This window comes from Bidens hawaiensis, unplaced genomic scaffold (genome assembly GCF_021521415.1).
Source record: "Bidens hawaiensis isolate Kalapana, Puna unplaced genomic scaffold, B.hawaiensis_p1.1 tig00008123_1, whole genome shotgun sequence".
Taxonomy (NCBI): domain Eukaryota; kingdom Viridiplantae; phylum Streptophyta; class Magnoliopsida; order Asterales; family Asteraceae; genus Bidens; species Bidens hawaiensis.
Window position 1 is genome coordinate 290,210 of NW_027491577.1, and position 72,089 is coordinate 362,298.

The 72,089-nt window shown below is 37.3% G+C and overlaps 1 protein-coding gene, 1 long non-coding RNA gene and 1 other non-coding gene across 3 annotated transcripts; all 3 read left to right on the forward strand.

Moving 5' to 3' along the window:
* Positions 1-3,803: 3,803 nt before the first annotated feature.
* On the forward strand, positions 3,804-9,673 carry LOC143637083 (uncharacterized). Its single transcript, XM_077104539.1, has 10 exons — positions 3,804-3,977; positions 4,093-5,020; positions 5,131-5,261; positions 5,750-6,294; positions 6,437-6,893; positions 6,996-7,745; positions 8,924-9,079; positions 9,171-9,176; positions 9,340-9,392; positions 9,667-9,673. Exons 1-10 carry the CDS (start codon positions 3,804-3,806, stop codon positions 9,671-9,673), a joined length of 3,207 nt encoding a protein of 1,068 aa, XP_076960654.1.
* Positions 9,674-14,464: 4,791 nt separating this feature from the next.
* Positions 14,465-14,544, forward strand: TRNAI-AAU (transfer RNA isoleucine (anticodon AAU)). The gene has a single exon. It is a non-coding gene; the product is annotated as a tRNA-Ile (tRNA).
* A 19,026-nt stretch (positions 14,545-33,570) lies between these two features.
* On the forward strand, positions 33,571-34,288 carry LOC143637070 (uncharacterized). The gene is made up of 3 exons (XR_013154366.1): positions 33,571-33,747; positions 33,970-34,065; positions 34,154-34,288. It is a non-coding gene; the product is annotated as an uncharacterized LOC143637070 (long non-coding RNA).
* The last annotated feature ends 37,801 nt before the right edge of the window (positions 34,289-72,089 follow it).

The window sequence follows — 72,089 nt, forward strand, 5'->3', positions numbered from 1 at the left end:
TGTGGTTGATTCATCATAAATGTTATAGTATGTTATGTTTGTATTATATATATTACTTTAGATATTAATAGTTGATGTTTAAATGTTTTATTACAAGTAACAAATAAATGTTTTATATTTGTTAATTTGTTATGATTCTTCTAGAATGTAGTTTTCAAATTCAATAACCACCCCTCTTATATATTTTTTATGTTAATTTGCATTATAACAAAATTGTCGCTTATTACCTAACTTAGACTATTATTTTAAAAAGGGTTTTAAATCCCTAATCATCTTTTAGGTTTTACATCTTCTTCATCATTCTCCCTGCCGTCATTCATGTATGTATCCAACCCTTAATTTCTAATTTACTACTTATAATATATAATTTACTTTTAACCATTCTTATATAACTTGTATTTCTTAGATTAATACCTTAATAAGTAATATTTTAATTTTTTATTATTTTGTTTCATGTAGCAAGATTATTTTTGTAATGACAACTTCTTTTCTTATGCAAATCGAAGATACGAAATTTCCTATTCAGGTATTCTTAAAATTCTGTGATAATATTTTTGTCTAAACGTTCAATATCTAATTGTTGTAAATCTTTATTTTGTTATTAGGAAATTCCAAAAGAATTTATCTTGCAAAATTCTTTGATGTTTAACATCTTGCCTAAAACAGTTGAAATTGATCATTACAAATGATCATCGATAGTGGAGTTAAAAAAGCATGAATACACAGTTTGTTTAGGTGATGGAGTTACTGATCTAATGTGTTCTTTGAAGATTCGTCCTTATCAGAGGATTATTTTTATTTTATTTAAAGATGAAAGTAAATGGTTAGTTAGAACTCCTTCCAATAAGGCAATTTCTACTGGTCATCGGCAGGCATTTGTTTTATACGATCATAAAAGAATGAATGATAAATTGGTAAAATTCACTTTATCTGTTTTTAATTAATAGTCATTGTTAGAAACATGTATATTAAAATGGTTTTAACATATATTATGTTTTCCTCTTTTCCTAACAGGTTGTTTCAAAAAAGAATATTGAATCCTAGTTTCAAGACGCGCTTCAAATCGGAGTAGTTAAGTTCATTTTTGATCATAAACATTCATGGGATATAAATTTTAAGTTTTATAAAAAACACTATTTATTTGGTGACGGGTGGAAACAGTTGGTTCAGGATTTGGCGTTCAGAGATGGTGACGTTCTTTGGTTAAAGTATGTCAACACGTCTACTGTTGATTTAAGAGTGTATGACAAGAACGGTATTCCTTTATTGTTTCCACATTTACCACCAATTATTTGTCATCAATTATCAAATTTCATTACACATGGTGAACAAACCGTGGAGTCTCCATATTGTCAATCAGTAGTTGGTTATTCTCGGAATCCTGTTATAGATCATGGTGATAAAAATAAGGCTGAAAACTCTAACTGTTATTTAGAGTTCCATAAGAAGATTAAATATCGTATGGTAATAAATTTTATATGTTTAAAAACTATTTTGTTATATCATTGTTATTTTAATTTTAAATAACCATCTTAATTTTCTAATTTATTTTGTTTTTAATATGTAAGCGTCTACCTGCTGAAGTTGGTAGACTGGAAAATCTCCAAAGAAGGCGCATAATTAAGTTAAGGAGTTTGGGAGGCAATGAAACAATCTTTAAAGTTAAAAACGGAGGAGAAAACGAGAAGGGTCGCTTTACGTTAATTGGATGGAAGGATTACGTAATCAACAATCGATTATGTGTTGGCAAGAGTTTAGTTATTCGTTATTATAAGAATGATCTTTCTTTGGTTGTTCTTAAAGTTATTTAGTTATGATGTTTTGTTTTTGTTTTTATTTTTATTAATTTCGACTTTATTAAAACTTTAATGTAAGAACCATTCTATCTTTATTTTTTCTTTCCTATAGAAATAATGTGTTTATGTATTGTTATTTTTTTCATTTATTAATGTGTATACCGAATGATTGTCAACATAATCATAATCACGATAACCAAAATCTTGCTATAACCATAACCTATCTATTCCGAAAACTTATGTTATTCATACTATTTTTAAACATGATCAAAATATATTAATATTAAATGATTGACTTACATTAAACTTAATTACGATTTTCTAAAGATATTCCTAAATTCAATTTATATCATATTCACTAATTTCTGATTCTTTCCATTTTGTTACATTAATGACATTATGGAAAGTTTTTAACATTATAAATTCTTTCCGTTCTGTTTCATAATTTTCTCCTTTATTTACCATTTTTTATGATTTGTCAACATATCTTCCAACACTTTTTTCTCACCTTCGTATAATCATGTCTTCATCTTCTAAAAAACGTAAAACTGTTCTCTCCACTTCAAAGAGTAAGAACTACGATCCAACAGGTATTTTAGTCTTTGTATCAACTCAGTCGTTTTATTTATAAAATTTAAACGTATTTTTTTATGTTTTATGTAGGTAATCTTCCAAGAGACCCATTGTCTGATGTTTCCAACACAAGCCAGTCAAATAATGTTCAAAATGTTCATTCGAATCCACCTAACACAAGTTTCTTTAATGGATACTCATATCCAGTATATGCTTCCAATCAATACAGTAAAATCTCAATGCGTCAAAATTTTAAAGATAGCATTTTAACAATGTTTAATTTGGTTGTTTTGTAATATTAACGTTTTCATTAACTTTGGATTAATCTATTTTCATATCCCATGTTCGTTGAAATAAAGGTCAATCTCAAATCGGGCGGTTAGGTAATGTTTTAAGCAATACACCAGTTATTATATCTCAAAATTACACATCAAATAATTATTCATCACAAAACGGTTCAAGTAAGTTTTATATGGATTATATTTTTAATATATTTGTAAATTTATTTTTAATTGGATTTATTTTAAAATTATAAACGCAGATTCTAACATTAGAACCCGTACTCCCTATGAAGTTCAAAGGAGTTGTGTTTCTACAATTCTTAAAGGGAAGGAAAACTTATCTCCGTCAACACTACTAAGCGTAAACAATAATTCCCTATATAACCAACGTTCGTTTCTCTTTTTGTCACTCATAAGTATTCTAATTCTCTAGCTACTATTATTTGCATTTTTCATTATATTTACATTATAAATATATTTCTAGATGATACTTCTACGCAACTTGGTAGTTGTTATTCTTCAAATAGAAAACAAAGAAAGCAAATTTTAGATGGTAAATGTGAGAAAGTAAAACACTCCTTAAACGAAACTTCTCAAACATTTTAGTATTCTTCAAGTAAAACCTTTATCCTTTTATTCATACATTTGTAATATTTAATCTATTTGTTGTTTTAATAGTTATATAATATTGTTTTTAACAGGTTGTGTTATTTCCTCTAACATCAGCCCTAATATAACATCAAATTTTAGAGGTTCTGTTTCTAACCACATGGATCATGGAAGTACCTCATCAAAAAGGCGTGTTGGAAGACCAAGGAAAACAACCCATATTACTCCTATACATATGCAGCAGTTAAACGATGTTGAGTTTGTTGTTGTTTTTAAGGGCATATCAACAGGTTATTAGTTAATACATTATATAATTTTACATTAAATATTATAAATCTTTGCCATAAACTTATATGTGTCATTTATTGTATAGATTACATTGATCATGACGTTCTCTTTATGTTGTCGCAATGGAAATGTTAAACTTCCTGATTTAAAGCAACCTCATGAAACTTATGTAAAGTTATTTCATGGCGAAGATCCTCTAAGCAAGTATTTTTTGAAAAATATTAGACAATTCAATTCTATGTTCTCCTTTACATCAATGGGTGGAAAAGTTGACAATTCCATTAATAGAGGAAACACTCCTTACATGTTTAGACTTGGCGGAGAAAACTACCATTCTATAGGAAGTCTTCTTCCATTAGATGGTAACAAACCTCAGTTTGCTCAACTATACATTTATGATACGGAGAACGAAATATCAAACCGACAAAAAGTTTTTGGGTAAGGCTTACTTTTAAACATTATATGTTTTTCATTTATAAAACAATTACTGTTTTATCTAACATTTCCTTTATATTAATGTTAAAGTTTATTTGTTTGTCTTACAGTCAATCATCTTCAGATGCCGACAATTACGAAAATATATTATTAATTATCTCAAGGAAATGTTAGACTCACAAAATTCATTGGTTCAGGCATATCGTATGGTACGTGATACTTATAAACAAAATCCCCATAATGATTTTAAGCTCCGGATTGTTGGAACAAAGAAATACGATGGTAGGACTTTTAACTTACCAACGGCCTCGGAGGTGGCCGCTCTTATTGTTGGGGATATTGGTGATGCCATGGACAAGAGAGATATAATAGTTAACTCCAGGTCTGGTGGTCTTCGACGAATTAGTGAACTTCATCCTTCTTATACTCCTCTTCAATTTCCATTGATTTATCCTTTTGGTGAGGATGGTTATAAGGTAGACATTGCTCATAGGAATGTAGATACTTCATCTACGGCTGCCCGTAAGAAGTGCACGATGCGAGAGTTCTTTGCATATAGGCTACAAGATAGGCCGAACCAATTCTCACTACCCTTAAATGGAAGACGGCTTTTTCAACAGGTTTTGGTTGACAAATATACCATGGTTGAGAGTCAAAGGTTGCATTTTATACGTGGAAAACAGAGTGAACTTAGGTCTGACACCTATGAAAGCCTTCGAAACCTTAAGACGGTAGGAAATTCAGATGTTTCAACATCTGGGCAGCGTGTAATTCTTCCGTCATCTTTTACTGGTGGAAGTAGATATATGATGCAAAATTACTTGGACGCTATGTGTCTTTGTAGATGGTATGGTTATCCAGATTTTTTCTTAACCATTACGTGCTATCCCGGTTGGCCAGAAGTCAAACGTTTTTTAAAGGATCCCAATTTAAATTCTGAAGACATGCCAGATATACTATGTCGGATTTTTAAAATGAAGCTTGATTCAATGATTAAGTTGTTGAAGGATAAGGCTTTGTTTGGAAAAATTAAAGAAGGTTCGGTTTTCTATTTAATAATTTTTTTTTCATATTTTGTTAACTTTTTATTCCAGATATTTTTTTTTCATTTAATTTTTGCTAATTTATTTGTTTTATTCCAAATGCAGCCGTTTACACGATTGAGTTTCAGAAACGTGGTCTGCCTCATGCCCATATTTGCCTATTCATTGCTCCAGAGAATAAAATTCACAATCCGTCCCATATAGATAATTTTATTTCAAGTGAAATTCCTGACAAGGTCACTGAACCTGACCTATACCAGCTTGTGTCAGATCATATGCTTCATGGTCCTTGTGGTGAGGCTAATCCGAGCTGTAGCTGCATGATTGATAGAGAATGTTCCAAAAATTTCCCAAAACGATTTCAAAATGAGACAAGTATAAATTCCAACAGTTTTCCGCTTTATAAAAGAAGAGACAATGGACGTTACGTCGTTCAGAAAGGTATAAATCTAGATAATAGAAGTGTTGTGCCTTACAACAAAATTCTTTTACGAAAGTATCAAGCCCATATAAATGTCGAGTGGTGCAATCAAGAAGGATCAATCAAGTATTTGTTTAAATATATAAATAAGGGTCCAGATCGAGCTACAATTTCCCTTATCCAAAATAACACCACCGACAATGAAGATTCTCAAGTAGATGAGATTAAAGCTTTTTACGATTGTAGATATCTTTCTGCATGTGAGGCTGCTTGGAGAATATTTGCTTTTGATGTTCATTACAGTGTCCCGGCTGTTACGAGACTTCCTTTCATTTACCTGGTCAACAACAAGTAATTTATGTCCATGAGAAAGATATTGAAGATGTTCTTACCAAGACTTCCAATTCAGTTTCAATGTTTACTGGTTGGATGGAAGCAAATAGAAACTACGAACATGCAAGGAGGCTATCATATGCTGAGTTTCCAACACAGTTTGTATGGAAAAAAACATCACCACCAAAATGGGTAGAAAGGCAAAGTGGGTTTGCTATTGGTAGAATTCATGTCGTTCCTGCATCTTTTGACGAGGCCTACTACTTACGAATACTTTTAAACAAGGTTAAAGGACCCCAATGTTTCGAAGATATTCGCACGGTAGATGGTGTTGTTTGTGATTCTTTTAGAGATGCATGTTATAGAAGAGGGCTTCTAGATGATGATAAGGAGTACATAGAAGCAATAGAGGAAGCAAGCCATACCGCAAACGGATATTATCTAAGGAATTTGTTTGCAACAATGCTTATAACATTCTCCTTATCAAGACCTGATTACGTTTGGGATAATACACGGCAATTCTTAGTCGACGGGATTCTTTATTATCAACAAAAGAAACACAAAAATCCAGGTTAGTTTTGTTATATATGTGATATTTTGTTTTTTTAGTTTAGTTTAAAGTAAATTAATTAATTATTTTTCAGATTTGTGTCTTAGTGACGACCAACTTAAGAACTTGGCATTACTTGAGATTGAAGTGTTTTTGGTATCAAACAATTCATCTCTACGTAGGTTTTCGCACATGCCGTTTCCAGATCAGGAATCTATATCTGCCTCAATGAATCCTCTTATGATGGAAGAACTATCTTATGATATCGATGCTAATGATTTTAAGCATTTGTACACATCTCTAACTTTTGAACAAAAAGGCGTTTACAACGAAATATTTGACTCATGTAAACGTAAAAAAGGTGGTGTTTTTTTCGTTTATGGTTATGGAGGTACCGGCAAAACATACTTATGGAAAACTTTATCCGCCTCAATTCGGTCTAAGGGAGAAATTGTTCTTAATGTTGCTTCAAGTGGAATAGCATCTTTATTATTAGAAGGCGGTAGAACTGCTCATTCAAGATTCCTAATTCCAATCAATCTTACCGAGGACTCCCAATGTCAGGTAAGTATTATAAATTTTATTAGGTAGTTACTATTTTACAGTTTAATTTATCTTTTTTAATTATTATATTTAATATAATGTTTACATATTCAACATTTTCAGGTTAAGGGAAATACTGATGTTTCTGACTTATTGAAGAAAACATCATTAATAATTTGGGACGAAGCTCCAATGATTCATAAACATGCGTTTGAAGCGTTGGACAGAACGCTAAAAGATGTTATGAAAGGTGATTTGGCCAACACTTCTGAATCATTGTTTGGAGGTAAGGTAGTTGTTCTTGGTGGTGATTTCAGACAGATTTTACCTGTTGTACAGAATGGAACAAGAAACGAGTGTGTCAATGCCACAATTAGTTCTTCTTACATATGGTCAAAGTGTAAGGTTTTGAAACTAACAAAGAACATGAGGTTGACTGTTGGTTCTCAAATGACAAACACTTTAGAGATTCAAAAATTTGCTGATTGGTTGTTGGATATTGGTGAAGGTAATCTTGGTGGTCCGAATGATGGTGAAGCAACTATATCAATTCCAGATGACCTTCTAATAAAACATTCCCTTGATCCTATGTCTGATTTAATAGACTTTGTTTACCCTTCTATGTTAGAAAGGTTTAACGATCTTAGTTACTTTCAAGAACGGGCGTTGCTTGCTCCCTTAATTGAGGTGGTTCAAGAAATTAATGATAGTATGTTATCATATTTTCCCGGTCAAGAAATGGAATACTTAAGTTCAGATAGTATCGACGAGGTTGAAGGTGTCTCAGAAGATTTTGATCCCACGTTGTACTCTTCTGATTTCCATAATGGTATAAAGATGTCTGGAATGCCAAACCATCGTTTGTTACTTAAGGTGGGAGTTCCTATTATGTTACTAAGAAATATTAAACAGAAAAAAGGTTTGTGCAATGGAACTAGACTACAAGTTGTTAGTTAGGGAAAAAGCATCATTGAAGCTAAGGTTGTTTCTGGTACAAATATCGGATTTCGTACTTTAATTAACAGAATCAGTCTTACACCTTCTGATAAGAAGCTTCCATTCAAGTTAAAGAGAAGACAGTTTCTTATATCCGTTTGTTTTGCAATGACTATAAATAAAAGTCAAGGACAATCGTTATCGCGTGTTGGATTATATTTAAAAGACCCGGTTTTTACTCATGGACAGCTTTATGTTGCTTTGTCTAGAGTTAAGACTCGAGAAGGTATTAAGATCGCTTTACTAGATAAAGAATCTCAGCTGATTAACGAAACAAAAAACGTTGTGTATAAGGAAATATTTGGAAACCTTTTATGAGTTTTTACATTTCATTTTCGTTTATGTTTCCAATGTTGTAATTACCTTTAACTTTTTATTATAAAAGAATTTTGTTAATTATTTTTGTCTAACTATAGGTATATGTTTGTTTGTTAACCATCCATTCATTTTTCTATTTTTTATGTTTCTCTTTTATCTTGTACTCAGTATATTTTAGGAAATTAAATTTCATAAAATTTATTTATACGATATTTGATTAAACTTTATAGTTTTAGACTAAGTTATTTGATATATATTGGATTATATCTATTTACTAGATTTTTTATTTAAAAAAAATAGGTATAATGTTTAAAAACAGTCTGAAACTATAGGGTTAATAATTAGTTTTCTTGATTCAATAAACCGCCATTAATTTTTATTAATTTATACGGTTTTTGAAGATGAAAAATCACACCCTAACTTCTTCAATCAAACACAAAAAAATTTTCATCTTCTTCCACAATGTCGACAATTGTTAACTGGAAATTTTCCTCCGATTACAACAGATATGAGTTCCTTATCAGTGATCTTTCCGTAATATACAAGTATAACATCCACTCTGTTATGTCTTTTGGAATTCTCAACAAGTACCAAATCTTCGCGCTGGCAATCGCAAAGTAGTTCGAACTGATGAAGAGAACTCTCTGATGAATGATATATGAGAAGATATTGTACAACATGATCAAGAGGTTCTTTCAGTTGTCAATGTGAGTGAGTGGTATTTTTATCCTTTCTAGAATTTAGTTGTTATAAAGTATGTCAACGGCCAACAGAAGACTGTTAAGCCAAAATTTTTTTTGCAATCGAATGATCTTTTCCTATTAAGAGATTTGGATGAGTTGAAGCTTTCGAATGAGAGAAAACACAGGGCACATTTTGATTTGGAAGAGGAGGTCAGTCAGAAAGTGAAATGGTTGTTAGATTGTCAAAATTATGAGTCCTATTTTGATGATTTTCATAGTTTTTTGGATTCTGATGTTGAAGTTTAAGGTAACAATTATTCAATAAGTTGTTTATTTACTTAATTAGTCAAAAATATTTAGTTTATTGTTTGCTATGTTTTGGTTGTTTATGTTATTACATTAATTTATAAATACAAATTCCTAAAACTTACAATAAACTGCTAAAAATCGTTTATTTTTTTGTTTTGTAGGTTGTTATGGCAGTTTTGTTTTGTTGGTGGATTGTGGATGAATATGATGCTTGGTAAGTTGAATTCACATGTTTAGATCTTCCATTGTTGTAGTGATTATGTTTAATTTGTTTGTTTCAATAATATTATAGTTTCAAAATTCTATGATTTTTTTAACCAGTTTGATTCATTTGTTGTGACTCTAAAGTTGTGTTACATTTTCACATTTTGTGTGTATTACAACAAAAGTATTTACATATTTATGTTTACATTTAGTCTTTGTGATATATGTTAGTAACCTTTTTGTTAATAGTTAATTGAGTTCCATGGTTTGTTTGTCTTTTTCAGGTTTTAGTGCATGATGATTCTGTTTGATGACGGAAATTTTGAATATCATGTTGGTATAAGAATGTTAACTTCTAAATATTTGTCATGACTTTTGTTATAAACTTAAGTTTGTTTAATTAGTAAGTTTTTATGTAGACAATATTCTTATCTATATCTCAAATATAGAGATATATGATATCTTTTGGGTTGTAAATTTGATGATATCTTATGGTTTATTATATATATTATGATATTGTATGGTAGTTTATATACATTTTGTTACATATCTAATGTCAACCCGTGTGTAACACGGGTACGAACCTAGTTTAAAATAAAATGCTACCGTTCAAAATGATAATAAGTGGTTCTCTTAGCATTGAAGCTGCACGTTTACAAAAATAAAAAAAATGCATTCTTAAAAAACATTTAAAGGGTAACCAACAAATATTAAAATGACTAACCGTTTGAATTACCCATTTTATTGGAAGACGTTGATTGACCAAAATTACGTTTTCTTTAATTTTGAAAACATCTGTAATAGAATATAATATGGATAGCATATGAAAAGGGTGAAAAACATAAATATAAAAACAAAATTTTATAGAGCATGATGTTTCAGTTTTGCTAACTTAATGAATGATTTTAATACACAAAACAGAAAATTAAAAAATTGGGAAACCAAATACTATTAACTTTAGTGACAATTGAATGTTATTTATATTTGGTGTTCATAAAGATATTAAATACATGAAAATTAGAAATATTACACATGAAACAACAATAACACAACTTACTCTACTGGATATAAAGACTATCGGCTAACTTGAATCGACATAGATGATTAGAAATTCATTTATGTAAAAGTATCTAACCCACCAATATTGTGTATTGCATATGATTCTATAAAAGGTGTAATATATATAGTATCCACCTTTCCATATTCGAATTAGGAAAATATGAAAGACGTTGATTGGAATCGGTTTAAGTAAAGTAATTAATAAAAATTTACATTGCAATGGAAAGTTGTTTGAAATTATAAAGAAAGTAAATAATTGTATTCATATGATTAGATATATATGGTGTGCCTTATTTTTTTGCTAGAAAGTATATACAAATTGCATTTACTAATTAATTGTATATTTAATTTTGATTGACAACACACACTGGACTAATGAATTCCAAAATTGCCATTTGATAAATATTTGTATATTTATGATCGTGTGAATTTACTAAAACACATAAATACATTTGATAATCTAATTTCATACAATTTTTGTGGCTTAATTATTGATGAAAATTGTTGAATTGACTTCAAACGCTCCAGAATGCATTTACTACTTATTTATGATTATCCAATGCTGTTGCATTATCATATGAATAAAACGAACACAAGTTATTATTGTAGAACAGTTTCACAAAACATAACAACAAATTTTAATTATTTAATTTAAGTTTATAAAACATTTTAGTTTTAAATTACTTAAATTCCAAGAAAATCTAAGGATACGTAGTATATATGAAATATATATGAATTGATCAATAGAAAGAAAACAAGTGTCCAAAACCCTTATTGTTTTAATAGTATAGATAGATAGTTATAAATCATTATTGATGGCGACATGTAAATAGAATCGTCATTTATCCTAGGTTCATTACATCGATTCAAAACAACCAATAAAAATGATTGAATTGATACAACCCATCTCAATATATCAAAGACCAACTGATGGTAAATTGAGACTTAATAAACCCTAATCTTGAGTTATGACCAATTTAGATGAATAATTTCGTTAATTCTGATATGTAATCCAAAAATGGTCAATATTTTCAAAATTGCTCAATTGCAGCTGAAAGGAAACAAATTAAATGATTTAAACTACAATATTGACTAACAGTTAGTCAAACTTTAATTTTCAACTAAACTTTGAACTCGAGCAATTAACCCGCATTTACTTGTATATATTTAAAATCAACACGTAACCTCAGCTTTTTTTAAAAATACCAAAATTTCCATGACTAAAATGAACACACAGTAAAATTTCTTTTTCTAAAACTAACCCATATCTAAAATACTTGTAACCAAAGTTTCGACCTGTGTCAAAACTTACCCGTTTCATGTTTGTTCATCATCAACGTCAAAAACATTGCCCATTTTCTCTTTACCATTTGCACAATTTTGTTACCTTCATTTACATTAATATTTATTATCAAGAATCAAGATCATTTCATTCGATAAACATTTAATCAAATTTTAAAATCACCTACGACAAGCAGTCCAAAGATAAAAGCCATTCCCCAATCAACACATATTAATGCCTGCAAATATGATATTGAAGATAAGTTCATGATTTAACAAACATGTTTAACTACAAAATCACAGTATTAAAATAACAATAATGGTGAGATGCTTAATTTCTAAATGAAAAAAAAGGGAAAAGCTACGAATATGAAAGATCATACCAGCTGTCAGAGTTAACAATAAATAGATTAGAACCATAGTTAGATGTACATATGCCATGAAATTTTGACTTCACCATACAATATGATAATAACTACACTTCCTGCACAATAAGCAAAATGTTAGTACTTAATATGTACAACTACTATATAAGTTTTTTTTTATAATAAACAATACATATGATGAGTACACCAATCATAACATAATGTAAACAAAAAGAACAATATTTAAACATCACTTATACACTCTCAATTTCCTAAAATTTATGGTGGCGTTGCCCCCAATAAATTGAATTTCTAAAAAAAAAAGAAAAAGAAAGAAATAAAGGAGGTAAAACATATCAACAAAATCAAAACTTGAATATTCAAAACATTTTTTATTTGCATCCAACAAACAAGTGGTTGGATCGGAATCCTCACAAAATCAAATCAACCATAATAGTGAACTAATAAATAATAGTGAACTAACCTTTGAGGAACGCTTATTTTACGATTGTTAACACTTATAATGTAGGCTGTCAAGATTGAATAAGCAGTGACTGACTTTTATAGGAGGTGCTAAGGTGTTATTTTGGAAAATTACCGTTAAAAATTATATAACTATACTTAATTAAGCACAAATTAAAATAAAAAACAAATCAATTAAAGATTTCATATTTAAAAAAATATTTTGAATAGATATAACAGATACATATTTAATAATTACAGTAAATGTATAATATTTTGAAAAAAATTTATCAATCAATTAATGCAATTAATGAAAATGAAAAGTTTTCGGAAAGCAGATAATTTGTAACATAATTTTAAATATTAATATTATTTTGACTCTTATATTGAATTCAAATTTTGAGACATTGAATATGATAAGAATTCAAATTATTGATTGATGATTTTTATATGGCAATGCATGTTTCCTATATTGACATAAAAACATTCGTAATTATAGTGAGTTTTCAAAAGTAGTAAATCAAATAATAAAAGTAGTACAAAGACAAATTTTGGTAATTAAGGTCATGTTGAATGTTGAAGTTCTAAAGATGATGGGGGAACCTATCAGTTTAGTCAACAACCATTTTAGTACACTTGATATTTTTATTAATTTTGAATTATTTAATTAGTAAAAAATTATGAGCATGCTAGTTATTTAAGAAAGTTAGAAAAATTGACTAATTGTATAGAGTCATGTGTCCAAAAAGTCTATTGTTTTATTAGTATAGGTAGATCATATCGATCAAATATCAATTAAACAATACTAATAAAAAACAAATTGACATTTGGTGAAACAACTGGTGTGCGGCAAAAAAAGATTATGAAATCCTAAAAATAATAAATTGTTTCTTGTCAATGAACATACCAAAAGTTGTCAAACAAAATAACAACAGTAGATACAATGTAATACCTGATGGTTTAGTGAGCCGAAGTAAGGTCGATCGATGGTGAAGACAGACATGGATAGGACGATATGAGTAATAGAAAACCTCCTAATGGTGAACAGGTACATCGATGTGGAAGGTTGATTTGCCAGATCGAATGAAATCAAGAAGCAGATCGGCGGAAGAAATTGGAGGTGTGAAAGAGGGAATACTTGATTTGGGTGATTAGGTTAAAATAGTTTCCATATTATGAATGCAAAAGAATGGACCGATGGATGTGTAAACCGATTATGGTATAGTGGTGGGTAATCCATATTCATATTCAATAATTCAATAATATTTCATATATATATATATATATATATATATTCCATAATACAATTAATAGATATTATTAGTAATGGGTTATGGAGTAATTGATATTTTTATTTATTTATTTTAATGTTAAGAAAATTAGAGAAGTGAATGATAAAATTGGAAAGATAGAAAATAAACTAATAAGAAAGGGTCATGTGGACTCAATCTCAATTGTTTTATTAGTTTAGATAGAGAATCAGACAATGATTTGCTATAGACTATTCAACGCCGTCAACTCAATAGAAGGAGCCACATCTAGCACATGTTGAGACATAAGGAATCGATCCAATTTGCTTTAACTTTTTAAATAAATGTACCTTAATCATTCTTGACTGAACATCAGATTAATCCCGTGTTTATTATTCTAAGCCATCACCCTTTTCTTTTATTCAAGTTCACAATCCCACAAACATTAACAGACACATGTTTATTACATAAACAAATTCTCTTTTGGAATTATAATAACTTATTAACTGTTTAGTTATAAGTTCACTTTAAAACTTTTTAATAAAAATATACTACATTGCGATGATACGGTTATCATGTTCTTATTTATTTTAGAACTTTTGATTTTCAACAACTAAATAATTATGATAAAATAAAGATTGTTCGAATTACTAACAAACAAGGTTGGCCTATTAGCTCAGTTGGTTAAAGCGTCAGCGTTGTGCTAATAACGCGAAGGTCGCAGGTTCGAGACCTGCATGGGCCACTACAAGCAATACCTTTTTTTATTTTTTTCTTTTTCTTTAAAAGTTAAAACTACTCTGCTCATTTATATAATTACAATTTTGGGGGACGGTGGGCTTATACAGTTGTACATCATGCTTTTGTTTTTGTACGCTGCAAACCCCATCTTACATAGTGGCTTTGTTGACAGCTGTCCGGATATGTACGTGTCATTTTTTCATGTTCTGGGATTTTGTTATTTTCTGCGTTTTACTTTTGGGACTTTCCTAGCTTTCACCGCTCTCTCTCTCTCTCTACTTCCATGGACTTAGATTTCTGCCTCTTTCTTTGTTACATTGATGATCGTTGTCGTTGCCTACTGTTGTCGGGTTCATTTTTAAACCTTAGGTGGCGGTGGTGTGGTTGTTGCGGTGGTCGGGTACAGGGAAGGATTTGGATTTCGGTCTCTTTGCTTTCCGGCGGTCAGGGCAGTAACATTAGAGGTTGTTGCTGCCAGGTTTTTCAAAACATTATGTTGCGGTGTCTGTTAAAAGGTAAGGTTTCTCAGGGCGTTTTGCCGGGTTAAATTCAGGAACACTAGGCGATTGAGTGGTGGCGGATCTGGTTTTCCGGCCACCTGTCTCCGCAGTTCAACTCGCGATAGTCTATGTACATTCTCATACTTCCATCCTTCTTCTTCACGAACAACACTGGTGCGCCCCACGGAGAAACGCTTGGCCTTATGAAACCTTTATCGTGGAGTTCCTGCAGTTGGGACATCAATTCTTTCATCTCGGACGGCGCTAGACGGTAAGGCGCTTTCGCGAAGGGCTGGGCTACTGGTACTAAGTCTATCTGGAATTTTATCTCTCGCTCCGGTGGCAACCCCGGAAGATCCTCAGGAAATACTTCTGGGTAATCGCGCACTATAGGAACATCTTTCATTTCTTTCGTCTCAGCCGTAGCGTTGACAACATACGCCAGGTAGGCACCGCACCCTCGCCATAACAAACCTTCGGCTTTTATCATTGAAATGACGTTAAACCCTGAACTTTCCTTATCGCCATAAACCGTCACGGCACTACCATCCAAGGACTTTAGCTTTATTATCCTACTCTTACATACTATCTGAGCTTCATATTCGGACAACCAATCCATTCCCAAAACTACATCGAATCCTCCTAAGGTCATAACATACAAAGTAACAGGGAACTCATGTCCCTCTAATTCTATCTTACAATTCTTAACCATTTTCATCACTTTCACCGAGGTGTCACTAGCGGTTTCTACTACGAAGGTTTCAGACACTCGGCAACATTTCATTTTATCTAGTTTACTAAATATCGCAGCTACAAAACTTCTATTCGCACCAGAGTCAAATAATACTGAAGCAGAAATACCGTTTACTAAGAACGTACCGGTCACAACATCAGAAATCTGTCTAGCCTGTTCCTGGGTCAGCATGTAGGCTCTAGTCCTCGGCCTTTCTTGATCGGCATCTCTCTTCCCACTACCTCCAGCCTCGCCATCAGTGCACTCCCTTGCCATATGGCCTGTCTTACCGCACTTAAAGCATGCTGGTTTTGTGTTACATTCATTAGCATAATGACCCATCTTCCCACACTTATAGCAGGCATTTGTCCCCATCCTGCACTCTCCACCATGAGCCTTTCCACATTTGTGGCACACTTCAGAACCAGTACCCCACTTGCACTCGCCACCATGTTCCTTTCCACATGTCTTGTAGGTCCTTCTTTCCCACACCTTCTGTTTCTTGTCCTTAGGGTTCCATAACTGTGTACCAGGTCGTTTGACAGGCGCGACCCACTTCTTTTCCTTCTTCTCTTCCACAGCCATCTCATCTGTCAAGTCCTCATAAACCGTTTCCGCGAGCCCTACAGCAGAATCAAAAGTACTTGGTCTACCAGCCTTGACCAAGACACGAACATTTTGTGACAGTCCCCTAAGGTAGCATTTGATCCGCTTGGCCTCGGTGTTCACCATGTCTGGCACCAACCTTGACAGATGGTTGAATTCAGTGAGGTATCCTCTGTGCGTCATCTTACCCGCTTTCAGAATTAAGAACTTCATCTCAACCTTCTCTATCTCTGCATCTGCACAAAATCGTTTCATCACTAACTCCTTCAGATCATCCCACCTCAAGGCCTTGATCTCTTCTCGACTCTTCCTCTGCTCAACTGTCTCCCACCAGTACATCGCCTCCTCACCGAATGATTGGGTAGCATACCCCACAGCTTGGTCGGGACGACATTCGCTAATTCGTATAATTTTGTCCATCGCGGTTATCCATTGGAGAGTAGCGATTGCGTCTCCCAAGCCGGTTAGCTCCGGTGGACCACAGCCTTTGAAAGACTTATAGTTGCACCCACCTGGGCCCCTTTTCTTGTCATCAACCTTCACTGACTTCACCACGCTTGATTCTTCCCCTTTCCCTTCACCATTTTTCTTACCATCTCCTTCCGCCCTTTCAGCGGTCCTTTCACGGCCTCCAGCAGACCTTTCAGCATTCCAGTTCTTCGCAACAGCTGCTACCGCTTGAGCAATGGTGTTGGTGCAAGATGTCAGTAGTTCAGTGTCTAGTGTCTGTAATCGCGTTTGTAATGTTTTATGTTTTGTATAAGCGAAGTTGCTAACAAGTTCGCTGATATGGGCGAACTTGTTAGTCAAGCGAAGTTAGTGACAACTTCGCCTGAACATGCCAGGCGAATTTGTCGTGATTATATAAGCCATCTGTTACGGCTTAATATCTATCAGTTAACAGTTTACGAGTTTTCGTGTATTTGAGTCAGAGAGAGTCTGTAATCAAGTGATCTTCGTATCACGTGTTTAAGGTTGGTATACAACGTGTTTGATTATCGTGTGTTGATCGTATTGTTTTCTATACTCGTAACGTCTTACGTAGGGATTCCGCACCTGCGTAGTACGCGATATCTCGTGTAGATCCGGCTAGGAACCTACAATTGGTATCAGAGCTTTTGCTCGATTGTGTGGTTCGGGATTATCACGCGGGTATAGAAATCGTTCCGTTTGACTATTCGCGGGACGAGTTTTCTGAGTTTTTGTGTTATACTCTCCTCCTACAAGCTTTAACAACCCATAACATCTTCACAAACCTCGAAAAACCCAGAAATCTAATCTGCAGAAGCTTCGTGTTCATCAGGCGAAGTTGCCGTCACTGTTACTAGGGTTTCGGCGAAGATATAAGGTTAGGCTAAGTTATCCACAACTTCGCCTACCTCTTCAAGTTCGCTTACCTCAAGCGAAGTTACCCTCAACTTCGCCTACCTCCCAAGTTCGCTCAACTTAAGCGAAGTTATTCTCAAGTTCGCCAATCCAGCGAATTTAAGAAAGTGAGCGACGTTACAAATTCACGCGAAGTTAAGTTTTAAGCGAAGTTATCCACAACTTCGCCTACAGTGCTGTTTGAAAATAAATTTTTTTTATTTTCGGATTTCTTTGAGTTTTGAGAAAGATGTCTTCGATAAACATTACTGAACTAGTAAAGATGGAAGTAGAAGCAGGTTCGGCTACAAAGGCACCCAAGATGCTTAAGAAAATGGATTATGTAGCGTGGAAAGATCGTTTTGAACAATATGTCAAGTATCAAGATGCCAAGATGTGGGTGTGTATACAATATGGTTACATTCCACCTACTACTGAGTATGAAGGTCGTGATCAGATCAAGAAGTACAAAGAGATGGAAGATGAAGAGAAGAAGATGTATGAGGCAGAAAGTAAAGCTCATGCAGCAATTACAATGGCTCTTCCACAAGAGATACTTCACACCTTCCGAAAGTATAAGACTGCTAGAGAGCTTTGGGAAGCTCTTTAAAACCGTTTTGAGGGCAATGTGGGAATTCGTGCTTCGAAGATTAAACTTCTAAAAAGCCAATTCTCGGTCTTCAAGTATTTGAAAAACGAATCACTTGATGATATCATCACCAGATATTATCATCTGATGACTGAACTTAGCAACTATTCAATTGCATACAAAGAAGATGAGATTGTTGAGAAGCTTCTTGATGCTCTCCCACCAAAATGGGAGATGTATACTGTGTTGATGAGAGAAGATAAAGACTTTGCTGACTATGACCTGGAGACAGCAGTTAACAAGCTAAGAACGTTTGAACTAAACATGGTACGAAAGGAGACACCTACCGATCAGGTTCAAGATCCGGGTATGTATGGTGCAAAGGTTAACTCGGGATCAAGTTCGAAAACGGAATCATCTGCTTATTACTTTAAGGGAGAGTCAGGCGCGAGCTCAACACATGAGGGACATGTATCTCTCAACATGAACGGTGATGTGTGCTATGTAGCTGGTGGGTCAAATACTTCTCAACCTCAAGCGACCAAGAGTAGTTATTCCCCAAGTGTTTCAAACAACAACTACTCGAAGATGCCCATGAGTGTCAAATCTGCTGAACAGCAGTTTGCTCTTTATGCATCTTTTATTGCTTCGTATGAGAACTACATTCAGGGTAAGATCGTTGATCCTGCAGTTTTGGATGAAGACTATGACCAGATCGATGCTGATGATCTGGAGGAGATGGATCTGCAGTGGCAGATGGCTATGATTGTCAGAAGGGTGAAGAGGTTCATGAAGAAGACTGTCAGGAAGTTTATCGGAGAGAGGCCAGGGTTTGATAAGTCTAAGGTTCGCTGCTACAACTGTCAGCAGAATGGCCACTTTGCAAAAGAATGCAAGAATGAACGTGTAGAACGCAGTCAGAATAGATCTACACAGCAAAGTGGTAGTGGTAATGACTATAGAGCCATGATTTCCAGACAGAACGAAGAGTACAACTGGAATCTGCATGTTGAAGAAGTATTTGAACAGGTCAACTTGGCAAACATCAAAAATGCAGATAGTGAGAAGGGAACTGGCGAAAATGAAGCGTACATGGCAGATGTAGCAGACCAGCTCTCCGAGGTAAGTACCGAACTCCCTTGTACTAAGTGTGAACATCTGTCTGAACAACTGACAACTCTAACTGATCAGTTTGTTAGTTTGGATGCGCAATATAAAACTTTAAAAGAAGATCATCATTTCACTAAAGCTAGAGAAAATAGCTACAAAGTAAAAATTAAAGCTAGTGAAATAGATATTAAAAGTCTTAAAGCAAAGCTTGCTGAAAAAATTAAAATGATTGATCTTAGCTATGAGGTTCTAGAAGAAAAAACCAAACTAATAGCTGAAAGAGAAAAACAGATAGCTGATCACCAGGTAAAAGTGGTGGAACTTAACCGGAAACTTGAACAATTCAGAAATTCCTCCGCTATACTTGATCACCTCGTTAGTGATCAAGGTTCTCCAAAAAGGGGAGGAATTGGTTATCATGAAGTTCCACCACCTTTCAATCATAATTACACTTTTAACCCTAGTAATCAGAAATCTGTCGATGTTGACTATGGTTAGACAGTTCCAGTTCAAGTTACTACTAAAGAACCAGAAGTTAGTAAGCCTGTTGCAAGTGTTAAGATTTCTGCTCCGAGTCCTGTCTCATCTAACTCGGACAAGTCTTCTGAGTCATGTGAGACAAATCAAGAGGAAGTGTTACCAAAAAGTGGAGAGAAAAAGAAAACATCTGAAAAGAAGTCTCCACTAAACCCGTATGTCCCACCATATGTGAGACAAACGGGCAGTAATACAGCCTTAACATCTAAGACAACTTTTGATAAGAAAGTTGAAAACATGTGTTGTTTTAGATGTAATCAACAAGGAAACATTGTTGCTGATTGCCCTCTGAAGCAAAAATTCAGAGGTGTGAGGCCTTCGAAATCTGAGAAAAGAGCCAACAGTAATCAATTTAATGATAAAACTGAAAACCCATCGAATTTCAGAAAATAGACTAATCCAGGTTTTCAAAGAAATAGATCTCAGTTTTTCACTGGTAACACCCAAACCATAACTAATAATTCATTTAATTCAAGACGGTTTGGATGGGCTCATAGACAATCCACAAGAAGGTATCCTGTTAGGACTCACAGAAATGATTATGATACTAACTTTGGACAGCCAAGGTACGGGATGTATCGACCCAAGACCAATCGGTCTTGGGTCCCCAGATTTTAACTCTTTGCTTTAATCGTGCAGGAACAGTTGAACAGGGCTGCCAACAATCAATGGGTTGTGGATAGCGGCTGTTCCCGGCACATGACGGGTAACAAGAAATTGTTACAAGACTGGTAACCTGTTCAAGGTGGTAGAGTGAGTTTCGCAGGAGAGAGCGGTGGAAAGATCACAGGAATTGGGACTGTGACTAACGGGAAGATGACGCTAGAGAAAGTTAACTTTGTTGAAGAACTGAAGCACAATCTGCTGAGTGTTTCGCAGATCTGTGACAAGGATTATACCGTGCATTTCACGAAGAATGAGGCGATAGTGTTGTATCCTGGTTTTAAGATACCAGAGGACTGGATTATTATAAAGGCTCCAAGAGTGAAGAATACGTATATCATGGATATGAGGTCTACTGAAATGGCCACTGAAGAATCGTGTCTTTTGTCGAAAGCGACTGAATCAGAGTCCAAATTATGGCATAGGAGAATGGGGCACATTCATCTTCGTAAGATGAACTACCTTGTCAAAAATGGGCTTGTGTTAGGGGTTCCCTTGAAGAATTTCAACTTCGAAGACAAATGCTTATCATGCAAGAAGGGAAAGCAACACAAGAAATCCCATCACACCAAGAAGGTCAATTCAATTGTTAGTACCCTAGAATTACTTCATATGGATCTCTTCGGTCCCATGAATGTAAAACGTCTAGGGGGAACATCGTACTGCTTGGTGATTACTGATGATTTTTCTCGATACTTGTGGGTATATTTCCTGAAGTCGAAGGATGAAACTGTTCAGATGGTAATAAATTTGATTACCAAAGTTGAGAACATTATGGGAAAAAGAGTTAAATACATCAGGAGTGACAATGGGACTGAGTTCAAGAACTATCAGATGGAGATCTTCTGCCTACAGAAGGGGATTGAACACCAATACAGCGCACCGTATACTCCGCAACAAAATGGAGTGGCTGAGAGGAAGAACAGGACTTTGATTGAAGGAGCCAGGACCATGCTGGCTGATTCGAAACTTCCCGTGGTGTTCTGGGCTGAAGCTGTTGCTACAGCCTGTTATATCCTTAATAGAGTGTTAACTGTTAAAAGATTAAATAAAACTTGCTATGAACTAATGCATGGGAGAAAGCCCAACTTGAGTGGTCTTGAACCATTCGGGTCCCCGTGTTCGATATTAAAGACCAATTCAAAATTTGGTGAAGTAGCCGACGAAGGAATCTTAGTCGGATACGTTGTTGGGACTCCCAACAGACGGGTCTTTAATACATCGACTAGCAAGGTTGAGGTGGTATGTAACACTGATATCACAAGTTACAAATCACCAAAACCAAGCACGGGACCCGCTGGGGTTTTCGACTATGATAGACTCTTTAAATCTTTTAACATACCTTATCTGGATTTTGCAGAAGCTGAGGAAAGAATTGCTACGAAGATGATATGCGATGAGGAAGACACTTTGGTGCAAAGACCACAGTATGATGAATGTCAGCCTTCCTCGTCAAATGCTGTCAATACCCCTGCTGCCTCTACTGAAGAGGAATTCATCAATCCGTTTCACTCTCAACATCAATCAACCATGGATGAGCTATCTTCGAACTTGGAAGATAATCTAAATGTCAGTTCGGTTCCGACTACGAGAATTCACAAAAATCACCCGTTGGAGAATGTGATAGGTGATCTGTCCGCCGGTGTACAAACAAGAAAAAGCGTGAATGAGCACACCTGTGTTTACTCAAGCATTAAAGACACGGGCATTATCAACGAATGCTTGTACACCTGCTTCATCAGCCAGATTGAATCAAAGAACTATCAAAAGGCTCTGAAGGACAGCTCGTGGGTCGAAGCCATGCAAGAAGAGTTAGCTCAGTTTAAGAAAATGGAAGTATGGAATTTGGTTGAAAAACCAAGAAATGTGCATGCGATAGGCACGAAGTGGGTCTTCAAATGTAAGAGAGATGAGAAAGGGGTTGTTATCAGGAATAAGGCGAGGCTGGTTGTTAAAGGCTTTAATCAGCAAGAGGGGATTGATTACAATGAAGTATTTGCTCCTGTGGCAAGATTGGAAGCCATTCGACTGTTTTTGGCATTTGCTGCTCATAAGGAGATGAAGGTCTTTCAGTTGGATGTGAAGAGCGTGTTCCTAAATGGTAAAGTCGATGAGGTTGTGTACGTTGAGCAACCTCCGGGTTTTCCTGACCCTGACTTTCCCGATCACGTGTACAAGCTAAGTAAAGCACTGTATGGACTACATCAGGCACCTCGTGCCTGGTACTCAACGTTATCCGATTACTTGCTTGAAAATGAGTTTGAAAGAGGTAAGATTGATAGCACATTGTTCTTCAAGAGAAAAGGAAGCGACTTTCTGCTGGTGCAAGTCTACGTGGACGACATTATCTTTGCTGCATCAAAGGTCGCCATGTGTCAGGAGTTTAAGGCCGTCATGAAGAAGAGATTTGAAATGAGTGCTATGGGTGAACTAACTTTCTTTTTAGGATTGCAGGTTGATCAGAAGAAAGACGGGATGTTCATTCATCAGACGATGTATGTCCATGATGTTCTCAAACGCTTCAAGATGGAGGACAGCACTCCATATGATACTCCAGTCTGCGTCAATCACAAATTGGGTGCTGATTCAGACAACGGTGCAGACGTGGACCCAACCCAATATCGGGCTATTATAGGTTCTTTAATGTACTTAACTGCTTCTAGGCCTGATATAATGTTTGCTGTTTGTCTTTGTGCACGCTTTCAGGCAAACCCAAAAGAATCTCATTTGAAGGGTGCGAAGAGGATACTGCGGTATCTCAAGGGCAAACCGAAGCTGGGGTTGTGGTACCCGAGAGGAGGAGACTTGGAGCTAGTCGCTTACACAGATTCTGATTATGGAGGGTGCAATCAAAGTCGGAAGTCTACAACTGGTGGATGTCAGTTTCTTGGTAGCAGATTGGTGTCGTGGCAATGCAAGAAGCAGACTTCAGTCGCAATTTCAACCTGTGAAGCAGAATACATGGCAGCATCCAACTGCTGCTCCCAGGTTCTTTGGATTCAACAACAGTTGCGCGACTATGGTCTGAATTTCTCACTTACTCCTATTTGCATTGATAACACAGCTGCTATCTCAGTAACTAACAATCCCGTGAAGCACAGTAAAACTAAACATATTGACATACGTCATCATTTTATACGGGATTGTGCTGAGAAGAAGCTGATTGAGCTCGAAAAGGTTGATACGTTAGATAATTTCGCTGACTTATTCACGAAAGCGTTTGACAAAACTAGATTTCAAAACCTTGTTGAGCTGAATGGGATGATCAATCCCGAGTAACCATGCTTTGTGTTTTTGATTAAAAAAAAAAAACGTCATTATCGCTTAGAATTATGTTGGTTGCCTCAGTTTGAAGGACATGTCTTAGGATATGTTTGGTCCTCATTTCTACCTGTAGAATATGAGGATAGCCATTAACCAGATGACTGAAAGTGACCGGGGCGGTTTATGATGAGTTTTCATTCTTTCGCTGAAAATTAGTCGATCATACTTAGTTAGAAGGACACATACTAGTATGTGGTCGGTCCAGCTGATCCATTGGATCTTCGGGATAGCCGTTAACCTGAAGACTTTGATTTGGTCGGGGCGATAGAAGTTAAATTTTTTCTTTTTGGGAAATGAAATTATTTTTCAAGTCTACTACTTCGTAAGAAGTATCTTTACTATGTTTAACAGAAAATTGATCCAACCTTGGAAAATGATAGATATACTGATTCTGTGTGCTTAACTAGTGAAGTTATTAGGCTTAAAAGTCTTTAGAACAGTCATTGTATGTCATGGTAGCTTTTTATGGTGCGTAAAAGTAGAAGTGATACTAACTAATCTACTCGATTTTTTGTGGAAACTCCTTAAGAGTTGTGCGTGTCTTCGTACATATCTTTCCGAATGATAGGCAGAAAAGCGATTACTCAGTCATACACGAGCCTGTGAATGGTCTGATTCCCTTGAAGTTAGCGTGTCAAGACACTGCAATGATCCAGATTCAGGACTTGCAGTTATTTTCTACTTGAAGTTGTGTATATATATGTTAGATTAAAAAAAAAAAAAATTTCTAGAGTTCATAATGTTAATGATTGTCAATCAAGACACAAGAAGATGAACGGGAAGCAGATTCTAAGATCGAAGAGTAATTACTACTTAATCAGACACTACGGGTCAAGGTCAATTCGGGGTGACTTGGGGAAAGCCAAATACGCCTTGAGAATAGATAGGAGGCATCATAATCTCTGAGTTGTTGCCACTTAAGTTTTGAGCTTAATTGAACCTAACTCGTATCACAGAAACGATGAAAACCATTTTAAGTATATTACCTGCTTACAACCTGTTTCTTTATGTCATAATACAGCTGAACACGGATCTGTGTGATAGTCACGTAATTAGTATGATTCCTGTTCGGATCTTTTCTAAAACATGGTAGTCCCTGTCGAGACTGAAATTTGATCCCGTGTACCTTTATTTTAAAAGTTTTTCTATTTTTGGAGTTGTATGATTTTATACCTGGTTACTTGGTCTTCATCGTATCATTTAACGCTTTAAAGGATGTTTTAAAACCTAATTGCAAATTTTTCAAATTATGGGGTTTGTTTTGAAAAATTTTAATATCAGCGAACTTCTGCATAACTTCGCCTTATAGGCGAAGTTATCCACAACTTCGCCGATACATCTGTGACCCTATATAAAGGACTTTAAAGGTCAAACTGTTCATTTATTTCAAAACCCAGCGAACTTATACTCACAGAAACCAAAGCGAAGTTATCGATCTGTTCTTATCGATCTTCTGTTGTTTTAACCTTACCTCGATTCAGATCAAATTAAAGGTGTGTAGGGTTAGATTATCATATAATCAATGTTTTTGAGGTTGATCATCGGTCGTTTCGACTCGATAATCGACCTCGTCTTTCGAAACCTTAAACACCCGATTTCAAACCTGTTTTTACGTGATAGTAAACTACTTGAACGTCTAAAACTTCATAAAATCATGTATTTCGGAGTCCTCGATCTCCAATTTCATCACCTACACGTCGTTTGATAAACCTAACTGGTGCCGATTCGGATTCAGCGAAGTTACAGTTTAGGCGAAGTTATCCGTAACTTCGTCTGAGGTTTAACTTCGCCTGATTATTGATTTTGAAACAGTTTATGATGCGATGTTGTGATTAGGCGAAGTTATCCGTAACTTCGCCTGGACCATTTTACTTAACTGTTATCAGACGAAGTTCAAGTTGAAGCGAAGTTGTTTCCCAACTTCGCCTCAACTTTAACTTCGCCTATACAGAATTGATCACAACTTCGCTCATGGTAACAGGCGAACTTGTGATTCGCTTTAACGTTTATCTAACTTAACCTGTTTGTTGCAGATATGGCTGCTGTTGCTGGAGCAGGTGGTGCAGGCGGTGATGACGGAGGTGATCAACAAAGACAGTTCTTCCCGGGTCACAACATGTATATCACCTTAGACCCGGAAGCGAGCGGAGTTGATGATTTCCGCGAAATCATCACATTCCTTTTACGCTCGAGGATATTCCACGCCATTACAACAACTCTGCCGATATCCTTACCCAACATTGAGGATTTCTGGCAGACCGTGGAATACGACTGTAGAGTCGAGCCCCCGGTGATGCGCGCAACCGTTAACAATCATATGGTTCAGTTCTCCTCTGAACATATCCGGGCGGCTCTGCGGTTTGGAAACGAGACAAGGGATGACCCGACAGAGTTTGTAGCTCCTTTCCGCGATGGAGCATTTTTGAGGATGGGTTATTCAGGTCCCTTGGGGGATTCGCAGAGAAGGAAGGGTTTTCTGCTTGACCAGTGGCGCTTTCTCATGCATGTTATGATAGTATGCATGTCAGGGAGAAAGGCGGGCACTGATGGCATGGGCGCGACCATGCAGTCAGCAATGACTGCTTTGACATACAACAAGCGATTCAGCTTTAGTCAGATGGTCTTTTACGAGATTGATCGTCAACGAAGAGCGTTGGCGCGTGAGCGGTTCATCATGTATCCAAGATTCTTTCAAATGATCTTGAATCATGTTGCTCCAACACTTCCTCAGCGCCGTCCGATCCGATATGTAGAGAGTGTGAACAAACGGATCTTCGCCCAGTGTCGATCCTCCAGTGCGAGGAGCAAACCTGAGCTTCGTCCTCGCCATACTCCACTCTTTGGGTACTTAATCAACCCGGGGTATGTGCCTGCTCGTGGGGATGAGTTTAGGGACCCGGCACCACAACAGGCAGGAGCACCTCAAGCTATACCTGCTGCTCCTGTTGTGTCACCGGAGGAGAATGTGGACCTTGATGCAGAATTTGGTGGTCAAGGATTCTTTGAAATGGATCGGGTGGATCCAGAGGAGAACGTTCAGGTCCCAGTTGAACGTGCCTCGACTGTGAATGTTACTAGAGCAGCTACAACGGTGGCTGGCTCAGATTCTGATGATGAAGTGGCAGAGGCGAGAAGGATTATGGTGACTCGAGAAAGACTACATGGGAAAAGAAAGAGAACAGATGATGATGACGAGTCAGACTATGAGGAAGAGGTACAACAGTTGATAAGAAGGTCAAGAAGGGAACGGATAGCTGCAGGATCAGGAGCCGGTGAAAGCTCTAGAGTGGTACGTTTCACTCCACCAGCACTATCCGGTATGACAATGGTTCCCTCATCCCTACAGGTTACAAGGCCAAGCGCTACGGGTGTTCCCGTAGTGGCTACATCGTCTACATTTGGCCTTCCACCCACTACTTTCCAACTTTCGACTCCCGTAATCGTTTCGTTGCCGCCTCCGACTGTTACTCCATCGGAGGTCGTGGCACGCTTTATCGAGTCGACTGTTGTGGCCACTGCAGGGCTATCGGTGACGATACCACCTGCGGTTACGTCTATTTCTACTTCTGAGGTCCCGGTGACATCGGAAATCCCTCCTCAGTACACTCAAGACATTTCACATATGAGGTTCGATTTCGATGCAACCCTCTAAGACTCAGAACGGATAGCTGCACTTGAACGGGTCGTGGCAGAACAATCAAGGGTGAATCTTATCCAGACCCAGGCTATTCAACGCCTAGTTGCAGAGAATCAGATGTAGTCGTCCCTGCTGGTAGAACATGGAAAGATCATAGATGCTCTGAAGGAGTTCTTGGCATCTCAGGGGGAGACGAGCTGTAAAGGCGACTAGTTGAGGACCAAGAGAAGGAATGATAGAGACGATGATCCCAATGCGTCGAAAGATGCAGGTGGTGAGCTACCAAGAACTACTCAAGCTCTTGGAACTTCCACAACTCAGGGGGAGTCGACATCTGCAGCTGGTGGTGATGATGTGGTGGTGGTGGACGTAGAGGAGATGGATGATAGTGTGGTTGGTGATGATGATATTCTACCGAGTGATGTGATAGAGAAAATTGGTGAAGATATTGTGATTGATTATGAGATTGAAGAGGGAGAGATAGTAGAAGAAAATATTGAGCATGACATTCCAGATGTTGAGAAAGCAGATTTGAGTGAACAGATTGGGAATGATGAGTCTGAATGGGAAGAGCAGCCTAGGTGGAAGGAAGGCTATGCTCAGTGGTTCGTCAAAACGAAGAAACCGGCGGTCCCTACAATGTTTAAGAAGAGTTACAACATTAAAGGCTATGCTGAAGCGAAGAAAGGGATTATATGCTGGATCTATGATGAGCAGTTGAGGCTCTTCGTGATTAAAAGGTATGACGGTGTTCAGTATTTTAAAAGAATGTTAAGATCGTTGAATACACTGCCGAAATGTGAAGTGAAAGACTTAGCCAGATTGGGGTTAATCAATCGAAGTGATGATAATATGGCTAGAGTCATTGGGAAAATTGTATGGAAAGAGAGTATAAAAGAGAAGAAGTTTGAGCTGTTGAAGCCACAGAAGGGAAAACTTGTTGAAGACAAGGATAGAGGTTTGAGAGCTGATGGAAAGCCTTGGATGGTCATGAAGTATAAACCGATCCGGTGTTTGAAAGAAGTACCGATGAAGCTTATGCCCAAGGATGTGCTTAAAGACCTAAAGTGGTGGTTTGTAGATTGTGAGACAGCTGAGGCGGTGATGGAAGACGAGGATGAGCAAGAGGTGCTAAGAGTTTACGATCCGATGCATTTGGTAAACTTATCACAAGCTGATCTGCAGGTGCTCAATGAGAAGAAAATCTTTTATATTCCTGCTTGGAAAGACGAAGAGAGGAAATATCAAAGAGTTGTGTCGGTTTGTGTTAGAGAAGGAGTGCATGCGTGAAGATACAAGGTTGAAGATTACAAGACACGTGTTTGAAGCTAAAGAGATGAAGCTACTGCCAAGGGGGAGTCTGTTGGTGCATGATGTCAGTAGTTCAGTGTCTAGTGTCTGTAATCGCGTTTGTAATGTTTTATGTTTTGTATAAGCGAAGTTGCTAACAAGTTCACTGATATGGGCGAACTTGTTAGTCAAGCGAAGTTAGTGACAACTTCGCCTGAACATGCCAGGCGAAGTTGTCGTGATTATATAAGCCATTTGTTACGGCTTAATATCTATCAGTTAACAGTTTACGAGTTTTCGTGTATTCGAGTCAGAGAGAGTCTGTAATCAAGTGATCTTCGTATCACGTGTTTAAGGTTGGTATACAACGTGTTTGATTATCGTGTGTTGATCGTATTGTTTTCTATACTCGTAACGTCTTACGTAGGGATTCCGCACCTGCGTAGTACGCGATATCTCGTGTAGATCCGGCTGGGAACCTACAAATGGCAGCTTGAACAACATGGTCAAGTTGATACCCCTCGTTGTTACTCGGATTTCGACCAGCTGCACTTCCTTCTCCCTCATTGTTAGTAGCTGCTTCCACTGACGGTTCTCGGACAACGCGTGGCCTGCCACGACGTCCCGTATGTCCTCCTTTTCCAGCAGCTTTCTTAGCTCCAGCCATTCGTATTCTATAAGGAAACACAAACATCATCACTTAAGGAACCATTTAGTACAAGGATAGTAAGGCTAACTGGTAATAACAGTGGCCAGCTGTGATTAGCTGATCACGCTACTTTCCGTGTCCTATACACTTCCCTTTATGAGTCTATTTGTGCTGGTTCTACTTCTAACAGTTCGACAATCAAGCAGTTCATATCACCTTATACCCCTATCCCTAGCAATTAAGCTAGCATTCACACATTCTTTATTTAGCAATTACGCAGACATTCATTCATTATTCTACTTTACATGTAAATTTAATCACGTACTTTACCTTTACTTAGCTTGCTTGAGTGACACATGGCATTCTCGTACTGGCATCTTCTTTCTTTTCTTATTTTAATCCCATTATCTGTTCGAGTCTAAGCATGTAGGATGCTTAAATCTCTCGAACTTTGCTCTGATACCAACTTGTAAGGCCCCGTTACCGGTAGCCCTACTTTGTATGTTGGATTTACTCATGAACGCAGTTCTAAATATCAGAGTTAATAAAAACTATCGCGGAATAATAAAACTTCAACCATAACATTTTACATAACCATCAAATCATGTCTTATAAAACATTCGTAGTCAATTAAAACAAAACATAATCTTTAAAACATCACAACATTTCTCCGAGATGCTAGTATCTTCGATTCCATGCCATGTGTCTTCAGTCATGCGAATTGCCTCAACCTATTTGCCTGCGTGCATACTAAAAGTCAGCTACGCTGAGTGAGTTCTAGTTAATCACATAACTTACTTTTCATACACATATACGTGCCCGAAGGTACGCATTACATACATATCAAGATCAGCATTCGTCCATACACATTCATATCTAACCATACATTATAAAGGGCGTTTCACCCTACATACCTCGGATATTATTAGGGTCCGGTACCCTCCATCCTCGGATATTATTAGGGTCCGGTCACCCTTCATCCTCGGATATTATTAGGGTCCGGTCACCCTTCATCCTCGGATATTATTAGGGTCCGGTCACCCTTCATCCTCAGATATTATTAGGGTCCGGTACCCTTTCTTCCATAGCTTCATACTATACCTGTCCTTAAATATTTTTCCTGACAATACGTGCAATCTCCGAAGAGCGTTCACGTACCATTAACATATCATACGTACATTATGCATACATCATAAATATTCATAGAGCGTTCACGTACCATTAACATATCATACGTACATTATGCATACATCATAAATATTCATACGTGCATCTTATCTTACATCATACATAGCAATCACGTCTTTAGCTACCACCTGACGGTACATGCAATATCCGAAGATCGTTCACGCACCGTCAAACAATCATCATACATAAATCGTACAAGGCATACACTTACCACTTAAGGTAAGTGTATTAATTATCACATCGAGTATGCACACAGCCCCGAAAACATAACAAGGAAATAGGGCTAGAAACTCACCTCAATGCGGTTGCGTTCACCGTTTACGGTTATTCCCTTCTTGAGCTGTGCACGACTAACTGTATAATAATTATACGTATTAATAGACTATCACTACACATATTTTCTTTCTAGTTTAATTATTACCCTCAACGAACGGGGGTCCGGGGGCAGCGGGGTTCTAGGGGCGGCAGCCCCTAGCGGGGTCCAAGGGGCAGAGCCCCTGGCTGGGGTTAAGCTTCCAGGTCAGATTGGAAAAATTTTATTTTCATTAACTGTCTTAACACATTTTCTATTAGGATTTTGAATCATTAAATAATTTGCTACTTAAAATCCAAGGGCTTCTTTGTAATTAAATCATTCTTTTCTAAGTCCAGGGACTGTTCTGTCATTCTATCAAACTTCTGGTTCGTTACTTGGTTCTTAACGAATTGTGTTATCTTAACGAACTGATCCATGCAGCGAATTGAACCCTTTAACGAACTAGTTATTAAGCGAACTGGATCCTATAACGAATCAGTCCATAGCGAACATGTCCACATAGCGAATCAGTCCAGGTAACGCACTGGACCTTCTAATTCGTTGTTTCCTTAATGAATGACTATAACGAATTGGGGGTTAACTCGTTATCTTCTCCTTAACGAATCTGGACGCGAACTAAGGCCAGTTCGTTATTCTTTCCTCAGCGAATCAACTTAACGAATTGAACACGAACTGTAGCTAGTTTGTTATGTTCCCATAGACGAACCAGCTAGCGAATCACCTTTAATTCGTTAAATCCCCGTAGCGAACTAGGGTTAGGTCAGGGAATGTCAGAACATTCCCTGACATCCTCATATTAACTTTTCTGGCGCCGCCGCCGGAAAACCGCGAACACATCGGAAAAATGAGTTTTAACTCGTTTTTCACCATTTTTCGTCCCGTTCTATCCAGATCTGAGCTAGGGTGACCCCTAAGCTCATCATAGGTTCGGATTATACCCGATTCCACCCGGATCTCGTGACTTAAACGGTTTAACGGTGTCGGCTCGTCGTTTCGTGACTATATCTAACGGGTTTAAGCTCATACAATAATAAACTTTCATTACCTCGGGTCGGTGCTCGGATTCTTTCTTGGTTTCGGATAGAGAGAGACTAGAGAGAGAGAGAGAGCTTAAGTGTGTGTTTTGAATGGTGTATGGAATATGTGTAAATGAGGAATTTAGTGGTGTTTATGGTTAATATATTTAGGGATCATGGGCTTAAGCCCATGGTCTTTCCTTCTTTCTTTTCATAACCCAAGTCCATAACCCATATCCATTCACCCAACACTAGCCCAACTCATATTCTAATCATCTAAACCGATAACGACCCACTATCAAATAAACGAAATTTATTTTATCATTATAACCAAAAGCAGGATGTTACAATTGGTCAATCAGTATCTTATTTGGAGAATGTTGCATGTTGAATGAATTTCGGTTAAGTTGCAGCCTATGTTTTGAAACTTTCTCTATGGTTTTTGGCTATGATGATGCTCCGGTCTTTGGCGTGGCAACATTTGTTGCAGCCATGTACTGGACCTGAGCCTCTGTTAACAACCCCGCGCCAATTTTGTTAATACGTATACCAAATATTCATTTATAATATTACAGTTTTGTCTATCTTTGTGCATTCGCAGTTGTAACTTGGCCTTCTAATGTTTGTACACTGTTGATCTCATCTTGCTTAACTTTTAAAAGATGCTAATTGTATGTATACAAATTTGTTCTCTACGGTTTGTGGTTGTGATGATGATCAGGTTTCTAGCGTGGCAACATGTGTTGCAGTTGCTGCCATGTACCTCCGGACCTGAGCCTCGGTTAACAAGATGAATTTGTAAGCTACATTTGTCTTTTACTCATATCTAACACAGAAGTTAAAGGTATTGTCACTACAACATCTTAAAATATGTATTTCAATTAACTATCCAAGTATCCTTAATTGAAGTTTGAACTATGTATTCATTTTTGAGAGCTAATATATGTCAAATGCTTGACTTTTAAACTTGCAGGATGAATATTTTGGCTAAAACTTCAGTTACTACTCTTTCATCATTAATGGTACGTATATTTGTTTGATATATGTTTAATTGTGCTATTTTTGTTTTGAGTAGTTAGAATTGTGGCCCCTAAGATGAAATTGTACTCTATTTGTCAACGCTTATTGAGTATGCACGTTGCATTAGTTACATGAACATATGAACTTATTTTTTGGGTCACATTTAATTCTTTTTTAAAATAGATGAACACAAATGACCCTATAAGAACGATAAAAAAAGTAATGGAATTACTTCGCATTTCCGTGTTTGATCTCTTCCATGGCGGCCACCTTGCCTGATGGTTTGTTGAACATTGATATCAAGTTGCTCCGAACCGACATTACTCAATTCCTAACCGCCATCCTCATTGGAACAATGTAAATGTCTCATCTTTAAAAAAATTAACTGATTATCATTATTTTTATTGACAATAACAATAACACAATAACTAATACCTAATAACAGATAAACAAAACAATGATAATAATAATAATTTGTGCAGTTTGGCCAACATTTGAGCTACTGCACTTTTCAAAGAGGTAGACACAACAGATTTTGGTGAAGCTGGTGTTAGTGCAACAACCAGTGTTATACACTGTTGGAAGCATCCAATTCTCAAATCATTTGCGATTTCCTGTAGCTGGCTTTGTCCACACCAATTTTTGAAATGTATTATTGATTTAGGTACGTTTTTGTATCATTTGCTTCTATTTGAGATGAATTTGTGTTACTTTCTGGAAATCACAAACTACTAACTTGAAAGGCTATTGTAATGCGGTGCTCAAAAGGGCTGTGATATACAAATAGATGTTGTAGTATTATTTGCAGCAAACCCTTAATATTCAAAAATTTACGTGCTCTTCATGTTTGATCTTTTTGGTAACATCTTAGAAATGTCTTTTATAGCTTGCAGGAACTGATTTTGGTCAACCTTAAAGGTTTGGTCTTGCAAATGATCTATGGTATAAGAATTGGATGTCAAGCTCCAGTACAAGATATGAGGTTAGCAATATAAGGATTTCTCTTTTCTTTATTCAGGTAGCAAATTAAGTATGTTACCTATATAGACTGAAATTAGGATTGTTTTCAGTCTTGATTGACAGAATTTGTAGAAGCATCACCAAAAGCCAAAGCGGCGACAAATCTTCACAATTTCTTTGCATATGTTGTAGCCTGGGTTGACACTAAAAAGTTTAAGGTGCGTTCTTTCACATACATATTTATGGTAAATCGCGAAACTAACTTTGCTTTTTTACATGAATTTGACTTCATTTTTGGCAATGTTGACTTTTGATCATAATTGGCTTTTGCTTTGCAGACAGGCGTATGGACCAAATTAGAGATATGGAAAGAACCTATGGTGGTGTTTGGTCTTTAGACTTTATAGTTATAATTTTAAAGTTGTATGTTTTTTCCCTTTGCATACATATAGTTAGTTGTGTGAACCGAACAAAGTGTTTACTTTGTCTTAAATCCTGACCAGTTTTCCAAATTCTAATCATGAAATGCCTTCAGTTTGTTTTTTAAAAAAACCGTATTCATCGGTTAGGCCTAGAAGCCAACGTCAAAGCTCTCCACTTATTGATCGTCATCTAAACCCTGTCGCATCGCGGCGGGTCACCCTACTAGTTCTTGTTTAAATTTGGCCCATGAGCTTTTAGCCTTTTATGACGTTGCTCAAAGGATACGATACGTAAACTACTGAACTCATAATGTGTTTTCATGAAGACAGTACCCATCAAACTCAAACAATGCATGTATGATTTGTCAAGAAAATAATTATATACCTTACTTTACGTTCTATAAAGTAAATCATTTCAAATATCCCTAATAACCACTTATCAAAGATGTTTCTCTCCATTGATACACAAATACTGAGTCGAGTTGGGTATAAACGCCACATGTAATTTTTTAATAAGTTAAACAAAATTTGAAAATTATTTAAACCAAAATTTACGTTAGACCTTTTTATTTTGGGAGTTTAACCAAATCCAAATCGTTTAAATATGGAATTTCTATTTTTATATTGCTTGTTTCACTATTTTGTCAAAAATAATACTTGGTATACCTACTTAACCAAACTAGTTTGTATAAAATACAGAGTTGGCGACGACTGTCACAGAAGTCATCAAACTCTACATTCTCGATAGAATACACTCCACATTACGATTACATCTCATGTAATCTTTCATTTCCTCAATTTTTCTTTTTATGTATCTAGAGATAGTTGTAATTGAGGTTTGATTTTACCCAATCAAATAATAGGGGTTAGGTTTAAACATGTACAATTTTGTATATTGTGTTGGTCAAATATCACTAAAATTTTATCTTAGAATTCAACGAGGGAATAAAATATATTTGAAACTTTAATAAACTGTTTATTAATCAAAATACAATTTGATTTTGACTTATACCAGGTGATGAAATTCTTAAGAGAAAATTATGATTTGTGTTCCTGTGCTTTATGGGAGAGGCACTATGCATGTTCAATTCTTATATGATTGATATATGTCCTCGTATTTTTCTGACAGACCTTTTTGTGCCCTTTCATTTGTTGATTGTCAGTTGACCATCAGATTAATCAATTTTAGCAAGGGCAATTTGGTAATTATATAAATAATAATAATAATAATAATAATAATACTAGTAAGCGAAAATTATGATTTGTACCCATGTGCTTTATTGACGGGTGCACGTTACGTCCCTTTTCCTCCCTTTTTCCGACCCCAAATCACCACCACCGTCACCTGAGCACCTAACCCGTCACACCACCACAACCTCACCCATCGCACCACCACCACACCACCCAAGTCAACACCCGATCTACCCAAGTCAACACTCGCCGAACCTTCAATCACCACCAATCCCCACCGCTTCGTTATTGTTAATCACTAATTTTTCCGGTTAACTTGTATATGGTGATAAGTTTCGTGTTGAAGTATTGGTATAATTTGGTTAAAATGTAAAAAAGAACTAGTTACCTGTTGAAATTCCGGTCTTATTTGCTTCAAAAGTTAAAAAACCAAGTTCTTATAAGTTTCGGGTTGAAGTTTTGGTATAATTTAGTTAAAAAGTTTTTTAAAAACTAGTTTAGGATTGAAGTTTTGGTATAAGTTGATTAAAAAAAAAACTAGTTTCAGGTTGAAATTTTGGTCTCAGTTGGTTAAAAAGTTAAAAAAAAAAGTTTTTATAAGTATAATGTTGAAGTTTTGGCGTAATTTGGTTAAAAAGTTAAAAAAAAACAAACATTTTCAAGTTTTGGGTTGAAGTTTTTATAAGTTTAAGCACAAATTTTATAAAACTTTTTGCGGGGCAAAAATGATGTTTCCAAAAACTTTAAGTTTCAAATCTAAATATAATCAGTCGGAGGGAGGCATACTGAAACCTCCTATAGTACACGGATGCGAAGTGGGCATCATAAAGGGGTATTATAGTCATTTAATGGTTCTGTGGGGTGGAAAACTGATCGATGGGCCCAAAAAAGTCTGCCGAAAAAGTATAAGGGCATATACCAAGCAATTTCAAAATTTAATGACTAGTGTAGGGAAGTGATGAGTGAGTAAAAGAATGTGTTTTCAATGTTTAATAATGTGTGTCTTATTTGTTTATATATATCGAACACGAGTACTTGGAGTGTTTTTATAATTGCAGGTGCTCGTAACGCTTAATGGAACTAATTCGGAGCACTAAGAATAGGAAAAATCAAGTTATGGATGAAGAGAAGCAACTGGGGTTTTGGAAAGGCGAACAAGTAGCAAGATAAAGAGAAAATGAAGATTTTGGTTTAAGGCCACCGTAAGCTACGATGGAGGATTTACACAGAAGAGCCGTAAGGTAGAGACTGATGGTTGTAAGCTACTGGCCCGCCTTAAGCTACGGTGGCATTGCCGTAGCTTATGGCAGGGCTGGCTAGATTTTATAAAAATTGCTAATATATGCCATATTTAATCATGGGAGAGTGGGGAGGGGGTGGGGGTATCAGTGAGGGCATTGAAACCTATAAGGCCAAATCATACCACTCGTCATACGAATCAAAAGCATTAAGTGGTCAACGTCGTCATTTCAATGGCTAACTCCTCTCTTATAATCGAATTTACGTTGATTTGTGGCTAAATTCAGTTTGTCCATGATTTTCATTTGGATGAATAATCAGAAAAAGAAAATCCATGGTGATTCATGAATATAAAACTATCCACTCCAAAACTTCATTCTTTTGTGACATTGTTTAAATATGAAAATCAATGGCGATTTATTTGGGAAAGGAATATAATGGTGATCCATGAACAATGAATTTCAAATTTATATCTCGTCTCATATGATGTTATAAAATTTAGAATTTTATGTTTTTGTATTCAATCACTTATAGTTGTTATGAGGACTTTAAGGTGTTGTTTGTTTTTTAAGATGTAAAATGTCTGCAGTCTACGGACCATATCTGTAGATGTCTGTAGCAGAAGAGGTGGACCAACCTCTACCGTCTGCAATAAGAAGACTGTTTTTTTAACACGTTTGCAAACTGTTAAAATAAACAAAAAATTATATAAATTGAATTTTTAAACATAAAGAAGGTCTTCAAACTTAAACTTTATGCAAAACTAATGGAACAAGATCTTCATTAAACCTAAATTTTCTATAATTTTTTTTCAAAAAAAAACTAATAATAATTCAATAAATCAAATTCTAAAAAAAAACTAATAGTAATTCAAAAAATCAATTTTCGAGTTCCATTTCTGAAAAACGAATCTGAACCGGAAAAAGGTTCTTATTAAGAGTCGGCGATAAGGGTTTCATACAAGTCTTCTGGGTGTTCTTTCCAAATTTATGGTTTGATAGACTCATTTGGGTAAACATGACATCAATAATAAACACGACATACAAATATACGTAAAGTACACAAATTAACAAAATTATTATACTTGGAGTTGTGGATGTGTGGTAGTGGGCGGCGGAGGTGGCGGACCTACGGAGGTGGCAGTTGGGTGACGAAGGGCGGCATAGGTATGGGGTGGCCGAAGAGGGGTCGGCAGAGGCAAGCGATAGGCGGCAGAGGTGTGGGGTGGCTGGAGAGGGGGCGGCACAGCAGGGGAGGAGTGGCGGAGGTGTGTAACATCCGGAAACTCTAATAGATAATAGTAAAATAAGATTATTTGGTGTTGGGAAAATCATATATTTTGAATAAATATATAACAGGTAAGGTAATGAACGTAGGAATAAACATGAACTTAGGGTAGGAATATGGGCCTAGGGTCCATTGGCTTGAGGTATAAAAACCTCCTAAACCCCCTAAACATTAGGTCTCATATTCTCCACCCTTTCCATATTTGCCAAACACATTAAAAAACACACACTTCTCCATAATATCTAATACAAGTTCAAAAACAAGATCCAACCGTTGAGTATTCGTTTGTATCAAAGTAGTGAGGGAGATCAAGACTTAGTAATATACAAGATTCAAGTTTTGAACCAAGCTAAAAAGGTATGTTTTATGCATAAAAGTTTGATTCGTTACGTTTGGTTCGTTAAGAATTTTAAGATCTAGCTAAGTCAGGTTGTGTAAATCGATAAAGGTACAAACTTTATCCTAAATGAGCTAGCTAGATCTTAGATGAGAATAATAATAATAATAATAATAATAACAATGATAATAATAAATAACAACAACACAATTAGTAATAATAATAATAAAAGGAAGTAAAGAAAGAAAGTTAGTAATAGCATGAGATAAGGAATTTAATAATATGCTGGATTACCATACAAGCATGGGTGACCTGATGGTTAAACAATTGTCGCCCAGGTTTGAATCCCGAACCCCGAACATATATATAAGGGAGCAGCGATGCAGCTGGGCTTGCCTAAGGTCCAAATAGGTTAAGCGAACGCTTGGGCCGAACCCAGAAGCCCATGTCCGAACAATGATAAGCGAATCCATTGAACCCATGATTCGAACACTAAAACCCAAACACCGAACCACGAACAAGACCCGAATAGTGAAACCCGAATACAGATCCGAACATCGAACGTACAATATAATAAAAAGTGGAGTAAACACATGAGCATGTTAGCCAACATAGTTGGGTGGTTAAGGTCTATGAGTTTTAGATCGTAAGTCCTGAGTTCAATTCTCATCTCCAACAAACCTTTTTTTATCCAAACTAACTAACCCCGTTAGCCTCATTCATTAATTCCGTTAAGTTCCGTAGCTAAAGTCCAATGTTGTAAAAGTAGGTCTCTAAGGCCGAGTACTCCCCGAGTACTCGCTACAAGGTATGTCACCGATGAGAGTTTCTTTAATTCCGCCTAGTTACTAAAAAGCGATCAATTGTTGTCAACCTAAGCCAGAATCGCATCTAGTCGGTCAGCTTGAGCATATTTTGATTTAAAAAATAAAACATAATTCATATTTCTATAATATTATAAAAAGAATATCACTTTTTTAAGTTAATGATTAGCAAATTTTATAATAAATTAATATTTAGAAATGTATTTCTCTTATTTATATTGATTTTCTCTTATTTTTTTTACAAATATTAGTATACTTATTATATTTGACATATATATGATGTAACATCCTCAAAATTTCGATCCCAAATTTGACAACTTAGGAAAGTTGAAGGATAAAAAATAATCTCAAAATAAGTAATGAGAAAACTTAGATAAAGAAAATATAATCATTTTATGTTAAAGAAATAAGAAAATAAAAACATTCCATAAAGAGAATCATCTCATGTTAAGGGTATGGAAGAAAGAAAACCCATCCCACATGGAAAGATGCAAATAAGTGTAAGCATTCCACATGGGTATAAATAAGGAATATAAAATCCATCTCACATGGAAAGTGATAAAGAAATAGAAGCTCTTTATAAGGAAGAAAGTTTCTATAGTAATATTCTTTTATGCCAATCATGCACCAAGTGGTTCTAGCGGAGGGTGCAGAGCACCTGACGCGGACGGGCTCGGACGATAGCGAAGGCGACAGCAAAGGGCGTTGGGCGCAATTTGGTGCTTTGATGGCGCACTTTGCACTTCGCACGCTCGTATCGCCGCGAGCCGCTTGAGAGCCGCCCTAGTATTTTTGGACATTGCGAGTTAGACCCTGACATGACAAGTTACCAGAAGACAAGGGACCAAAAATGAAAAAGACTGTATATAGGGACCCATCGCGATACGCGATGAGTCCAAGAACGAGGCCATCGCGATACGCGATGGTCCGTTATGACTTAGCGACACGTGTCGCATCCGTGTGACACGTAGCATATGTGTCAGGCCACGTGGTGACACGTGGCACACTCTGAACTATATGAGTCATCGCGATACGCGATGGCCATAAGAAAGGGTCCATCGCGTATCGCGATGGGACCGGATTTCAGCTATATATAGAAGAGTTTACGGCTCATTCAACTCACACCATATCACTCTCTCTAGAATTACTCTCTCTACCTCGATTTCCGTGCCCTGACCCAACAAATCATAAACGAGTAATCTGTACCATATACCGACGACACCTCGAAGTTCGTGCCGAAAAATCCTGACGACCGGTGCACCTCGTTTTGCGTGCCGAACTCGTAACACGTAACGACCTCGTAATGCATGCCAAGCTTCGAAGTTCCGCCAATTAAAGTCTTAGTACGTGACATAGAGTAGAAGTGCTGCTCGTACAAGTTAGGCATATAAACTTCATATACCCGCATAAGGTATGGGTTCTGCCTAAGTTATTATTTTATCATTATATGGCTATGACCCTAGTCAGGGGTATAGCCTAGAACTTGATCAAGATTTATAAATACAAAGATTAAGTTAAAATAATGTTTCTCTAAAAAGTAAGAAAGATGGAATTTTAAATAAATGACGATATAGTTATTATATTATTTCTTCATTATTAAGAAACATAAAAGATATTATACAAATGATAAAGATAATTGATGTTTCTTCTTGAAGAAGAAACACATCATAAACATTTCTTCTTGAACAAGAAACATAGCATATGATTAGCCATTAAAGAAAAAGATTTCAGATCTAGTGTCTTAATCAAACAAAAGATCAATCAAAGTTTAAAGCTATCAAAACCAGACTAAAGGTCTATAGCCAGATTAAAAGATGACCCATGTATTTATATAAACCTATTTCATTATAGGTCAATCATCCATTCATTCACAAAGGTTTTCAAACGAGATCACCACATCATTCAGAACAGACAGTCACAGGTGAATACGTTAAACCTTTTTCAGTCAAGATAAACGGGTTGTTTATCTTAAACAAAGTCAGTCAAATAAAGATTTATGGGATTACGTGATCCCTATTAAAATACAAGATAGAAAATAAAAGCAACTCAGACCAAGTACACATGTGTCTGGATCCAAACATAATTAATTAATCTAGTCTATCAATCAAGGCTACGTGACCACAGACTAGAGATCATAATAAAAGTTCTCCAATGGGCGTCAGTTCCCGGAGAACCGTAATTGTGTGTGTATGGCAGTGGCACAATCCCAGAAATAAAAGACGTTTCTGCTGAGTGTGTTCAAGAAAACTATCTTGTCAATCAAAGAAAGATTTACAAAATGTTTTTAGAGTCAACGATTCACCAGCATATCGCTGACGTATTTTTCCCAACATTTTAGGAAATAAAGTTAGCACAGGTAGCAAGGATTTATAGCCACTCAAAAAGATAGATGCTCGCAAGGTAGAGATTGCTCAGGTTTTAAATCATTAAAATATTATAAACAATATTTAAACATGATTTGTAAAATCAAACAAGGTTTATAAATCAAACACTCAGATATTTATTATCCGAGGAGCCTTTCAAATTAATTAGTATTTTATTATAATTAAAGGTTTCAAAATATATTAATATTTTATTTTAAAATAAAGACTTCCGCTAAACTCTGATATAAAACAGGTACCAACTATTGGTCACATGCCTAGGCCCTAAGTCGGGGGTGTGACATATAATATTCGAAAATTAATTATCTTTATTTTTACAGTTTCCGAGTACGCTCCGAGTACTCCCTGAGTACTCCGAGTACACCCAACTCCCCAGTTGTCTGCCTAGGGTCCGCCTAGCGACTTTTGCAACCTTGGCCACATTAAATCTAATATGTGTCTTGGGAAGACCGATTCCTACAATCTCCCACTTGCACAAGATACATAGAAGCTTGACGCAAGTAGCAAATACCGCCTAACAACGGTTTACTACCCCTAATACGTATGACAAAGTGACATTCAATAACATCATCCCCTTCAAGTCCCTTACTTGAAATGATTTAGGTGAATCTATCATTTATCCTTTTGCCACAGTTGTCATATCAAATCTAAAGACACAGAATGATCATTCTTTGTTAATTTAACTTAGAAGGACTTAGACATCTCACTCTCAATGAATAAGAGGGACAAATCCCCTATTGACTACATACGTCTCTCACAATCACCTAGTATCATACCCAATCTTAGCCTTATGTACCGTCATGTTTCAGAACAGCAAAGAACTAAGTCAAAGCATAATATTTGGTGAATATCAAGACCCAATATGTATCTCGGGTTGGAGGATACTATGATATTCGTCTTTACTCAAATTTACTTATGACCACAAATCACAAGGATTCCATGCAGTAACATTTGAGGGCGGGTCAGTCCAATATTTATATCACATAAATATTTATGAACCTTGGTAGCAAACCCTTTCTCTATATTCATACCTTATGAATATCCACCAATCCAAGTTCATAATAGTCTTACCTTCATATTTGTTCCCACAAATATGAATGACTACAGACATTTAGAATAATTAACTTATTCACGGATTTAAACATGCTAAAATGGAACATAACTCAAAAGTCATAATCATAAACCATAATCATATGAATGAGTCAAAATAACAATTGTTCCGATATCCAAATACAAAATAGATCAATCCAATCACTAGAATATCGAAGTCCTAAGGCGCAAGTATAACCCTCATGCTTCAGCCTTTCAAGGAGCTTCGTGAGTGTATCCGCAATGTTTTGATCGGTGTGAACTTTGCGAATACATATCTTTCCCTTTTCAACTTCATCCCTTATGTAGTTGAATCTCCGCTCAATGTGCCTTGTCTTTTGATGTGCACGAGGTTCCTTGATTTGAGCAATCGCACCCTCGTTGTCACAAAAGATCTCTAGAGGGTCCTGAATGGTATGGACCACCCCTAGGTCGGCAATGAACTTTCTTATCCACGCAGCTTCTTTAGCTGCCAATTAGGCGGAGATGTATTCCGATTCAGTGGTGGACAATGCTACCACATCTTGTTTTGCGCTCGTCCAAGAGATAGCTCCACCATTCATAACGAAAACATATCCCGATTGTGATCGAGAATAATCTAGATCAGTTTGGAAACTCGCATCCGTGTAACTCTTTACAACGAGTTCCTCCTCACCAAAGCCATATATTAGAAACATATCCTTAGTCCTTCTAAGGTATTTCAATATGCTCTTAACCGCCATCCAATGGCTACTTCCCGGATTTTGTTGGTATCGACTTGTCATGCTCAAAGCGCATAACACATCCGGTCTAGTGCATATCATGGCATACATGATGGATCCTATCGCCGAAGTGTATGGGATTCCTTTCATTTTCTCTTGCTCATCCTTTGAGATTAGACATTGAGATGCACTCAATATCGTTCCTCTTTGAATAGGTACCAAACCTTTCTTAGAGTTCTCCATCTTGAACCTTTTTAATATTTTATCAATGTATGCACTTTGGTTTAAACCTATCAACCGCCTTGATCTATCCCTATAGATCTTTATTCCCAAAATATAGGCGGCTTCTCCAAGATCTTTGATGGAAAAACAACTCCCAAGCTAGGCTTTTACACCTTCCATGGTTGGAATGTCATTCCCAAACAAAAGTATGTCATCAACATACAATACTAGGAAAGTAATGATGCTCCCACTAGCTTTCTTATACACACAAGCCTCATCAGCGTTCTTGATGAATCCAAATTTCTTGACTTCTTCATCAAAACGGTGATTCCAACTTCTAGATGCTTGTTTCAATCCATAGATTGATTTCTTTAACTTGCATACTTTATTAGGATGTTGTGGATCGACAAAACCTTCGGGCTGAACCATATAGACATCCTCTTCAAGATGTCAATTTAGAAAAGAGGTTTTGACATCCATTTGCCAAATCTCATATTCATAATATGCGGCTATGGCAAATAATATCCTAATAGACTTTAGCATTGACACGGGCGAAAAGGTCTCATCATAATCAACCCCTTGAGTTTGAGTAAAACCTTTTGCTACAAGTCTTTCTTTATAAGTATCCAAGTTTATATGCAAATCGGTTTTTCTTTTGAAAACCCACTTACTTCCAACCGGTTTGGAGTTAAGAGGTGGTACAACCAAATCCCATACTTGGTTGTCGTGTTTGGATTGCATCTCAACGTTCATAGCTTCAAGCCATTTGTCACAGTCGGATTGTGACATTGCATCATGGTATGTGGTGGGTTCATCCGAATCTACCACATAGCATCTATCCATGAAAAATACATATCTTTCGGGAGGATTACTAATTCTACCAGATTTTCGAACATTTTGTGTGTCTTGATCAACCATTTGATCATTCCTAACAACCTCTTGTTGAGTGCTAGTATCAACCAAATGTGTATCGGCTTGTGGCTATCGATCTTCCTCGAGTTCCACCGTTCTACAAGTTCCTTCCATAAGGAACTTAGTTTCCAATAACTTGGCCTTTCGAGCAATGAACACTTTTTGCTCGGTTGGGTTGTAGAAATAATATCCCATAGAGTCTTTGGGATATCCTACAAATATACACTTAGTGGATCAGCTTTCAAGTTTGTTTTGGGTGTTGTGCTTAACATAAGCCTCACAACCCCATACCTTTGAATATGATAATGATGGAGCCCTTCCATGCCATATTTCAAAAGGTGTCCTGTCCACTTTCTTAGTTGGTGCCATATTTAGAATACAGGCTGCCGAGAGCAATGCAAAACCACAAAATGATAGAGGCAATGTGCTTCTAGCCATCATAGATCGAACCATATCCAATATAGTTTGATTCCTCCTCTCGGACACACCATTATGTTGTGGTGTTCCAGGTGGGGTGAGTTGTGAGATGATTCCACAACTCTTAAGATGATCTTGAAAAGCATCAATAAGGTATTCACCTCCTCTATCCGAACGAAGTTCTTTGATGGCTTTATTGAGTTGATTTTCTACTTCATTTTGGAAGACTTTGAACATTTCAAAAGCTTCATCTTTGTGTCTTAATAAGTACAAATACCCATAACAACTATAATCATCGATAAAGGTAATGAAGTATCTTTCACCATTCCTTATCATTTCCTTAAAAGGTCCACATACATCCGAATGTATGATGCCTAATAAGTCTTTTGCCCTTTCGTTAGTTCCACTAAAGGGTTCCTTGGTCATATTTCCTTGTAAACAAGATTCACACTTATCAAATGAATCATCATTTGATTCCAAAAGACCATTCTTTTGAAGTGTACTTATGCGACCCTTGTTTATGTGACCAAGGAGACAATGCCAAAGATAAGTCTTACTCAAATCCATTTTGAGTTTCTTGGTGTTTGATTGGTACAACATGTTATAAAAGGATGTGTTATCATGAACTAATTCGTAAATGCCGTTAGACGACATCGCTTTAACATAAAAGACATCATTCATGAAAACACAAATACCATTGTCTACAAACTTCAAATCATAACCACATTGTCTTAAAAGAGAAACAGAGATAATATTCCTAGTCAAACTAGGAGCATACAAAATGTTTTTCAAAACAACTTCCAAACCATTTGGAAGCTTCAAAATATAGTCTCCTTGGGCTTCGACACCAACCTTTTCTCCGTTGCCCATGAAGAGACTTGTATATCCTTTCTTGAAATGCTTATTTCTTTTGAACTCCTGCAACAAATTGCAAATATGAGTTCCACATCCGGTATCCAATACCCATGTGTTAGAAGAAATAACATTAAGATCAATATGAATCATGAAAGTTGTACTCGAGGTTTTCCCCGCATCCCTCTTTGCTTTCAATTCTTTGAGATAGGTTGGAAAATTCCTCATCCAATGTCCTTTCTCACCACAACCAAAGCACGGGTCATCCGAGTTAACCTTTAGCTTCTTCTCCTTTGGTTTGGTTGGTTCCGCTTTAGCCTTTCCTTTGAACTTGCCCTTGACGTGTCCCTTACCTTTGGCAACCTTTGCCTTAGGTTCCGGGTGATGTCTATTCTTATTGCCACCTTTATTGATCGTGAGAACCGGTAAAACCTTTTTACCCATTCCCGCTTCGGCCGTTTTGAGCATTGCATGAAGCTCACCAATGCTCTTGTCTCATTCATTCATGTTATAATTCATGAAAAAAGTCTCAAACCTTTTAGTTAGGCCATTAAGGATCAAATCCGTGGCTAACTCTTTTGAGATGGGACAATTAAGCCGTTCAAGCCGAACAATGTGGCTTTTCATCTTAAGCACATAAGATGAAACCGATTGGGTTTCTTCCATATGACACGTATGAAGCGCTCGAACCTTTTTGAAGCGTTCTACCCTAGCTTGAGTAAGGAACATTTCCTTAAGTTGGGTGATCATGTCATATGCCCCATGATGTTCAAAATCCTTTTGAATCTCGGGAATCATAGTTCCCAACATGAGGCAAGAAACTTGCACCGAATCCTCGGTGTATTTCAACCAATCGTTATAGGCATCTAAATCGTCAACGTTAGGTTCATTGGGAATATGATCGTCCAATATGTAGGATTTCTTTTCTTATTTAAGAACAATTCTCAAATTTCGATACCAATCCATAAAATTGTTGTAGTTAAGACGATCCTTATCAAGTATAGCTCTTAGTGATAGGTTATGCATGGGTTGGATAATTGCGTTAGGTGGATTTTTGATTGCGGACATCTACATAATTTAAAAAAGCTCAATTTTAGTATTTTCGATATCAATTAACAAATGTTAATCTTTAATACCCTTTATGTCTTTAATACAATTAATGATTAAAATCTAGAACCCAACGTTACATTCACATAGTAGTTAGGTGACCTTTATCCTACTATTGAATTAACAAGGTAGTCAACGTTTGACGATTGCAACCCTTTGCAACTTCAAGTTTTATGGGATCGCTTAAACATCATATGTTAAGTTGGCATGTTTAATCCCATCAACACCTTTGTACTCCATGCTTCGGTGACCCTATTCACATGGTTTCCAAATCAAGTCGTCCTACTTACACACACATGTGAATTTGACATACAAGTGGTTAGGTGGCCTTTATCCCACAAGTATGACAAACCCACCTCAAACTCACAAGGTTTCTCCAATGTGGCTAGGTGACCTTTATCCCACATCGAGTTGCCAAGTGATTCGAGTGTTGTATAAAAGGTTGGTGTTAAACTTGTTTTAAAAGGGATTTAAGTTTTCTAAATTCTAGATTGGAAAACTATTTATATGCCTTGCATTTTCATGCATTCAAATGCATGGTACTTTGTTTGAAAACCAATTTTCAAAGTTCCTTTTAATAAAACCCATTTTATTGTGAAATCATTAACCTTTAATAAAACCAATTTTATTACCTAATGATTTCTAAGGAACCAATTTTATGCAAGTTGTTGATATTAAGTTTGTTAACTATCCTTATCCAAATAAGATAAAACAAAATATAAATCAACCATGCAAGCATAAATAAACAACCACAAGTTCATAACCTTAGCCACCTAATCTTGGCCACCCTTGTTGACCGAAACAAGTGTGCCAAAAGGTCTCTCCTAAGGGACGAGAATGAACAAGGCATGTGTCGGTGACCTCCCACTTGATCCCGCATCCATATGCTCCAAGTGTCCACCTTGTGCTGTGACCTTTCCACTTTATTTGGGCTTCCAATTGGGCTCCAACTCCAGCTCCTTGCTTCCATGGGCCTCCTAGTTTGGGCTTTGGTCTTTGGGCTAGAATCCCATCTTGGACTATGAAGTCCATTAAGGCCCAAAACCAAAACCGAAACTTTTGTTGCTTCTTCTTTTACAAAAATATATCCTAATACGTTTTTCTCTAGCAAAAGAAATACAACTAATCTACTTATTATTACAAACCAATAAAATGAATAAATAGATTACAACCCCGAATAAAAGAATATTACAACCAAATTGAATATTGAATAAATCACAACACAAACACACATCCAAACACAAGGTCATGGCTAGGTTATGAACATCCAAATGCACATCCAAATATGCAAGTATTGCATGTCTAAAATGGTTCCCCCTGTGAACCTCAAACTTTCGGCCAAGGATAAGAAAACCCGAAAGTTTCGGGTTTTGTCCAAATAAAACAACCAATCATCCAAATGACTTAATTTTTTAAGATTATCACATGCATGTAAAGTATAATCTTGAAGAACCAAGGGGTAACCAAAAGCCCCAAAATTTCGGCCATATGGTGAACCACATCATAAAACCCGAAAATTGTTTAGATCTATAGATGCATGTATCCGTATAAGCGGCTCTTGATGCCATTGTTGGGTTTTAACAAGATTATCAAAGCCATATAAACCCATTTATATAAAAACGCAGCGGATTAATTTGTTTTATATCTTGTTATATTGATTAATATAAAACCCATTTTATATGTAAAACCCAAGCCCCGGATCCATATACGAATTACATGCATACCAAAACATCAACCATAGGGGGTTTATGTAATACAACCTTTCCAGAGGAAAGAAGATGAAGGAGATGACGGTTTGAACAGCTAGCCTTCAATGGAGAAGAGCCTCAAGCTTGTATACCCTCCAAGCCTTCAACAAACACCTTGCTTGCTAGGATTTGGTGACTCTTGCACTTGAAATAAAACTCATCTTGTGTTCTTCCTCTTGGTCGAAATCAATGAAAGAGAGAGGGAGGTTGGAGAGAGCAATTTGCATGTAATGTGGTTGGTGTGTTGTTTGTGTTGTCCCAAGATAGATATAAAAGAGAAAATATTTCAAACAAATGGGTGGGAAGTTTTCCCCCAAAAGTGGGCTAGTCCTACCAGAAATTATTTTCTTTTTCTTCCTGGCAACAGACTAATTCTCCATGTACTAGTCTCATAACTAATACTCCATGTACCAGTCGCAGGACTAATACTCTATGTATTAGTTCACATGACTAATAATCCATGTATTAGTCACAGGTCTATTGAAACTTTATGACATTTAACCCTTTTAACATGCCATAAGTTTCATGCAACATACCACAACCATTATCATATATATATAATTTAACCAACTTAAATAATAATAAGATAATCTCTCTAAATAAATTATCCATATAATTTATTGATTCCTCAAGTGCAAATATTTAGAAACCAATTTTCTAAATATCATAGTGCTAATATTTATTTGTTAGATCATATCTACAATAAATATTATGGTGTTTGTCTAGCTTGTTATTGGGTATGACCCGACTTGGATCATAACATACTAGCCATATCAACTCTAATATGTGTCTTGGGCAGACCGATTCCTACAGGGGCAACTGTGGAGAAGATATGAGAGGGGTGGAGGTGAAGAAAAGAGAAGAGGGGTGGAGGAGTTTCTTTGGTTGATGGAGGAGTTTGATGAGAACAGATGATGTTTTAGAAGATTTTAGAAGCTCATGGTCCAAGTCTTCTCCAAGAATAGGTAGCACAGACCTTTTTTAGTGAAATGTCTTCCGAAAAACAAACACACTGCAGACCCCGAACGTTTGCGCGTGATCTGTGCGGCGTAGATAAAAAAGACCAGGAAGAGCTGTTGAGAAAAAACAAACAACCACTAAATTCATTTCATTTCATGAGATTCAAATTTTACATACATGTTTCAGTAAAGTTGCAACGTTACCGCTCCTAAAATTTCACAAATTTTTTCATATAACTAAAAAATTCCGTAATTCTATTTAGAATTTATTCATCCTCTCACCATCATCCCGTCAAAAAATCCGGTCGAAAGATGGCCTCCTATATCGCAAAGGAAGTGGCTACTGCAATCCCAAACCTCTTTACCCAGATCCAAGCCATCAATACTTCTCAACCAATCCCTGCTAAACACCTTTTTGCATCTACAAATAAATCACCACTACCAACCCTCTCCTCTATGTTGGAGTCGAGGATGCTACTAAGCTCCTCCAATGGGTCGAGAGCACGTAGAACGTCTTTCCCCATTGTGAATGCCCTAATACTAAGAAGACGAGCTTTTCCTCAAGCGTCTTCGACGTACACGCTCTTACTTGGTGGAACGGGGTGAAGAATGCGACCTAGTTTCGGGTTTGAGTATGATAAAACCGAACCACTCAATTAACTAACTTTAATCAAACTAAATTGTTAAACTTTAGTTATTAGTAAAAACCAAACTATAACTTGTTTAAGTACATTCTTTTGCTTAAATTTGTTTTTAACTAGTTAATATTAAACTCTGATTCAAAAACCAAACTTCTAGCTTTATTTATTTGTTTCCCTCATTCTTTTCAATCAAATTCTTAAATTATATATTTTACCTAGAGTTTCTCGTTGAACCGAGTCACGTTTGTTTGCTTAAAAGTTTGTTTTCCCATTTCCACTCGCTTTGGATTTTAAGGTGAATATATCATAACCCCTTTTTATGTTTTCATTATTTTGAGGTACTGCATGTATCCTACAAACTACAACATATTTATCTCATGTTTTCAAACTCAAGGACGATTCATACTAAATGTCAATGTGTGTTATCTTGTCATAATTGTCTTGCTTTACATGCTAACTGTTAAGTGGTTACAAGTTTATTTTATTAGTTGTTGAAGATTGAAGTTTCATGCAAACAGAAACACAAGCCTTAGTATTTTGGCTTTATGCCAAATAGAAATTGAATTTAGCCCGAATCCCCAATGTATCTCATTATGATCATAAATATTAGATACTTAATTTATTAAAACCACATTTTATTAGCGTTTTAATTTTAATTGTTGTTTCCTAATTTTGAGTTAAGTTTCATTTTCTTAATCAAAATTTATTATATTGACGTAGTAATTCAAATCTGGGAAGTTTAAAATTAGTTACCTCCTAAATTTGAGTTATACGTTTAATGGCATGTTTTTCCAAATATTAATTTTCTCAATGCGAATTCTTTTCACTTCTTTGTTTTGAAAGTCAAATCTGCAGGTCATAATTTATTTTTGACTCATCACCAGGGTATACACGGCTCTTTGATTCTTATTATATTCTTCTTATATTCGACTGTTGGTGTTGATGAACATCTTTACGCGAGCTATGTGGATTCAATGTAGTGGTTGGAGTATACAAATGTGTTAGAGACTTGAAGATTATTGTTGATAAATTTAGTTTCATGATAAGTACTATCTATCCAATAAATAAGTCAAAAAATGATGGCTATGTGGATTCAATGTAGTGGTTGGAATATACAAATGTGTTAGAGACTTGAAGATTATTGTTGATAAATTTGGTTTCACGATAAGTACTATCTATCCAATAAATAAGTCAAACAATGATGTTAAAGTCAAACTTTGTTACTTCAAAATTAAAACAAAAGGCCTAATATATATGCTCTTACAATAGGAAACTTTGCATTTAACGGGGATACTACGTATTCCTCATTTATAGTATTTTTATTGCAAGTTAGATTTCTTTTTTTAGGGAGTTTAGTTTTTTAAACTAATAACTTTAATACTGGCCGAGGTCGTTTCAAAAGGCTTTTTTATTTAAAAAGAATTAACTTGTCAAAGTGTGTTTTAAGTTTTGGGTCATGATCTTGGCGGTGGATCAAAAGATTGATTTAGGACGTTTCAAAATTTTTTCGAATCAGATTCAAAGTTAATTTATGAATTTCAACTACAAGATTTTCTGAAATTTTAAAGGGCTCACTATTACAACCAAAAAACAAGGGTACTCTTTTCACTTTTGTTAATGATCTAATATTTATGAACTAATCGATAAATGTTTTGTATTGAATATGTTTTCATATCTCTTGGCTCTTAATATTTCAAGATGTGCTTTGTGAAGGGTATTTTAGGTATACTGAATTAATTTATGTAAATGACCATGGCTCATGTTTTAAAAGTTACAGATTTAAAAGAGTGACAAAAATTTTGGAGGAATATTTAAGCTCTACATGTCGGTTAGTTTTACGGTTTTATCCTAATGAAATACGTATTTGTATTTTTATTAATATAATGGTCATCAGGTCAAAGCTATTTTGCTTTACAAACTTTGCTACTTTTTTTTATTCTATTACGATTTTTGAAAAAAATGATAGAGTAAAGATGAGCATAAAGAAGGTGTGTCTTGGGTTTGGTTCACAACGAGTTGTGAGTCAAATGAGTTCATATCAAAACATTAGTTTTCTTTCGAAAATATGCCAGTTTGGTTAGGATTAAAATGAGTCGTTGTTAGAGTTTCAGTTTGTATGTTATAATTTAAAAAGAAATATATATTTCAAAAATATTGTGTATAACATATGCTGTTGATTTTTTTTTATTTTTACCTGTGCCGTACACGGGTTAATAACCTAGTATACTATTAAACAAAAAAAACTGAGGATGATGTGTCTTAACCACAATCAGTCCTAACTTCAATTTCCCTCCTACTTTTTAATCCCTATTCTCCTTAATTTATGCTATCTATGGCTCATGAGTTTAATTGATATGACCCATTAGTTATAACCCATATGAAAAAAAAGATGTATTTAATGTAATTTAAATAACACAAACTTTTCTAACCCGTTACATCTAATTTTATAGTTAAATAATATGAAATTTTGAACATGATTTTTTAAAAAAATATATAAACTGTTGAATATCTATAAGGACTATTGGTTTTTATTGGTCCCAAGTATTTCATTTTTGCCGGCGCTGGTCCCAACTATCACTTTAACTGCCAACGGTCCCAACTTTCACACATGTGTCTGCCACCAGTCCACGACTAACCGAGTACTAACTCCGTTATGTTTTAGATGACTTGTCCATCCTACGTGTTAAAAAACCTTGACGTGGCTGCCTGCGTGTATATTAATAACAAAAAACCCAATTTATATGTGTTGATTGGCTTTGGAATGCCTAATTTAATAACCCTAACCCTATGTCAATGATATAATACACAAAAAATAAATAAATAAATAATAACTGAACCTTTATGAAGCTGAAGCATGGGGCTTTTAAACCTACAATTAGCTCGAAACCATCCAGCTTCAAGCAACCTCTTCGGCTCTTCATCCACCACCGGCGTGGCCAATTTTGACCGTTTTAACGGCGGCGTAGGCGTACTGTAATCATCTCCGTTGTTAGCAACGTCAAGAGAGAAGAATTCAGGAGCGTTGGTTTCCGGCAACGGCGTTGAGATTGTGGTTATTGGAATGTGATTACGAAGGACGAGGTAATCTTCGTTGTCAGGTAATTCCAAAGCCAATCGACACATATAAATTGGGTTTTTTGTTATTAATATACACGCAGGCAGCCACGTCAAGGTTTTTTAACACGTAGGATGGACACGTCATCTAAAACATAACGGAGTTAGTACTCGGTTAGTCGTGGACTGGTGGCAGACACATGTGTGAAAGTTGGGACCGTTGGCAGTTAAAGTGATAGTTGGGACCAGCGCCGGCAAAAATGAAATACTTGGGACCAATAAAAACCAATAGTCCTATCTATAATTAGTTTAAAATCAAGCAATGACTTATTAGTTACATAATGATTCACATTATTATCGTATAATAATTAGCGACCTATGTTTATAATTAATAGATATTTAATTATGTGTGACAATATTTATAATATTACAATTTGTAAAACATTATTTAACTTACATTTGTATTGATAATATAAAACAGCTTTAATACGTTTAGGTAATCATCAATATTTGATTTTGTGCCATCTAAAAACATTATTTCAATTTTAGGAAATGTAGAATTTAAATATGTAACATTTGAAGTGTGTGTGATAATATTATAATTATTCAATTGTAACATCCAACTTTTGATAATAGTAAATAAAAGAATTTTGTTTATTTAATAGTGTGTTATTATTTAGTTACCTTAGATAAAAATGATTGAGTGTGGACTTGGTCAATAAAAGATGAAATAAGGGAAGAGGATGGCCTTAGTCCATGGGCTTAAGGGTATATGAACCCCTTAAACCTCCCTAAAACCCTAAAACCCTCATTTCCATCAACCTTGCCTCCATAACACACTAAAAAACACACAAAAACACTCTCATCATTTCGGACCTAGATCCAAGCTGAAGAAAGGTTGGGTTTTGTGTTCAACAAGATTAAACAACAATAGTAACACGTCCAGATTCACGATTTGAATCCGAGCCAAAGTAAACAAATCAAAAAACGTACGTTTTTAGATTAAAGGTTGAGTTTTTGAGGTCGTTTTCCCTAAGATTTGATACTAAGGCTAATCAGGCATTTGTATGCAAGAAAAATATAAACTTGAACGTAAACTAGATGTTTGTGTTGGTACATAAATGTCAGTAGTTCATAGTCTAGCGTTTGTAATCGAGTCTGTAATGTAATTATGTTTAAGTTTATGTTTATGTATGTAAGCGAAGTTATCAACAAGTTCGCTTAGGCGAACTTGTTGAACAAGCGAAGTTGTCGACAAGTTCGCCTAGGCGAACTTGTTCAACGAGCGAAGTTACTGACAACTTCACCTGAGGCGAAGTTGTCGTGTATTTATATAGCCTACGGGTTTACGGCTTAAGAGTTAGAGTTTTGGTTAATCACGTGTGATTCAGCAAGTCGATAGACGAGAGAGAGAGTCTGTAACAGACGTGTTTCAAGTTATAATATATAACGTGTTCGTTTGTATCGCGTGTGATTGTTTTACATATTCTACGCTCGTAACTACCTACGCAGGGATTCCGCACCTACGTAGATAGCGATATCCCGTGTAAGATCCGTCCGGGAACCTACAATTGGTATCAGAGCTTTGGCTCGATTGTGTGGTTCGGGATTTCACGCGGGTGTAGAAAACGTCTCGTTTGACCTATTCGCGGGACGCGTTTTCGTTGATATTGTGTTATACTCACCTTATATAGTCATATTCAAGCCGTCACACCGACCGGAAACTGCTAAATCGTCGAAAACAGATCTGAATATTTTCAGTGTTCTTCGGGCGAAGTTGTTGTTCTTCAGGCGAAGTTGCCGACGCTGGAAGTAGGGTTTCGGCGAAGATATAAGGTTGAGCGAAGTTAACCACAACTTCGCCTACCTCATTAGATCGCCTAAGCGAAGTTAACCTCAACTTCGCTTACCTCCTAAGTTCGCTTACCGTAAGCGAAGTTATTCTCAACTTCGCCAAGTCACGCGAATTTAAGGATTTTCCAGCGAAGTTAACACTTAAGCGAAGTTATCCTTAACTTCGCCTATAGTACTGTTTGGAAAAATTTTTGTTTTTTTCGGGTTTTTCTTGTTTTCGAGAAGATGTCGCCGATTAACATCTCAGAGTTAGTCAAAATGGAAGTTGAAGCGGGGTCGGCTACTAAGGCCCCAAGGTTGATGAAAGGAACCGACTTTGTAGCGTGGAAAGATAGGTTCATTCAGTATATTAAATACCAGGATGCAAAGATGTGAGTGTGCATCCAGGATGGATATATTCCACCAACAATGGAATACGAAGGTCGGGATGTGATAAAGAAGTACAGCAAGATGGAGGAAGAAGAGAATAAGATGTATGAGGCCGAGAGCAAGGCCCATGCTGCTATTACTATGGCTCTTCCTCAAGAGATTCTCCATACATTCCGGAAGTACACTTCTGCACGAGAGCTTTGGGATGCTCTTGAGAATAGATTCGAAGGGAACGTGGGTATTCGTGCCTCGAAGATTAAGCTGTTAAAGACCCAGTTCTCTGTTTTCAAGTATTTGAAGAACGAATCGCTCGATGATATTATTACCCGATATTATCATCTAATGACAGAGCTGAACAACTATTCTATTGCTTACAGAGAGGAGGAAATAGTTGAGAAGCTTCTCGATGCTCTCCCACCGAAGTGGGAAATGTACACTGTTCTAATGAGGGAAGACAAAGACTTTCCTAATTATGACTTGGAGACAGCAGTAAACAAGCTCAGAACCTTTGAGCTTAATATGGTTCGTAAAGAGACACCAACGGATCAGGTTCAAGACCCTGGTATGTATGGTGCCAAAATTAACTCAGGCTCAAGTTCGAAGTCTGAATCTGCTGCTTACTACTCCAAAGGAGAGTCAGGTTCTAACTCTTCTCATGAAGGAAATGTGTCAGTAAACATGAACGGTGATGTTTGCTTTGTTGCTGGAGGATCAAGTGCTTCGAAACCTCAAGCATCCAAGAGTAGTTTCTCTCCCAGTGCTTCAAGCAATAACTACACTAAGATGCCAATGAGTGTCAAATCTGCTGAAGAGCAGTTTGCAGTCTATGCATCTTTTATTGCTTCTTAGAGAACTACATACAAGGGAAGATTGTGGACCCTGCTGCTTTGGAAGAAGACTATGACCAGATCGATCCTGATGATCTGGAGGAGATGGATCTGCAGTGGCAGATGGCGATGATAGTCAGAAGAGTGAAGCGTTTCATGAAGAAGACTGGCAGAAAGTTCGTAGGTGGAAAGCCAGGATTTGATAAGTCAAGGGTGAGGTGTTACAATTGTCAACAAAATGGACACTTTGCAAAGGAGTGCACTAATGCACGTGTAGAACGTAGTCAGGGGAGGACTACACAGCAAAGTGGAAATAACAATGGGAATAATGCCATGATGTCTGATGCTGGTGAATACAACTGGAACATGTTCTCTGGAGAACTCTTTGAGCAGGCACACATGGCGAAGGTTGCAGCTGAAGAATGTATGAAAGCTGCTGAAAATGAAAAAGCTTTCATGGCTGATGACCGGAACTCCGAGGTATGTACTAAACCTATCTGTACTAAATGTGAGAACTTGTCTGAACAGCTTGCTACAATTACTGATCAGTATGTTAAGTTGGATGCCGAATTTAAAACCTTGAAAGAAGATCATCACTTCACAAAGACAAGAGAAAATAATTATAAAATAAAAATTAAAGCTTGTGAAAAAGACGTTAAAAGTTTAAAAACAAAATTAGCTGAGAAAATTGATGTGATCGATCTAAGCTACGAGGTTTTAGAAGAGAAAACCAAGTTAATCGCTGAGAAAGAAAAACAGATTGCTGATCACCAGGTAAAAGTGGTGGAACTAAATAGGAAACTGGAGCAATTCCGAAATTCCTCTGCTATTCTTGATCACCTCGTTAGTGATCAAGGTTCCTCACCTAAGAGGGGAGGAATTGGTTACCATGAGGTTCCACCGCCTTATAACCATAATTATACTTTCAATCCTAGTGTTCATGAATCTGTTAATTTTGTAGCTGATCAGACAGGTCCTGCTAAGGAAACTGGTAAAGTACCGGAAATTAGTAAAGGCGAAACTAGTTCGCCTGTCTCAAAAGTTAAAATTTCTATTTCAAGTCCAGTCTCATCTGATTCCGATAAGTCATCCGAGTCGGGTAAGACAAAAGAGAAGGAAGTGTTACCCACTAGTGGAGAAAAAGTTAATTCAACTAAAAGGAGTACTCCACTCAACCCATATGTCCCACCTTATGTGAGACGTACGGTTGGTAATACTGCCTCCACATCTAAAACATCTGCTGAAAAGAAAGCTGAACATAGGTGTTGTTTTAGATGTAATCAAACAGGGCACCTTGTTGCTGATTGCCCTCTGAAGTAGCGTTTCAGAGAGGTGAGGCCCTCGAAAACTGAGACTAAGGTTTTTGGTAATCGTTTAAATGCTAAAAATGAAAGAAACACATCTCGTTTTTACACTACTAATAACCAAACCAAATGCTATAATTCTTTTGATTCTCTTAATGTTCGTCGGTTTGGTTGGCCTCACTATCAGTCTCCAAGGAGGTATCCTGTTAGGACTCGTGGAAATTTATCTAATGCTAATTTTGGTCAGCCAAGGTGTATGAGTTCTGTTAAGAAGGTTAATCGACCCAAGACCAAGAGGTCTTGGGTCCCCAAATTTTAATAATCTCTTTTGTTTGTGCAGGAACAGTTGAACAGGGGGTCCAATAATCTTGGGTTGTGGACAGCGACTGTTCCCGGCACATGACTGGTAACAAGGATTTGTTACAAGATTTAAAACCTGTTCAAGGAGCAAGAGTCAGTTTTGCCGGTGAGAGTGGAGGCAAAATAACAGGAAGGGGTACGGTAACTAACGGGAAGATGACGTTAGAAAATGTGAACTTTGTTGAAGAACTGAAGCACAATCTGCTGAGTGTGTCGCATATTTGTGATAAAGATTATACCGTACACTTCATGAAGACTGATGCGATTGTGTTGAAGCCTGGTTTTCAAATACAAGAGGAGTGGATAGTAATGAAGGCTCCACGTGATCGAAATACGTATATGATGGATCTAAGTTCAACTGAAATGTCAACGGAAGAATCGTGCCTTTTGACGAAAGCAAGCGAATCTGAATCTGAACTGTGGCACAGGAGAATGGGGCACATTCATCTTCGGAAGATGAACCATATTGTCAGACATGGGCTTGTGTTGGGTGTTCCCTTAAAAAGTTTCAATTTTGAAGACAAATGTCTTGCGTGCAAAAAGGGAAAGCAGCACAAGAAGTCCTATCTCACCAAGAAAATAAATTCAATTGCCAGTACACTAGAGCTGCTTCACATGGATCTCTTCGGTCCTGTGAATGTAAGAAGTCTAGGTGGTACAACTTATTGCTTGGTGATCACTGATGACTACTCACGATACTCGTGGGTATACTTCCTCAAATCAAAGGACGAAACGGCTCAAATGGTGAAGAATCTGATTACCAAAGTTGAGAACATTATGGCTAAACGAGTGAAGTTCATCAGAAGTGACAATGGTTCCGAGTTTAAAAATTTTGAAATGGAAATCTTCTGTCTGTCAAGAGGGATTGAACACCAATTCAGCGCTCCGTATACTCCGCAACAGAATGGAGTGGCTGAAAGGAAGAATAGAACTTTAATTGAAGGAGCCAGAACTATGCTGGCTGATTCGAAGCTTCCGGTGGTGTTCTGGGCTGAAGCTGTTTCTACAGCTTGCTATGTACTGAATAGGGTTTTAACGGTAAAAAGACTTAATAAAACATGCTACGAGCTTATGCATGGGAGAAAGCCCAATTTGTGTGGACTTGAAGCTTTCGGGTCCCCGTGTTCAATTTTAAAGGCACATTCAAAGTTTGGTGAAGCAGCCGATGAAGGAATCTTAGTCGGCTATGAAGTTGGGACTCCCAACAGGCGTGTCTTTAATACAACGAACGGCAAGGTTGAGGTGGTATGTAACACCGACATTACGAGTTACAGATCGCCAAGACCGAGCATCGGACCTCCTGGGATTTTCGACTATGATAGGCTCTTCAAGTCTTTTAACATACCTGATTTGTTTTGTACAGAAGAAGAAGAACGTGTTGCTACGAAGATGATTCTAGATGAGGAGGAAAATTTGGCACATAGACAGCTATTTGATGATTGTCAACCTTCCTCATCAAATTCTATCGGTTCCCATGCTGTCTCTCCTGAAGAAGATTTTATCAATCCATTTCACTCTCAGCCAGAAACAACCATTGATGAGCTCTCTTCTAATTTAGAAGATAATTTGCATGTCGGTGCTGTTCTGACCACGAGAATTCACAAAGAACACCCTTTGGAAAATGTTATAGGTGATGTGTCCTCCGGTGTACAAACCAGAAGTAGCTTGAATGAGCACACCTGTGTTTATACAAGCATTAAGGAAACGGGTATAATGAACGAATGTTTGTACTCATGCTTTATTAGCCAGATTGAACCGAAAAATTATCAAATGGCTCTTAAGGACAGCTCGTGGGTCAAGGCCATGCAAGAAGAGTTGGCTCAATTTAAGAAGATGGAAGTTTGGACTTTGGTTGAAAAACCAAGGAATGTGCATGCGATAGGCACAAAATGGGTGTTTAAGTGCAAGAGAGATGAAAAGGGGATTATTATAAGAAACAAGGCGAGGCTGGTCGTTAAAGGTTTTAATCAGCAAGAGGGGATAGATTATAATGAAGTGTTCGCTCCGGTGGCCAGGTTGGAAGCGATAAGATTGTTTTTGGCGTTTGCTGCTTTTAAGAAGATGAAAGTGTTTCAGTTGGACGTGAAGAGTGCGTTCCTCAATGGGAAAGTTGATGAGGTTGTGTATGTTGAGCAACCTCCGGGTTTTCCTGACCCAGACTTTCCTGATCACGTGTACAAGTTGAGCAAGGCGCTGTATGGATTACATCAGGCACCTCGTGCCTGGTATTCAACGTTATCGGACTACTTGCTAGAGAATGGTTTTGAAAGGGGTTTGATTGACAGCACACTGTTTGTGAAGAGAGATGGAAGTGACTTCCTGCTAGTTCAAGTCTACGTGGATGACATCATATTTGCTGCATCAAGAGTCTCCATGTGTCAGGAATTTGAGGCCGTCATGAAGAAAAGATTTGAGATGAGTGCTATGGGTGAACTAACGTTCTTTTTAGGATTGCAGGTTGATCAAAAGAAGGATGGGATGTTCATTCATCAAACAAAATATGTTCATGATGTCCTCAAGCGCTTCAAGATGGAGGACTCTCCTCCATTTGACACTCCAATTTGCGTCAACCACAAGTTGGGAGCTGAAATAGACGGTGACGCAGATGTGGACCCAACTCAGTATCGGGCTATAATAGGTTCTTTGATGTATTTGACTGCTTCTAGGCCTGATATAATGTTTGCTGTTTGTCTTTGTGCTCGTTTTCAGGCAAACCCAAGGGAATCTCACATGAAGGGTGTGAAGAGGATTCTGCGGTATCTCAAAGGCAAGCCGAAGCTAGGGTTGTGGTACCCGAAGGGAGGAGACGTGGAACTGGTTGCTTATACAGATTCTGATTATGGAGGGTGCAATCAGAGTCGGAAGTCGACAACAGGAGGATGTCAGTTTCTCGGTGGAAGATTAGTTTCCTGGCAGTGCAAGAAACAGACATCAGTCGCAATCTCTACGTGCGAAGCTGAATATATGGCAGCATCCAACTGCTGCTCTCAGGTTTTGTGGATTCAGCAACAATTGCGCGACTATGGTCTGAATTTCTTACTCACTCCTATTTTAATTGATAACACTGCTGCCATCTCAGTAATTAACAATCCCGTGAAACATAGTAAAACTAAACATATTGACATTCGTCATCATTTCATACGGGATTGTGCTGAGAAGAAACTGATTAAGGTCGAAAAGGTCGATACGCTAGAAAATTTCGCTGATTTATTTACAAAAGCGTTTGATAAATCCAGATTTCAAAACCTAATTGAGCTGAACGGGATGATCAATCCCGAGTAACCATGTTTTTTTTTTTTGTGTTTATTTGAAAAAAAAAAAAAAAAACGTCACTATTGCTTAAAATTAGTCGGTTACCTCAGTTTGATGGACATATCCTCGGATATGTTTTGGTCCTCGTTTCTACTTGTAGAGAATGAGGGTCGCCATTAACCAGATGACTGAAAGTGACCGGGGCGGTTATGATGTGTTTTCTTTCTGTCGCTGAAAATTAGTCGGTCATACTTAATTAGAAGGACACATACTTGTATGTGGTCGATCCAGTTGATCCATTGGATCTTCAGGATTGCCGTTTACCTGAAGACTTTGACGTGATCGGGGCGATTGAAGTCAAAATTTTTTTTGGGAAATGAAATTACTTTTCAAGTCTACTACTTCGTATGAAGTACCTTTGCCATGTTCACAGAAAATTGATCCAACCTTGGAAAATGATATATATATATACTGATTGTGTGTGCTTAACTAGTGATGTTATTAGGCTTAAAAGGCTTTAGGACAATCATTGTATATCATGATAACTTTTTATGGTGCGTAAAAGTAGATGTGATACTAACCTAATCTACTTAATTTTACGTGGAAACTCCTTAAGAGTTTTGTATGTCTTCATACATATCTTTCCGAATGATAGGCAGAAAAGCGTTTACCCAGTCATACACGAGCCCGTAAGTGTTCTGATTCCCGTGAAGAAAGCGTTTCAAGACACTGCAGTGATCCAGATTCGGGACTTGCAGTTGTTTATTACTCTGAAGTCTATAAGTATGTGTGGTTAAAAAAAAAAAAAAAAAAAAATAGTACTTATGAGTTATTGAAACATTCGAGAGTTCAAGATATCGAGACTTCTCAATCAATGGAGTAAGAAAGAGTACGGGAAGCAGACAAAGAATACTTACAAGTTAATCAGACACTATGGGTCGAAGTCAATTCGGGGTGACTTGGGGAAAGCCAAATATGCTTTGAGGATAGATAGGAGGCATCAATATTTCTGAGTTGTTGCCCACTTAAATTTTGAGGCATAATCGAACCTAACTCGTATCACAGAAACGATGAAAACCACTTTAAGTTATACCTGCTTACAACCTGTCTCTATATGTCATAATACAGCTAAACACGGATCTATGTGACAGTCACGTAGTTAGTATGATTCCTGTTCGGATCTTTTCTAAAACGTAGCAGTCCCTATCGAGACTGAAATTTGATCCCTTATACTTTAAATTTTATTACGTTTTTGTACTTAGATAGCTTTATGATTTTTTAACTGGTTACTTAGAATTGATCATATCGTTTATTTCTTAAAGGAATGTTTTAAAGAGTTAATTCAAATTGTTCAAAATTATAAGGTTTGGTTATGAAAATATAGGCGAAGTTGTTGAATCAGGCGAACTTGTGAATAACTTCGCCTAGGCGAAGTTATCCGTAACTTCGCCTGAACAACTCTGACCCTATATAAGGATTTCAAACAGTAAAATATTCATTATTTCAAAATCTCAGCGAAGTTGTTCCGAGAAACCCGGCGAACTTAACTATTATCCGGCGAACTTGATTCGTTTCCGATTTCGATCCTTTTTCTCAGTTTCGTTCTTAGATTCAAGGTGTGTATTATCGATTAACCGTATATCCAAAGACAGTGATGCTTTTCATAGGTCGTTTTGAACGGTTTCGTGACCTCGGTCCGGTGACCTTTCAAAACCGAGATTTACAAACTTGTATTACGTGTTCATGGATGATCTTTTCATCTAACCATCCGTAATATCATGTGTTAGAGTCTCCTGGATCGTCAAACTTTGCCGAATCATCGGATTCCGGCTGTCAGAATCCTAACTGTCGCCTATTCTGATGCAGGCGAAGTTAGGGTTTAGGCGAAGTTATCCGCAACTTCGCCTGGGGCTTAATTTCGCCTGAGGCGAATTTGTCCGCAACTTCGCCTGAGACTTAATTTCGCCTAACCCTTATCTTCGCCTGAGGCGATGTTGTGAAGAGGCGAAGTTATCACTAACTTCACCCAGACCATTTTACTTCAAAATTAATTAGACGAACTTAAAGATGAAGCGAAGTTGTTCCCAACTTCGCCTCACCTTTAACTTCGCCTATACAGGTTTGACCACAACTTCGCTCCTGGTAATCAAGCGAACTTGTGTAACACTTTAACGTTTATCTAACTTGGTTCGTTTAGTGCAGATATGGCTGCTGTTGGAGGTGCAGGAGGTGCAGGTGATGACGGTGATGATCACAGACAATTCTTCCCAGCTCATAACCAGTTCATAACACTTGACCCAGATGCAAAGGGCGTGGAGGACTATAGGGAGATAATTACTTTTCTCCTGCGCTCACGGATATATCACGCTATAACAACTACCCTGCCTATTTCCCTACCGAATATTGAAGACTTTTGGGAGACGGTAGAGTACGATTGCCGGGTTGAGCCCCCGGTTATGCGAGCCACCGTAAACGGTCAAGTTGTTCAGTTTTCTTCTGAACAAATACGGGTGGCGTTGCAGTTTGGTGAAGAGACGAGGGATGACCCAACGGAGTTTGTTGCGCCATTCCGTGATGGGGCGTTCCTCAGGATGGGGTATTCTGGTCTCTTAGGGGACACTCAACGGAGGAAGGGATTTCTTTTAGATCAGTGGCGCTTCCTTATGCACGTCATGATCGTATGTATGTCAAGACGGAAGGCAGGCACTGATGGTATGGGTGCGACAATGCAGTCTGCTATAACTGCGTTGACTTATAATAAAAGATATTCTTTCAGCCAGATGATCTTTTACGAGATCGATAGGCAACGAAGGGCTGTGGCGCGTGAGCGGTTTACAATGTATCCACGATTCCTACAGATGATTTTCAATCATGTGGCTCCGACGCTGCTTCAACGACGCCCTATTCGATACGTGGAAAGTGTGACAAAACGTATCTTTGCACAGTGTCGCACTTCCAGCGCACGAAGCAAGCCTGAGCTGCGTCCCAGGCATACTCCGCTCTTTGGGTACCTTATAAACCCGGAGTATGTGCCTGCGGCAGGGGACGAGTTCAGAGACCCAAGACCACAACAGGCGGCAGCATCCTAGGCTGTATCAGCTGCGCCTGCTGTATCTGCTGCTGTGTCAGCTGTAGAGATTGACCTTGATGCCATGTTGGGAGGCCAAGGAATGTTTGATATGGACCGAGTTGATCCTCAAGAGAATATTCAAGTCTCGGGTCCACAGGCTGACTTTGATGATGTGATGGAAGAGGCTAGAAGGATGATGGTAACGCATGAGAGAACGGTTGGTAAACAAAAGAGAATTGTTGACGACGACGACGAGGAAGATGATGAAGAAGAAGCTGTGCAGCTGGTGAGAAAGCGTTCACGAAGGGAAAGGACAGGTATGGGTGTAGGAGCTGGAGAGACTTCACGGTTGGTACGTTTTGCTCCACCTGCCCTGTCTGGTATGTCCTTTGTTCCTACCTCTGTGCAGGTATCGAGTACAAGCGCTACGGTTGTTCCCGTAGTGGCTACATCGTCGGCTGACATTCCATCGATCACGGCCGTCCAGACGTCGACTCCAGCAATTGTGTCTCTACCACCTCAAACGCTTACTCCATCGGTGGTAGTAGCACGATTTGTCGAGTCTACGGTCACCACTACTGCAGGGTTATCGGGTACGGTACCACCTGCGGTCACGCCCACTTCAGACTCGGAACGAATAGCTTCACTAGAGCGGATTGTAGCTGAGCAGTCCAAGACTATTCAAAGCCTAGTGGAAGCAAATCAACTGCAGGCATCCCTCCTGGCTGAGCACGGGAAAGTTATAGATGCCTTGAAGGTGTTCTTGGCATCTCAGGGGGAGATGAGCTATAGACGAGATGAGCTGAGGACCAAAAGAAGAGAAGACCGAGACGATGATCCCAATGCATCGAAAGATGCAGGTGGTGAGTTGCCAAGAACTACCATAGCTCTTGGGGCTTCCACAGCTGAGGGGGAGTCTGCATCTGGTGATGATGTGGATGTGGTTGAAGATGTTGAGATTGTTGATGATATGATTGATGCGCTGAAAGAGATAGACGATATGTTAGAGGATGATGAGTTGATAAATGAAGATGATGTTCTGCCAATCGATGAGATCGAAAAGATTGGTGCAGAAATTGTGGTTGAGAATGTGATAAAAGAAGGAGAGATTGTTGAAGAAAATGTAGAGCATGAGATCCCTGTGGTTGAACAGTCGACTATATGTGAAGATGCTGCAGTTGACAACACTGAGTGGGAAGATCAGCCAAACTGGAAGGAAGGCTGCGCTCAGTGGTTTGTAAAGACGAAGAAGCCAGCAGTACCGACGATGTTCAAAAAGTCGTATAATATAAAGGGATATGCAGAATCAAAGAAGGGAATCATATGCTGGTTGTACGATGAAGAGTTGAAACTATTTGTGATCAACGTTACGACGGCATTCAGTACTTCAAGAAGATGTTAAGATCCCTGAATACTTTACCGGAGTGTGAGGTGAAAGACTTAGCAAGACTGGGGCTGATAAACAGAAGCGATGATAACATGGCGAGAGTAATTGGGAAAATTGTTTGGAAGGAGGCCATTAAAGATAAAAAGTTTGAACTTCTGAAGCCTCAGAAAGGGAAGTTAGTAGAAGACAAAGATAGAGGGATGAGGGCAGACGGCAAACCATGGATGGTTATGAAGTATAAACCAGTCCGTCATTTAAAAGAAGTGCCGATGAAGGTGATTCCCAAGAACGTCTTGAAAGACTTGAAGTGGTGGTACGTGGATTGTGAAACTGCTGAAGCGGTCATGGAGGATGAAGATGAGCAAGAGATCATGAGAGTGTATGATCCTATGCACTTAGTCAATCTGTCTCAAGCTGACTTACAGGTACTACATGCTAAGAAGATTTTCTACATTCCTGCTTGGAAAGAGGAAGCTAAGAAGTACCAGAAGTTGGTTTCTGTATGTGTTAGACAGGGAGTGCATGCTTGAAGAGATGAAGAGAGAAGACGAGAGATTACAAGACACAAGCTTTGAAGATCAAGATATGAAGCTACTACCAAGGGGGAGTCTGTTGGTACATAAATGTCAGTAGTTCATAGTCTAGCGTTTGTAATCGAGTCTGTAATGTAATTATGTTTAAGTTTATGTTTATGTATGTAAGCGAAGTTATCAACAAGTTCGCTTAGGCGAACTTGTTGAACAAGCGAAGTTGTCGACAAGTTCGCCTAGGCGAACTTGTTCAACGAGCGAAGTTACTGACAACTTCGCCTGAGGCGAAGTTGTCGTGTATTTATATAGCCTACGGGTTTACGGCTTAAGAGTTAGAGTTTTGGTTAATCACGTGTGATTCAGCAAGTCGATAGACGAGAGAGAGAGTCTGTAACAGACGTGTTTCAAGTTATAATATATAACGTGTTCGTTTGTATCGCGTGTGATTGTTTTACGTATTCTACGCTCGTAACTACCTACGCAGGGATTCCGCACCTACGTAGATAGCGATATCCCGTGTAAGATCCGTCCGGGAACCTACAGTTTGGAATAAAACGGGACAAACTGGAAACGTTTGAACCAAGTTAGTTCAAGGAAATGATATGGTTAAATTCCTAGGCTCATTTATTATGCAAGATGGGCAAAATGAGTTAAAAAGAAAGGCTGGAATGTGAAGACAATAAAATCAGATTCGAACAAAAAGTAATTGAATCAAATGGGCAAAGTAATAGAATCGAACGAGCAAAGTAATCGAATCGAATGGAAAAAAAGTAATCGAATCGAATGGACAAAAAGTAATCCAATCGAATAGGAAAAGTAATCGAATCAAATACGATTCGATTAGAAACGGTCATTCGATTAGAATCTGTCATTCGATTAGTTCAAACTTAAGTTTTCTGATGAATTTTTTGCCAAGGGCTCTACCCCTGGACCCTGCTAGGGGCTACTGCCCCCCTAGACCCCTCTGCCAGGGGCGCTGCCCCCGGACCCCCCGTTAGCTAGGGGTTTCACTAACATAGAAGTATGATATAGTTAGAGTTAGTTAATTAACACTTAAAATTATTGCACAGTTAGTTGTGCACAGCTAAGGAAGGGTGTTACCGTTAACTCATAGAAGAACATGACACATGTGAGTTTCTAGCCCCATTTCCTTGTTATGTTTTTGGGGCTGTGTGAATACTTGATGTTATTAGTTAATAAACTTACCTTAAGTGGTAAGAGTATGATATGTGAATGTTTTATCTATGATGTATTAATGACATATGAATGTTATAGAAATGTTAGGAGTATGTATGAGATTATATAAATATAAAAGTAATGAAATAAATGTATGATTGTATGGTTGTATGGAATGAAGGGCACCAGACCCTAATAATATCCGAGGATGAATGGCAGCGGACCCTAATAATATTCGAGGATAACGGGCACTAGACCCTAATAATATCCGAGGATGAAGGGCATTGGACCCTAATAATATCTGAGGTATGTAGGGCGAAATTCTCTTTATAATGTAAGGATAGTTATGCAAGTACTGCATACGTTAAAGAAAGAAAGTATGAAAGAATGAAGATATGTATATATGGAAGAATGATAAACAGGTTAAGTATGTAATACGTAGCTTTGGGTATGTATAGTGAATGTAATGTTACCTGATTAACTAGAACTCACTCAGCGTAGCTGACTTTTAGTATGTACGTAGGTAAGTAGGCTAAGGCAACTAGCTTGATTGAAGACACATGACATTGGACTGAAGAGGCTGACATCTTTAGAAGAATATTGTGATGTTTAATTATAACTTTATATATTATGTTAATGACAAGAGTTTGATTTTTATGAAAAGATTCGAATGATTATATAATGTATGGTTAAAGTTTTATATTCCGCAAAAAGTTTTAATTAATTCTGATATTTAGAATTGTGTTTATGAGTAAATCCAACGCCAAAGTAGGGGACCGGGACCGAGGCCTTACATCAATAGATTCAAAAGAAAATACCTAAATTACGTATGACTGAATACCTGAATTTAAGTTATTTGAAATTTAGCGTGTAATACAAGAGTTCAAAAGCTATGTATTAATAAACAAAATATTGAACAACCAAGGTTTAAATCCTAATAATTTAACTGCAAATTAAAATTTTCCACTTAAAGGCTAAAATTGTAACATCCCGAAATTTCTAAAAATAATATTAATTATATTATTTAATATTGGTGGGAATGTTACTCGAGTTAGTGGAGAAATAATACAATTAGAGTAGGAGTTATTATGAGTCAGGCTGTGTTGGGTTAAATAATATGGGTAATGGACTTGGATTAGAAAGGAAGGAAGATAGACCATGGGCTCAAGCCCATAATCCTTTCATTTATACATATTCCATACACCACCCAAAATACACACTTAAGCTCTCTCTGATAATTATCTCTCTCTCTAGTCGAAACCAAGAAGAAGAACTGATCCTGACCCGAGGTAATGATAGTGTGATATTGTAGAGATCCAAACCCGTTAGATCTAGTCGCGAAACGATGAGCCGGCACCTTAAACCGTTTAAGTCACGAGATCCAGATGGAATCCGGTATAAACCGATCAAAAGATGAGCTTAGGAATCACCCTAGCTTAGATCTGGATCGAACGGGACAAAAAAACGGTGAAAACGGTGGTGAAACAAGCGAGATCTCGCTTTTCTGGTGAGATCCCGTTTTTCCGGCAAATGCGGCGCTGGAACAGTGGGGATGTCAGAGAATGTCTCTGACCTAACCCTAATTCGTTAGCGTGGGTCTAACGAATGGGCCTTAGTTCGTTAGTGGGGAGATGACGAATTAACCTTAATTCGTTATGTAAATTCGTTAAGGGACGAATAACGAACTAACCCCTGTTCGCTCTGTCAATTCGTTAACGGAGAATAACCTACTAGCTGCAATTCGTTAAACAATTCGTTATGGCAATTCACTAAGGAAGAGTAACGAAAAAGCCTTAATTCGTTAAGGCCATTCGTTTAGTGAGGGACAGATGAACCCAATTCGTTATAGCGCTCATTCTTTAACCAGACCAAACGAAAGAGACCAATTCGTTATAATGCCCAGTTCGTTATAAGGTCCAATTCGTTATTAGGACTGGTTCGTTATATGGTCCAATTCGTTAAGGGAAGGGTAACAAACTAGGAGTTTGACAGAATGACAGAAATGGTCCCTAGACTTATAATAAAGGGGTTTAATTACATAATAGCCCTTGGACTTTAATAATTCATGAAAGATACCCTTTAAAGGTTAATGAGTAACGATTAATTAACCGGGTAAAGGTTTAATGAAGTAAAAACCGGCTTCGACGATTAAGACTAAATAACCAAACGGTTAGGAATGGTTAGAGCGGTATTTGATATTGTGTTTATTAAGCAGTCAATCGCGCACAGCTCAAGAAAGGAATATCTACTAACGATGAACGTAACCGCGCTCAGGTGAGTTTCTAGCCCCATTCTTTGTTATGTTTTTGGGGATGTGTGCATACTCGATGTGATTAGTTAATACACTTACCTTAAGTGGTAAGTGTATGCTATATATGATATATGGATAGATATGAATGATTGCTTGTCGGTATGTGAACGATCTTCGGATATTTCACGTATCGTCAAGGAGTTTGGTTGTTAGATGAATGATGTTAAGAACGCATAGAGTGTTCGTATACTACGATATAATTATTGTATATGTGAAGTATGTGTATACAGGTACATGATTGGTTTGTGAGATCTGCGTCTGACATAATAAGTTAGGTTGGTTAATCCCTCTGACTTCTGTTGGACATAGACCTGGCATGTGGGGGCGTAGTTAAGGTTTGTAGGCCTTATACGTGTTTTAGGTGATAGATGAGAACGTAGTTAATGACGGTGGGCCTTATACGTACCTCGAATAGGATCCAGCATAGGAAAGGACTGCGGACTTTATATGTGCTATACTAGTACTGCGGAAGCATAGGGGAGGACTGCGGACCTCGTACGTGCTATGAACTAGGTTGCAACATAGGGAAGGACTGCGGACCTTGTACGTGTTATGTAACATCCCAATTTTTCGTACGGTTAATAATAATAATAATAATAAAATATGATAGGTTAAGTAGGCTTTTAAATGGAATTAGTTATGGACCAAAAGGGAAAGATGGGCCTTAGGTCCATGGGCTTAAGGGAGTATAAATACCCCTTAAACCCTAATCCTTTCCATTTTATCCAAATCTACACCATAGCCTACACCTTGGTAAACACGCAAAAACACCATCCTATAACCCGAGCCAAGATTCGAAGGTGGAAACCCGAACCCGTTGGTGCTAGATCGTCGTGAAGAACCAAAACAACATCAAGGCTTAACCGTGTTCGTAAACCGACTCGTTTAAGGTACGTCTATATTTAGAAATCGTTCATATAGGTTCGGTTTGGTTTGGGAAATCATAGATCTGTTTTAGTATGTTATAAACGAGTCCAAAGCAACCAATCTTATGGAAATCGATTAACATTTGATGGGTTAATTGTTAAACTAATAGAACCCGTATATATATATGCCTAAATCGCACCCTATAAACACGAACATTTGGATGATTGAATGGTTAGGGTTTGTAGGCGCCGTAATTCCGAATCAACTGATACCTAAATCGTGTTATTTGGTTAAGAAATGAAGGTTTAATTGCAGATTTGGTAACAGTTGACCATTCCGTGTTCTTGATGATTTTGACTTTGACCCCTTAGTCAAAGTCTGGATAAGAACAGATTCTAGTTCGTTATAATGAAAGGATTAAGACAACGAATCAAGTGATTCGTACTCACACGGTTCGTTTTGACAAGAAAACGAATCAAGTGATTCATTACTTATCCAATTCGTTACGCTGAGGTAACGAACCAGACCAGAATAGGATAGCGAATCAGTAGTTTGTTACTCACAGTTTGCTATGATAAGCTAACGAACTAGAATAGCGAATCAACCAACGAATCGGGCATGTAAGATGACGAATCAGTAACGAATTAGGCTTAATTCGTTATGGCGAATGAGTTAACAAATTAGAAAAATAAATTAAATCCTAATGGAAAATGTGTTAAGACAGTTAGTGAAAATAAAATGTGTTAAGGCAGCTTAACCCCAGCCAGGGACTCTGCCCCTTGGACCCCGCTAGGGGCTGCCGCCCCTAGAACCCCGCTGCCAGGGGCGCTGCCCCCGGACCCTCGTTCGTTGTGGGCTATTGTTATACTAGAAACGTGATATGGGTAGTGATAGTTAATCGTTACGTGTAGTTGTTATACAGTTAGCCGTACACATCTCTCGGAAGGAGTAACCATCAACAGTGAACGTAACCGAGTTTAGGTGAGTTTCTAGCCCCATTCCCTATTATGTTTTCGGGGTTGTGTGCATACTCGATCTGATAGTTAATACACTTACCCTAAATTGGTAAGTGTATGCCATGTATGATTTATATTTTATCTATATATGTCTTGAATGAGAATGAAAGCTTGTCAGTACGTGAACGATCTTCGGATATTGCACGTACTGTCAGGTTAATAAAATAGATATGAATATTGTGTGTAATGTAAAGATGAGGGCTTGTCGGTACGTGAACGATCTTCGGATATTGCACGTACTGTCAGGTTAATAAAATAGATATGAATATTGTGTGTAATGTAAAGATGAGGGCTTGTCGGTACGTGAACGATCTTCGGATATTGCACGTACTGTCATGTT

Excerpts from the sequence above, each read along its gene's own strand:
- LOC143637083 (XM_077104539.1), top strand. The coding sequence starts at position 3,804 with ATGGGTGGAAAAGTTGACAATTCCATTAATAGAGGAAACACTCCTTAC. Across the intron at positions 6,295-6,436 it reads TACGTTTGGGATAATACACG|TGACGACCAACTTAAGAACT; the intron begins GCAATTCTTAGT and ends TTTGTGTCTTAG. Across the intron at positions 6,894-6,995 it reads CCGAGGACTCCCAATGTCAG|GTTAAGGGAAATACTGATGT; the intron begins GTAAGTATTATA and ends CAACATTTTCAG.